The sequence below is a fragment of the Coregonus lavaretus genome (genome assembly GCF_964263955.1).
Source record: "Coregonus lavaretus genome assembly, chromosome: 7".
Taxonomy (NCBI): Eukaryota; Metazoa; Chordata; class Actinopteri; order Salmoniformes; family Salmonidae; genus Coregonus; species Coregonus lavaretus.
Window position 1 is genome coordinate 18,488,609 of NC_139994.1, and position 72,089 is coordinate 18,560,697.

Genomic DNA, 72,089 nt, shown 5'->3' on the forward strand with positions numbered 1-72,089 from the left:
AAAACTCGTTTTTCAAACACTCCACAAATTTCTTGTTAACAAACTATAGTTTTGGCAAGTCGGTTAGGACATCTACTTTGTGCATGACACAAGTAATTTTTCCAACAATTGTTTACAGACAGATAATTTTACTTATAATTCACTGTATCACAATTCCAGTGGGTCAGAAGTTTACATACACTAAGTTGACGGTGCCTTTAAACAGCTTGGAAAATTCCATGGCTTTAGAAGCTTCTGATAGGCTAATTGACATCATTTGAGTCAATTGGAGGTGTACCTGTGGATGTATTTCAAGGCCTACCTTCAAATTCAGTGTCTCTTTGCTTGACATCATGGGAAAATCAAAATTAATCAGCCAAGACCTCCACAAGTCTGGTTCATTCTTGTGAGCAATTTCCAAACGCCTGAAGGTTCCACGTTCATCTGTACAAACAATAGTACGCAAGTATAAACACCATGGGACCACACAGCCATCATACCGCTCAGGAAGGAGATGCGTTCTATCTCCTAGAGATGAACGTACTTTGGTGAGAAAAGTGCAAATCAATCCCAGAACAACAGCAAAGGACCTTGTGAAGATGCTGGAGGAAACAGGTTCGAAAGTATCTATATCCACAGTAAAACGAGTCCTATATCGACATAACCTGAAAGGCCGCTCAGCAAGGAAGAAGCTACTGCTCCAAAACCGCCATAAAAAAGCCAGGGGAGAAAGATCTTACTTTTTGGAGAAATGTCCTCTGCTCTGAACAAAAATAGAACTGTTTGGCCATAATGACCATCGTTATGTTTGGAGGAAAAAGGGGGTTGCTTGCAAGCCGAAGAACACCATCCGAACCGTGAAGCACGGGTGTGGCAGCATCATGCTGTGGGGTTGCTTTGCTGCAGGAGGGACTGGTGCACTTCACAAAATAGATGGCATCATGAGGAATGAAAATTATGTGGATAAATTGAAGCAACATCTCAAGACATCAGTCAGGAAGTTAAAGCTTGGTCGCAAATGGGTCTTCCAAATGGACAATGACCCCAAGCATACTTACAAAGTTGTGGCAAAATGGCTTAAGGACAACAAAGTCAAGGTATTGGAGTGGCCATCACAAAGCCCTGACATCAATCCTATAGAAAATGTGTGGGCAGAACTGAAAAAGCGTGTGCGAGCAAGGAAGCCTACAAACCTGACTCAGTTACACCAGCTCTGTCAGGAGGAATGGGCCAAAATTCACCCAACTTATTGTGGGAAGCTTGTGGAAGGCTACCCGAAAAGTTTGACCCAAGTTAAACAATGTAAAGGCAATGCTACCAAATACTAATTGAGTGTATGTAAACTTCTGACCCAATGGGAATGTGATGAAAGAAATAAAGCTGAAATAAATCATTCTCTCTACTATTATTCTGACATTTCAAATTCTTAAAATAAAGTGGTGATCCTAACTTACCTAAGACAGGGAATATTTACTAGGGTTAAATGTCAGGAATTGTGAAAAAGTTAGTTTAAATGTATTTGGCTAAGGTGTATGTTAACTTCCGACTTCAACTGTATGTATTAAAATGTATTAAGAACAAATTATTTGGTGAAATGTATATTACTTAATGGGCTTTCAGTGAATTGCTATCATTAGAGAAGTCTGCTTGTTTGACAGTGCAAAGTTAGAATAAGGAGAAATTAGAACTCAAATGTGTTATTGTAGATGAGTATTTGCATAGATGCCGGAGTGTATTTTTTTCACAGCTGAATGACGTAATCCACTCCCTAATGGGAGAGGTGTTGGTGTTATCTTATGGCAGTGTCTAGCTGCAGACTACACCATTTGCATTTGGCCTAATTCTTTTTAGCTAGTGTAAGCAGCAGGGGTTGGGAGACTTTGGGGGAATCTGGATGAATGAAACTATTGGCTCTTCTGGCTGCAACAAAAGCTCATGAGTTGGGCAATCAAGAGGAAAAATCAGTTTCCCTTGTCTTGGGAGTGTGATCCCTGAGAAACACATAGAAGCTTATGATTGAGCAATGTGCAATGCACACGGCTGATTGGGAACTATTCAAGGGGTTATTAGTTGCAGAATCTGAAAATGGATGCTATGACTTGGAGTGTTTTTCTTCATAATAGTCAGGTAAATGAGATGCTAGTTTTTGTAACCAGATTCCGAATCACAGTTTGGTAAATAACACCTACATTTTAGGTGTACGTTTTTCACTTTTTATATCATGCCAATGTTTTTTGTTGTTGTTGACAAAGTGCAACTGAAACTGGTCACTATGAGAAATGTGCCCCTTTAACACGACCAAACTCCAAGTTTTGTTTCCAACTTGATCATCCATCATCCATCTTGATGAAATAACAGTGATGACAACCTTGCTTTTTAGCTGTTTGGTTCCCTCCCTTCAACAGTAATGTTTTTAGATCATAGTGGGCGGAGAGAGACTGTCAGTGTTTGTTTCTGCCATCTGTCTTCATGATGTAATTTCATTTTGTGTGTGTGTGCATCCATGTGTGCTCACTGTGTGTGTGTGAAAGAGAGAAAGAAGGAGAGATAGAGACTACCCCTCAGGTGGGTCTGTCTGTCATCTGATCTTTTCTTTTTTCTTATTTTAGATCCTCTGGAGTGAACCAGAGGACACAGACATCCAACCAACAGTCCTGAAAACTGGATCTGAAAACCTGAATACCTGGTAACAGGACTATCTGACGGGACTGCCTCAGAGGCTCAGAGGGCAAAGTTGTTGACTCTGGGAGCCAACCAAGCTCCAAAATGGGATGCTTCTTTGGCTCAGGATGGAAAAGTAGTTCCTCATCACCGCATGACAAATCACAGTTGTTGCCCATCATCCATTAAATGAATGGCTTGACCTGAGTAAGTACTAAGTATGAGTACAGACAGCCTGAAAGCCAGTACAAGACAGATATAACTAAGGAACAAAATACTCATCATACACAAATCTCAGAGTCCGTTAAATGAATAGGCTTGACCTGTGCGGCCTGTCTCAGGCTCAGGCGGAGGGATCCCAGGTGTCTACCTGAGGTTGTTGTTCCGTTTTATGGAGGCGTTGCACAGCTGCAGCCACTTGCCGACTGGGGAGCAGTCCGGAGGTCACGACCAGCCTCAGCCAGGAGAGTCTGCTCTGCCTCTCCCAGAACCTCAGCCTCTCAAATCTCCCTCCTCCCAGAACCATGAACCGCAGACACAACAGACTCACTCCAAACAAGGAGGCCCTCAACAACAACAACAGCAGCACCATGGACAACACCACAAACTGCCTAATAAGCGGGAGCGCAAGCGTCTCAGACATCAGAGGCAAAGCGTTGATTCTGACACCCCACCAGCGGAGGAGGGTAAGCATGCAAAGGGAGAGGCAACACCGACCAGAGTGGCTCGGACTTCGTCTGGCAGGACCCCGGCGACTCCCTCCTCATCATCCACCTCCACCCAGTCTACAGAGGCTCCTGCCACAGAGGAGAACCAGGAGGGCACCCTAAAGCAGAAACGGGAGCGTAAGCCTGGAAAACCTGGGAAATATGTGTGCTCTTACTGCGGCCGTGCCTGTGCCAAGCCCAGTGTCCTGCAGAAACACATCCGCTCCCACACAGGAGAGAGGCCCTACCCCTGTGCTCCCTGCGGTTTTTCTTTCAAGACCAAGAGCAACCTCTACAAGCACCGGAAGTCCCATACCCACAGGGTGAAGGCCGGCCTCGCCTCTGTAGAGCCCAGTGCTTTAGAAGAACCGGTGCCAGAGTCAGAAGACGAAACTAGACAGCAATTGTCTGCTGCCTCCTCCAACTTGGAGAGACAAGGCAGCGTAGCCAACGAGAAGACCCATAAAGACACTGAGAGGCCTACAGAGCAGTCCAGTGGGATGGACAACTCCTACGCTGTCAAGAAGAGGCTGGCCATGCGTTTGAGCCGAGGGAAACGTGGCCCTCTAGGCTCGTCTGACTCGATCAGTTCCTCGTTGGGTATGGGGAGTAGAGGCAGCACAGAGTCTGGCTATTTCTCTCGTTCTGAGAGCACTGAGCAGTCACAGGACAGCCCACCCAACGTAACAAGTGCCAAAAGCTACGCAGAGATCATCCTGGGGAAATATGGCCGTCTGGGCCACCTCCAGAGGATGTCCCGGCATCAGGACCAGCAGCCTTCTGGAAGCCAGGGACAGCAGGAAAAGAGCATCCCATTCACAGTGCCCAAGAAGCAGGTCATTGACCACATCACCAACCTCATCACCATCAATGAGGCTGTGGTGGACACAAGTAAGATCGACAGCGTCAAGCCCAGGAGGTTCTCTCTGTCTAGGAGAAGTAGCACAGAGTCTAACTCTAAGGTTTCTTTATCTCTGAAAGAGCCACCTGTAGTCCACCACAGCACCAACAACCCTGGAGACCCAGGCTTTAAGAGCAGTGGTTCCATCACTATGGGTGTTCCGTGTGAGAAGTTCCATCATCACCAGTCACTACACATGGATTCAACGGCAGGCCAGACATCCACTTCCATGGCTCCTCTTCTGAGAAGCCTCTCTATGCCCTCTGCTGCTAGTTCAACTAATGCCTCCTCTGGCGTCTGCCCACAAAACTTCCGCCTTAGCCAATCTTTCGATGAACGGTCTGAAACACAGTCTCGCCGCATTGGGATGCTACGACGCCAGCCTGCTATCGAACTACCCCCAGGTGCTGAATTCACTAAAGAGGGACATAGTTTACTCAGTAGCTCCAACACGCGCTCCAATCACAATATGTCCGTCGTGCCTCCTGACCACAAGCAATGTCAACCAGAGCCGTACGAGTGTGAGTCCTGTGGCATTGTATGTAAGAACTGGGAAGGTTATAAGGCACACAAGAGAAGTCCTTGTATAGCACGACTTCCCCAAGAGAGTCTTGGTACAACAAAATGCCAGCTGGACCGTTCACAGTTGATGCACTATCCGATCAGCAGACCAGGGGCTTTGGCAATGCGCAAGAGAAGGAAAGAGGAGAGTTTTGAATCTGATGATCCATCCTCTCCTGTTTCTTTATCCATACCCACCTTGTCCACATTGGTGCATGACAGAGACGAAAAAAGTGTAGCATGCAATAGAAACTCATGGTCACGGTTAGAGCAGGATCGGGGAGGGACATCAAAAGGTTTCTCAGTGATTCAGCATACTAGTTCATTTGAGAAACAGGACACTTTGTTTACAGAGAGTCAAGGTAAAGAGGAGGCGCATATTAAATTCCAATCTCATGAGGATGCATCCCAAAAACAACTGCAGGAACACTCGTCCAAACCAACACCTCGCAAACTGGTGCGCCAACACAATGTTCAAGTCCCTGAGATATTAATCACTGAGGATTCCAACACCAATGTTATTGAGTCTGTTCAGACACAGTCAGAAACAGCATCCATAATGCCTAAACAGACCAAGAGGACAGAGGAGTTCCAGTGGCCACAGAGGAGCCTCACCCTGTCTGGGGTACCCATCGAGAAGCTGCCCCCAAAGAAGAAACGTATTCGCCTGGCCGAGGCCGCCCAGTCTTCAGGGGAGTCCATGTCCAGCTTTGACTCCATCTCCCTGCCTCACAGCCCCAGCCAGGACAGCTGTGCATCCCACGCATCTAGCCACTCTGCATCCTTTGAGGAGTCCACCAGACCCGGAGACATGGAGACCCTGGCTGGGACACCATTGAGGAGGTCCAGGGCCCCTAACATGTTGACCGTCCCAGGGCTGCATCATCACAAAAGGGAGATGCGGCGGTCGGCCTCAGAGCAAGCACCTCACGACCCAAAGCAGCAATCTGTTTTGATGGCAATGTCGGAGATGCGAAGCAAGTCTTTTGACTACAGCAGTTTGTCCCCTGAGCGCTCGGCGGCCGGCTGGAGAGACAGACGCAAATGTCTCCTTATGAGACACACTGCGGTCAGGGACCCAGAGGAGGAGGAGCAGCCTGCTAAGCCTGCAGAACTAAAGCTGAACCCCAGTTCCTCCATTTTTGCCAAACACACAGCACTAAAGGTGAACAACCCTTCTCACTGCAGCCCCAGTCCTGACCCTGTCAGTCCCAGCACTTCTTCTAAACTAAGCCCAGGTCCTCAACACCTTAGTCCGGCCGCTGGTTCCCCTCTGTCAGGCGAACCCACGTCCTGTAACCCTCTTTGCCAAGAGCCCCCCTCACAATGGAAACTGGGTCAAAGTATTCAGTTGACTGGACATTGCTCTGAAGACCTAGCCTCTCAGAACTCTGTAGAATCTCCTGATCCCCTCCAGAGGGTATCCCCATCACCTCTCTGTTCAGGGAAGCCTGTAATTATCTCCCTCCGTCCTGTCCACACCTATATCCACCCTGCCCAATCCCGCCCTATCTACCCTCCCCACCCCCTCCCCACCCAGTGCCCATTAGGGATTGCTAGGGCCCACTACCTTCCAATATCCACAGGCCTGAAGCTGGAGATCCCAGTCCCAACTCACAGTCATGATGGACATTCAGAGTTTGTAACACATCCTCCGCAGATCCTCCACCCTCACCCTAACATCACACTCAGCCCAGAACTACTCCGGCCCTCCATATCACCAGCAGTAGCAGTAGTCCGGCTACAGGCAGACACCAACACCCTAGCCAGTGCCATATACACCACTCTGTCCCAAACCACAACATCTAGGTCCCAGGAACCTGTGTGTTCTGGATTAAACAGTGGCAATAGAAATACCCCAACGTCTGAGCATAACAGCCACCTGGTCATGACTCTGCCTGCAGGCAGCAAGAGGTTGTCTGAGACTCTGCTACCAGTCAGCCAGTTGACTCTGCCTCCAGGCAACCACTTGGCTTTGCCTCTGCCTCCAGGCAGCCAGTTGTGGTCTGAGGAGGGCTGTAGATCTTCAGGCTCAGGGAGCAACAAGCGCATGTTATCCCCTTCAAACAGTGTCGATTTTAGCCCCGATTCCAAACAGCAGCAGAAACGAGTGAAGGAGGAGGAAGAAGAAGAGGAGAGTTGTGTAGGAAACGTAATCACGGAAACATCAACAAAAGAAGAAGAGGTTGAGATTCCAACATGTTTACCTAGGGTGTGTACTCCCATAAGTCCAGAAGGACCTTCATATCCAACCCTCCAGTCCACCACCTCTCACAGCTGGTGTTATCTAAACTACGTCAAGCCAAACCCCACCACCTCGACTGACCAGCCCTCAGTGTACTCCTCCTGGTCTACCAGCGAGTATGACCCCAACCCTCCAGGCCTCTCCAGCAAGACAGCCCTATCGCTGTTGGACTGCAAGCAGAGGGTCAGCCCCACTATCTACACCATGTCTCCCATGTCATCCATCCCGGCAGAGACCCCACCAGAGCCTGCCGACATGAAGACGCCATGCCCTTCTGAGGTAAGTAGACTTTACTGGAGGCCTCCTCATAGAATGGCCAATGTGAAATATGGAATACTGTATGCGTTTAGTTATTTTACCTTGTCCCATACTGTACTATGTGTTGTAGTCTTTCATACTATATTTTGTTAATGATCCTATACAGTCTTACATTTAGTTACTTCTCATTTGAAGCGTCTAGGCCTATATTGTAAATTGTAATGCTACAGTATAATTTAGATAAGTACTGAGACACATAAGTTATGATGAATTCCCCCCATCCCTGTTTCCTTGGCCTGATCTTGCTGGAGCAGGGTTGGTGAATTTGCCCTGCATGTCTCTCTCGAGTGTAGGTACATGCCACTCTGCCTGGCGACAGCCACCGTGTCGAGACAACAGAGCAAGAGCAGTCCGCAGAGGACAAGGAGCCAAAGAAAGAACGAGAGAAGGAGGAAGAGAAGGAAGAGGCAGAAAAAGAAGAGGAGGCCCAGTCGACCAGCAAATGTAGAGAACCTCCACCTCGAATCTGGATCTGTGAGGGAGGGTGAGTAGTCTATGACTGATTACATTTGACAGTTGAAATAACACTTCCCAATATTACATAATTAAAAAATGCAAAGCTTCATTGGCTTTACATTCATAAAGACATTAGAAACTACACTCAGCCTTACAAGTGTTTCTCTATACGGTGCAAGCCATGGTACATGTGTACCATGGCAGTGCGGGTATTTAGTCTCTGTGTCGTGTGTGCAGTGCTGGGAAGTGTTGTCATTCCCCTCTGCAGGACATGAGGGGCTAAGGGTTGGCTGTCTGACTACACCAACAGAGCCTGTCTGTTGAGTGGCCCTAGCCAGGAAATGACCAACAACTACCCATCTTCCTCTACTGTACCCTGTAGATGCTCAGTTACACCCAACACAGTCAATGGTTCTGGCCATTCAGCTGTAGAGGGGAGGAGTGGCCGATTTCATTCCCATTTTAGATGGTGATTGATTGAATGAATGAGAACTGACATGATTTCTCTGTGCTTCTGGGTTTATGTGTATCTATTTGTAGACAGGGAACATAAGAGGGATACTATTTTCAGAGGAGAGAGAGGAAGGTATATACCTAGATGAAGAAAGTGTTGTTTGATACTAACTCTGCTTCTCTAGTAATGGGACTTATGTAGGATGTGTCAGATAGGAGAAAGAGCTGTGAGAGATTGAGAGCGCTCTGATTCATCTATGTTCATTTACGTTAATCCACACAGCTAGATTGAATCACACTGAGGTTATAAAGCAGACATAACTGAAACTTCTGAGAACACTTGGTCTCCTCTATCATATCTGTGATTGTGCCACTGAGGTGCCATCTGTGCGTTCCTCTGCATCTCTCCGAGTACCCCTGGGAACCTGTTGTTTTTGTCATGACTCAGGTTCACAGCCTTCTTCTCATCAGCCACATCCCAGCTAGCACATAACGTCTTGAGAACCATATGTTTCTTAGAGCTTGGTGAGAGCGTGGTTGTCCTATGGCCGTGATTATCCCACAACTTTCTGGGAATGGTGCAGGATAGTTGCTTGGCTTTGGAACATTCTCAGCACATTTAAGGAATTTGACCCCAAAATAATCTATATTTTCTTGCTATTTCATTAATTTAACAGAACATTTCCTAAAAGTTCAAACATGGTTACATTTAATTTCAATTATGGTAATGTTCTAGGAACGTTCTCCAACTGTTTTGACATTGGGAATGTTCTCAAATAGTTCAGAGAACGTTAAGGCTTTAGTAATGTTCAGAGAACGTTCTAAGAATGTTTTTAAAAACATACATTCCGTCTAAGAACCAGATGCCCATAGGCACAAGGGCACGTGCCCCGTCAGCATTGTCCTTTTTAGTTTTTGTTTAAGATTAAATAAAAAAAACCTAGAGTCTATTGACGCACCTGTGCGTCACACCGTGATGTCATTTTCATTATTGAATAGCTCCCCGTGTGTTTATGCTAGAGACTTTACGTTTCTTGCAGTGGCTATTCCATAACATGGGGCTTGTTAAAGCTGTGTTTTCTACACTTGAGAGGATCCAGACAAGAAAACCATAACGAAATCGCCTGTAGAACCCAAAACCTTTTGAGCTACAAACTAAAAAGATGAAAGATGAGACTCTCACGAACACGACAGTGTCATTTGTTTTGCTCTATGACATCCACAAGCTTTACGGCAGTCGTCTGAACTCTTTGACGCAGACGTCATAATTTCGAAGAGGTCTTCTCACAAAACTGACTGTCCAGATTGAACCGTTTGAGCTAACTAATATACTTACAGGGGTCCTAAAATTCCAAATCAAATAGCTAAATTAGCAATTTTATGACCATCCTAAAACAATTCCATATGTTAGCTTAGTAGATATTGCGATCTAAGGGCTTAGACCTACAGGGGTTTTTAATGACTAAACTTCATTTTTAAGCCCATGTTTTATCATAATTATTTATGTCAGTGGTATAAAGCCACTTAGCAATTTTATGAAGCTGGCATTAGCTAGCCAGCTAGATAGGTTCCCAATCTATCAACCTCATAACTAGCTACCAAGCCATTACAGGCTATCAATCAAGTTAGAGTAGCTTGTCTAACTATCTTACACCTCAGCTCCACTATAAGCATTGCTCGCTTTGCCATTAGCGTCGTGTTAATGTGATGTTCTACCTGCTACACAGAGCGCATTGTTTTGAGAGCTGAGAGGAGCAGAGGGGAAGAGTGTCTTTATTCTATTTCCCCCTACTGTCCCATATTCATTGATTGTGCGTAAGAACAGTGCCTTCAGAAAGTATTCACACCCCTTGACTTCTCCCACATTTTGTTTGTTGTGTTAAATTGATTAAATTGAGATTTTGTTGTCACTGGCCTACACACAATACCCCATAATGTCAAAATAGAATTATGTTTTTCGAAATGTTTACAAATTAATTGATAATGAAAAGCTGAAATGTCTTGAGTCAATAAGTATTCAACCCCTTTGTTATGGCAAGCCTAAATAAATTCAGGAGTAAAAATGTGCTTAACAAGTCACATAATATGCTGCATGGGCTCTGTGTGCAATAATAGTGTTTAACATGATTTTTGAATGACTACCTCATCTCTGTACCCCACACATACAATTAACTGTAAGGTCCCTCTGTCGAGAGGGAAAATGGTTGTCTAGCAATGATCAACAACCAATTTGACAGAGCTTGAAGAATTTTGAAAAGAATAATGGACAAATGTTGCACAATCCAGGTGTGGAAAGCTCTTAGAGACTTACCCAGCAAATTCACAGCTGTAATTGCTGCCAAATGTGCTTTTACGAAGTATTGTCTCAGGGATGTGAATACTAGTGTAAATTAGATATTTCTGCATTTCTTTTTCCATACATTTGCTACAATTTCTAAAAACATGTTTTCACTTTGTCATTATGCGGTATTGTGTGTAGATGGGTGAGAGAAAAAAATCTAATTAATACATTTTGAATTCAGGCTGTAACACAACAAAATGTGGAAGGCACTGTACAATAGCTGTACAATTATACTTTAATTACACAAGTTGCTTTTGTTTACATTGTGAATGTAGCTAGCTAGAGTTTCTGCTAGCTAGTAGCTTCTTGACTACATAAATCCTAGTACAATAACCAGTGGTGTAAAGTCGAGCCATAGGCAACCAAAATCAACTTTATTTCTCATTATTTCAATTCACAAGATGGCATGAACGCGCGCGTCAGCCATCGAGAATTGAACTTCTGCGATTCTTGAGCTTGGACACTGCCATTGGATGTGACGCAATGCTAGCGCAACATGGGAAGTATAGCAGCTTTCACTGATTTTAAAGGAAGCATTTCCTCAATGGCTATTGTGTAGCAGGGCCGTTAGCTGGTGTGCCTGCTGGCAAGAAAATACTCAAATTGTTATGATACTATATATCAGTGTGGCAGTTGTACTAAACTCATAAGGCATAAAAGTTATTAAAATAATCGATGTGCATCATTAGTTAAAATGACAATTGAACTGGTCAAGAGGTATGCTTAGAAAAATAGACATTTGTGACATAGAATTAGGCATAATGATTATTAGGCATAATGACCACCTCCCCTCCTCCATCCTCATGTACTTTGTGTCCCCTCTGAAATAATGGGTGCATGACGCCCCTGCTCAGGATGTTAAGAAAACGTTCCTTAAAAACCACTAGAAGACTTTAGTAACGTTCAGAGAATGTTCTAAGCACGTTATTTAGAGATTTATACATTCCGTTCTCAGCATCATCAAAACTCTCTCTATCCTCTATCTTGTTAAGTGTGTTCAGGTGTGTTGGCCGCGCCCACTCATTTGCCACACCTGATCTTAATGAGTGCTTGTTTCCTTTGTAATGGGGTCTGTTTGAATAGACTAAAATGAACAGGTGTATGAGTAAAAAAACATGGCATGCTAGCTCCATCCTGGTGGCGCAGTGGAGTCATTCCATGGATGGAAAAAATAAGATTATGGGTTCCAATCTCACTGATGTTGTGTCACAATAACAAATGGATTTGTTTGCATGATTAATGCCTAAATTAATTAATTTCCATGTGTCCTATCTGTGCTTGGAGTTCAACAAAGTTAGCTAGCAGTGTGTGTTATTAAGTCTTATTGTAACATTCAGTGAAAGGATGTTATTCAGAAACCTCCAAATAACCTATCATTTCCGTTCTCAGAGCGTTAATAAAACCTCCAAGGAACACGTTCAAGGAACCAAAGTAAAATGTTCTCAGAACTGGCAAAATGTGGCTTTGTTCCCACAACCAATGTGAAACCAAAAACATACGTTCCCACAACTTCCAAGAAACCCAATGTGCTAGCTGGGAATGACTCATCTCTATTCCCGGCTGCGCTGTGTGTAGCTCTGAGCCCACCAACTCCATCTGTTCGGGCCGGTGTGTGTGTGTGTGAGGGATGATAAAACAAAGCAGTGAAAGACAGAGGAAGTCAAACAATGAACTTTCAGTATGGCTACATTACGGTGGAGTGTGGGCTGACTGAGGGAGGATTTAGTGTAGGCTGTCTCGCTGAAGATAAAGCTAGGGGCAGGATCTGTGAATGGGTGTCAGAGTAAACTATGAATTGTGAGTTGGTTGGTGGCCATCATTGTGCCTACATGCTGTATATCAGTTTCGTCGTGTGGGATTTTTTGTCATTGGGCACGTACACACGCATGCATCCACACGCACATACACACACACACAATTGAAATACTTCATTTGAATCCACAAATCACATTACATCATAAAGGATTCAAACATTTCAAAGGTCGTTGATGCAAGGACACTTAAGGAAACAAAAAGCACCTTCTCCTCCACACAGCTAGGCTGCCCATAATGGCTGAAACAGAGCAGTACCTAGACAGTGGTTTTGCTCTACTCTTAGGCAGCCCTGCAATCTGAAGGCCATGTACCGTAAGCCTATGTACGTGCCCCAGACTGCCAAATATCAATGCCACCCAGACTGCCCAAGAATGATATGAGGGACTGGTATTTAAGGAGCTTTTCAGAGAAGGCCTGCTCCATGTAACAATCAACACACACACACACACACACACACACACACACACACACACACACACACACACACAGAATTAAGCATGTTAGCTATCATTGTAATTCCTGTTCCTATTAATAGAAAGGTGTTTTATTTTCTGTTTATTTGGAGCAGCTGGTCTGAGCCCAGGGTTTCCCTCCCTCTCTTGTCTGTTTTTATTGGCTGGCTGTTCCAAACCCTGTGTTTTTATTGGCTGGCTATTCCAAACCCCGGCTGATGTCGCAGGCTTTCTGTGTTTGGACTAGGGTTGGGTGGTGGTGGTGTGAGAGGGTGGTGATGGGGGTTAGAGTCCCACTGCAGGGCCCCCACTTCAGCTTCACACAGAGGGGCTTTTATAACCCCAAACCAGAACACACTCCAGCCCAAAAGCATACACACAGAAGGGCGTGTGCCAAACAGATACGGTGATCAATGGAAACTTTATAGCAGCTTGCAGGTGCTATATACAGTATAAAGAATCAATGCGTATTACAGACATATGGACTGTGGTTTCATCAGGGGTGGAAATGAACTCACCACTAAAAATTTCACCCGGGATTCAGATCAAAAGATCAGAACTTTTGAAACTCTGTTCACTCACGTTTCTCTCCATTCCTAGTTGTTATTGAAAGAGTGATAGCATCAAGTCACAAGGTTTTGGTGATATCACAAAGGTTTTTTGGTGGCAGCATTACCTATACATAATAAAACTACACTACACTAATTAAAAAATGTTCTCTGTCTCTCTCATCCCTTTAGCTACAGGTCTAGTGAGGAGTATGTGTACGTGCGGGGTCGAGGCAGGGGCAGATATGTGTGTGAGGAGTGTGGTATCCGCTGTAAGAAGCCTAGTATGCTCCGTAAACACATCCGCCTGCACACCGATTCACGACCCTACGTCTGCAAGCACTGCAACTTTGCCTTCAAAACCAAAGGTGAGCTATGGATAGACACAGGATTGCTGCCTTGTTGTGGTTACAAATAGTCACAGGACTGCAACTTTTTAGTGGGTATGGATAGGTACTGGGATTGCTGCCTTATTGGGACCAGGTCTCTCTTAAAAAATAGATTTATAAGGAAAGGGTACTGCTGACCTGCTTGGAGTTAGCATCTCTGTTCATCCAGTTTGTTAGGGATGTCTCGGGATGGTAATGTGAGGGTTCTCTGTTGTTCCAGGGAACCTCACTAAACACATGAAGTCCAAGGCCCATGGGAAGAAATGCCATGATGGGCCAATGACCGGCCCTTCCCTGGAAGAGACTGAGGCTGATGAAGGTAGGACGATGTTATGTTGCTGTGTCTACCTTATAAGTATCCAATAATACTTTGTTGTGTTGTGTTGCCTTATACTCCCCCCCCCCTTCCTCTCAGGAGGCAATGAAGACTGCTCAGTCTGGCCAGAGACAGGACAGGACGAGCACCAATTCTCTGACGTCAGTGAAACTGAAGATGACTACGATGACAACGAGTATGATGATGAAGATGATGATGGTGAGGAGGAGTCCTGGTCCCATGAAGACCCTTCCACCACCTCCACAAGCCACCTGAAGCCACCCAAACCCCCAGACCAGAACAGAACCACCTCAGACCGGGACAGGACCAGACCATCTGGTTCAAGCCCGTCCAGCCAGCCTCAGAGACTGAATTCCCAGGAGCCAAGCCTCTGTTACCCTGCTGGTTCCCCCAGCAAGAAGAGAGCTCTGTTCTCCCGGAGGAGGCACCTGGACCGCGCTGGTCACCGCTCCCCACTGCACTGTCCATCACCAACCCTATCTCCATCTCCATCTCATCGCCTGTCCTCATCTCCAGCCCCAGCCCTATCTCTGTCCCTAACCCATCACATGTCTCCTGCTCACTCCCTATCCCCTAGAGGGGACCTGTCTCCTCTCCGCTGCCCTTCCCCTAGGCATAACCTCTCTCCTGTCTCCTGCCACCCCTCTCCTCCACCACTCTCATCCCTGTCCCCTAGGCATAAACTGTCCCCTGCCCCCTGTCACCCCTCCCCACCCTCCTCTCTGTCTCTGCTAGGTTGTCATGTCTCCCCCTCCCTAGAGAGACATCCGTCCCCCCTAAGAGGCCTCTCACCTGTCAGGCCCAAGTCCCCCAGTGGTGGCTCCCCTGCCCCTCAGGCTACCATCCCTGCTGAACACAGAACCTGTCTGCCCAGAGACCCATCTTCAAATCCCCACAGGGACAGACCTGCTACAGATACAAGCTCCAAGGCAAGGCTTGTGAGTATTTCACTGTCTCTCTCTGTCACCGCTAGAACACAACACAGACACACTTTGTGTCCGACCTTGTTGATATTTGATCAAGGTAGCTATGGAAGACTGTTTGGTTCGCTTTTATTTTTGTTGTATAATTGGCTATAACGTGGTGACGGATTGGTTTGATAACCACAGTGCTGCTCACTCACCTGCGACGTAATCTGTCTCTGTTTGGTTAGTCGGTTCGGTTCAGAGATTAAAATAAACCCCTTTCTGCACACAAAGCAGTTCCTGTGCAGGCTAAACAGCCAAATTCAAGTAAAATAAACATACAAAACAAATATAGATATGCAGGCTGGTACATTCAGGGTTATTTTAAAGTCACACCTTTCTAGGAAAAGGAAGGAAGGGTAACTCTACTTTTATATAATTCAAACCAAACCAACAACACAAAACCTAAAAATAATGTGAGAGATCCCAAATAGACACAAATGTGTTTGTTCTGGGCAGTCGGTGATAAAACGAGACACACACCTATCATTAGATGTCTGAGATTGTAAACACAAGGACTGTCATCAGCCTCTAAATTTGTGTCAATGTCTCAGTCAGCTCACCTGATATAAACATGGTATGTTTCTTCCAAGTCGTGTTGACGTTGTGGTTTGGTTGTGTCGTGGTTCTAACCTTTACACCCTTCCTTCCCCTCATCCCCACCCAGATGAAGAGCTACTCTGTTCAGGAGGACAACGAGCTGCGTCCCCCTCTCCTGTCCCCCAGGACTAGACCATCCAGAGGGGGCCATGGGGGTGTCCTCAGCCACCTGCCTCTCCACTCCCAGCAGCTAGCCAGGACCACCAACCTGATGATCCCCATTGGGGGGATCCACATGATACAGCCCAGGACCAGTCCACTCTACAGCCTGGTGACTAGCCCTGTGGCAGCAAAGGACACTCCTACTCCAGCAAGGATGGACCGGTCCATGGCAGCCCAGAACACCCCTACCCCAGCAGTAATAGACCGATCCAGGTCATCGCAGGACTCCTCTACCTTAACACGAATGGACCGGTCCATGACAGCCCAGAACACCCCTACCCCAGCAGAGATAGACCAGTCCAGGATCAGGAGAGCTGGACTGGACAAAGGGCCACTTAGTTGGCCTTCATCGTTGAAGGACCATCAGAACACTCTGAATGAGGATGCTAGGCCTAGCACTAGCATTCACACCAGCTACCAGGACAACAGGGTAGGACAGGGAGAGGCCGGGGCCGGGTGTAGACAATCAGGACCTCTCCCAGACAAGGCAGGTATGGCCCATGTACAGGTGTGCACCATGATACCAGAGAATCATGGGAGTTTGAGTCAAAGGGAAGAGACTAAACTACTGTTCACTGGGACAGAGGTAGCAGGCAGCTCACACACTACAGGCGCCCGGAAGAGCACAGAAGGGGAACCACACACACAGAAGGAGATACAGATACACACGTTAGAGGAGGAAGTGTTTAACAAGTGACTACCCAAGGCCAAAATACCTTCTTCTTTCCAGATTAAACTCTGATAGGAAGGAGCACCTTTAGGGATCAGTGCAACAGACTTGTCTTGGGTACATCTGATATGGCATGGTATTTCCTACATAAGGGATACAGTACCATGTCAGAGACAGATATGGTCTCAGAGCTACAAACAGTTCTGGTTTTGAGACTGAAGAAGACAAAAGGAATCCAAGAAGAGCACTCGGGAGCATACGGCTTCTGACTATAATGTGATTATGTAATTAAATGAATAATATATAGATATGTTGAATATGCAGTATATGTTTTGTAATCTTTTTTTACTCTCTTCTTTTGTTTGATGTCATTGCTGTTAATTTATTATTGATGTGCTCTTATGCAATTCTGTACTATCCTCTGTGAGAGCTGGAATGAAATGTAGATGATAAAGATTTTATTTAGTTAATCTCGCCCCCGTCTACCCCTTTGATAACTCTATAATACACTATACTACTCTTGCTGTTTTTATACTGTATGATGTACAGGTGTAGGATCTTCATTTGACATATATTGTCCCAGCAAAATAATCCTGCATCAACAGGATTTGAATGTTTAGACTATAATGTTGCTTGATCGGTGGTTAGGCTGTTAGCTGGTCAAAGGTAGGCTACATGAAAAGTGCAATACTGTTAATATAACCATGTGTTAGTGTGGGTTTTCAGTGAATTTATGTAAATCACAAAGCTCATCTGCATTTCCTGCGGTGCAGGAAAATTCTCAGCAACAAAAGCGTGGTCAAATGAAGATCCTACACCTGTAAGACCAAATATAGAAAGGTACTAGAAATCTACTCACCCTGACTAGTATTTTGAAGTGCAATTTCTGTCAAGATTGTGGCTTGAAATGTCATTCTTAATGACTGTGATTTATTGTTTATTTTAAAGCTGGAATCCTTAATGGTGAAACCGCCACGTCCATTTGCGATATTACAACAACAAAGAAGTTACTGCAAACAACGAACACTATTGTTTTTCAATCGAACATCATTGCACGCGCGATAGAACAGCAGAATATGTACTGCACATTTTTTTTTACAATGTAGGGCGACGCTCCTCACCTCTGCTTCATCAACAAAACAAAAACAATGGCCATGTGGCAGACAGTGGCGCCGTTTCCCCTACTGCGGATTCCATCTTTAAAGATTGTTCATTTTTTTATGTTGTCTGTTTGTTTTGAAGAATCAGGGTTAGAATAATATCTTATTTTATACTATCTCGTTGAGACTAAATCTTGGAATAAGAATACGCATTCGGGGTAGAAAAGCTAACTCCACTCATTGGATATTCATATAAATATATATTGTTTTGATCATCTGCTGTACATGGTGCAGTCTATATTTATTGTCATTGTCATATAGTAATAACAGGTCGTTTTTATAAAGGAGGCAGTTTCCATATTTGTCATTTTCATGTGTCTTTTACCATTAAAACTCGTTTTTACAGATTTATAAAAAATGGTGTCCCTGTGTATATTTTCTTTCGACCTTAAACATTTGGTTCTGTATAATTCAATGCAGAATCATTCAACAGTGCTACGGTATATCTTGTATTGTATATCGCCACCTTGTGGCTGCTAGTATTAGTCCCTCACTAGTCCAGTACATTTGTACATTTCAGTCATTCAGCAGACGCTCTTATCCAGAACGACTTACAGTTAGTGCATTCATCTTAACATAGCTAGGCGAGACAACCACATATCGCAGTCAGATACTAGTCACAAACTAGTCATGTACAATGCCATGGAGTGTATGGAGCAATTTAGAATTGCAATTTCTATCTGCAACCCTCCAAACGTTATCACCTACTGAGTTTTCTATAGCTCTATCCCCTCTTCTTTAGCTATAGGACGTAAGATGTAACCAATACGGTAATAGTGCCACCTTATATGACAGGCAAAGTGGAACTTTCGGCATATTGCTTGGCCCTATCTATTTCCCTCAGGGGCTAAGGTGTGGACTTGGGATAGTGGCTCAACTACTATTAGCCCCTGCCCCCTTGTGGAGATCTGAGAGGATTATGTAGATATAACATAGTAATAGCACCACCAGCCAGGTGGAATTGTTGCCATATTGCGTACACCGACCTATCCACTTCTCTCAGATCTACACTAGTGTGTAGGGTGCATAGGGGTTATATGGATTGATTTGGTATGGGGCATCTACAGTATGCTCTGGAGTAGCTGCTGCGGTTCAGACTGTTTCTTTGTCTCACTATAAGGACAATGTCTTTGTCAGCCACTAGATGTCCCTAGCATCAAGCCACTGGAGACTGTTGCTCAGGACTGCAGTTTGCTGAAAACGATGACATCATCTAGTTAAGATAATGGCCATCCATCCCTACTGTATTTCACCCTGAAATTGACATAAAGCATAATTGACATAATTATACATTTCCAATTAGCCATGGTTGCATTTCAGTCAATATATTCCCAATGTAATTTAGGATTGGTAATGTAGTAGAGTCTCATTCTAATGAGAACTTGTTGAAATTAAATAATTGAATATCTCGGCTACCAGATATAATATGGATTTTCAAGTGTTAGTTCTGGCCATGATATCCAATAGGTCAATGAGTATGTTGAGTGAGGCGTTGGCCCTGCTCCAACATCCATACTAGCATACCACCTATGAAGTAATATGTTGGGCACACATTCTATCTAAGTATGCTTTTATGGACATTGGAATGTAATCTTTGAGGAATTTCGTGAATAGCAGTAAACCCGGTTGTACCAATACAGCCATCTGGCTGGCTACAGTTAGAAGTTAGTTACACATTCCCATATACACTGAACAAAAATATAAACGCAACATGTAAAGTGTTGGTCCCATGTTTTATGAGCAGAAATAAAATATTCCAGAAGTGTTCCATGCGTACAAAAAGCATATTTATCTCAAATTTTGTGCACAAATTTGTTTACATCCCTGTTAGTGAGCATATCTCCTTTGCCAAGATAATCCATCCATCTGACAGGTGTGGTATATCAAGAATCTGATTAAACAGCATGATCATTACACAGGTGCACCTTGTACTGGGGACAATAAAAGGCCACTCTAAAATGTACACACAACACAATGCCACAGATGTCTCAAGTTTTGAGGGAGTGTGCAATTGGCATGCTGACTGCAGGAATGTCCACTAGAGCTAATGCCATAAGCCGCCTCCAATGTCGTTTTAGAGAATTTGGCAGTACGTCCAACCGGCCTCACATCCGCTGACCACATGTAACCATCCAGCTTCTTCACCTACGGGATCGTCTGAGACCAGCCACCTGGACAGCTGATGAAACTGCGGGTTTGCACAACCAGTGAATTTCTGTACAAACTGTCAGAAACCATCCCAGGAAAGCTCATCTGCATGCTCGTGGTCCTCACCAGGGTCTTGACCTGACTGTAGTTCGGCGTTGTACCAGGCAGATGGCAGACAGCGTGTATGGCGTCGTGTGGGTGAGCGATGTGAAATGAGTGCCCCATGGTGGTGGTGGGGTTATGGTATGGGAAGGCATAAGCTACTGACAACGAACACAATTGCATTTTATCGATTGCAATTTGAATGCACAGAGATACCGTTACGGGATCCTGAGGCCCAATGTCATGCCATTCATCCGCCAACATCACCTCATATTCCAGCATGATAATGCCCAGCCCCATGTCGCAAGGATCTGTACACAATTCCTGGAAGCTGAAAATGTCCCAGTTCTTCTATGGCCTGCATACTCACCAGACATGTTACCCATTGAGCATGTTTGGGATTCTCTGGATCGATGTGTACGACAGCACGTTCCAGTTCGCGCCAATATCCACTTCACACGGCCATTGAAGAGGGGTGGGACAACATTCCACAGGCCACAATCAACAGCCTGATCAACACTATGCGAAGGAGATGTGTCACACTGCATGAGGCAAATGGTGGTCACACCAAATACTGACTGGTTTTCTGATCCACGCCCCTATCTTTTTTTTAAGGTATCTGTGACCAACAGATGCACATCTGTATTCTCAGTCACGTGAAATCCATAGATTAGGGCCTAATGAATTTATTTCAATTGACTCATTTCCTCATATGAACTGTAACTCAGTAAAATCTTTGAAATTGTTGCATGTTGCATTTATGATTTTGTTCAGTGAATTTATAGTGCCTGTGGAGTAATAAGGACACCATCCCTGGATTGCTCCTGGGCAGATATGATTCATAGTTAGTGACCCTGAATCACATATCACCATATAAACACCTGGACTATCATCAAACATTTGTTTTATTTTTGGAGGTGGGTGTTGAGCGGAAACTTTGAGTCAGAAGCTGTTATTGCTTTATTTCTTTGAAAGTCTAGTAATTCACTGAGAGGTATGTGATATGATGTGCCGGCGGATATGTTGGTTATTATGGTCAAAGCTGGTATATAATGTTGATAGAGGCTTGATACAGGATTTGCTATGGTTTCAAGATTCAGCCCTCATGGTTTCACTCCCAACCCCCACTCATAAAGAGGTGTTGGGCCACATTCAAATACATGTTTACATTCTTTACCCTGTGTCATCTCTACATACTCATACCAATGGAATTGACAGGATAAAGAAGTGAGAGGGAGTGGGGCAGTCTGTGCTTAAAGGCAGGTGTGTTTTAATTGTTGCTCCATCCCCGCTAAACCCGTGTGACCTGTATAATATAGAAACTGATGTTGGCTTTTGTTCTTGTTTTATAGCAATCATTATCTCTCTCAGAAAAGTACGACATAATGCTAATATCCTGCCCTGTCATATCACAGACCTCCCACATTCTAAACACATTCCGAACTGACTATGGCATTGCTCAGTCAATGTTACAACGGAACATTTTCTGTCTGTCATTTTAGACATTATTTAACTCGAGTCTACGTGCTGTTATCTTTCAGTATGCTTCTCTATGCTATCCTGTCTGTGGTTTCCTTCATACAAATAATATTTAGGGGGTTTTATTGGGTGCAGACAGATGGGCCTCCTGTAGCTCAGTTGGTAGAGCATGGCGCTTGCAACGTCAGGGTTGTGGGTTCGATTCCCACGGGGGGCCAGTATGAAAAATGTATGCACTCACTGTAAGTCGCTCTGGATAAGACCATCTACTAAAATGTACAAATGATTAATTGTGCAGATACTGTATGGTATTGGCTGATACGACGCACTCAAATGCAGTCGTCTCATTTTATGAGTAAAATAAGTGTCAAAGATAATGACTGCCCACCTATGTCCATACATGTCTGGCGGATTATTCCACTTTGTTTAGTCACTTAGTTTTGTCACCGACTCTCTCTTTCTCTGTGTCTGTCTCACTGTCTGTGACCTGTTTTAATGAAGGGAGGTGATGATGATTGTGCCAAGGAATCCGCTCTGTGTTTGTCATCTCGCCACCCTGCATTCCTCTCTCCCTCTCCCTCTCCCTCTCCCTCTCCCTCTCCCTCTCCCTCTCCCTCTCCCTCTCCCTCTCTCTCTCTCTCTCTCTCTCTCTCTCTCCTCTCTCTCTCTCTCTCTCTCTCTCTCTCTCTCTCTCTCTCTCTCTCTCTCTCTCTCTCTCTCTCTCTCTCTCTCTCTCTCTCTCTCTCTCTCTCTCTCTCTCTCTCTCTCTCTCTCTCTCTCTCTACCATGTCCCCCCCCCCCTCGTGTTGTCTAGAAAGAACAAGGGAGAGCGGGGTTTGGGGGGATGGAGGGGTGGGGGGTCTTTCTCCAGACCGGTTCCACCTCGCCAGCCCGCGCAATGTTGGACAAATATTTGCTTTGGACAACTTTTTTTTCCTAATGGAACAAATTGTTTCTGAAATGCCATTGTTTTGTGGATTGTGACATCACTTTGGCCTTTCCTCCATGGCCCCCCTCCCCCTTACAAAGACTGCATGTTCCTACAAAGTGTTTTTTCCCCCTCTCATTGAAGAATGTTGTTTTTCGAGTTGAGGTTGTCCCCAGTGCACCTTTAGCTTGCCTTTGATGGTATAGCTATATCATGTCTGGCCAAACAGCAGCCTACTGCACTGCAGGCTTTTCCACATGGAACATCTGGGGGATTTACAGTAAAAACACTGGCATATAAAACACAGTGATTACTGTTCCTAAACTGCTGTTGACATTCTGCAGGGAATAGTTTCAACATTTGGCTGCATGGGTACTAGCGAGATAGGAGGTTTCAGTATCCAAATGCAACTTATGGGAAAGATAGGAGGTGTCAGTCTCCAAATGTAACTTATTCCTCACTGACCACAGGTGAATTGGAGTCGTCGATGCCGATGCTATTTGCTGTACTCAATAAGACTTTGTAAAATCTTTATATTTTAGATGCTTAGCTGTAGACTATAGTATTGGAGTATGGCATCACATAGCCTACCCCTCTGAACCTCACAACACAACGTTTTACTTTGTGCATGAATGAACTTACCTATATTCCACTCTGATCAACCGTATTCATAGCAGTAATCCTTTAAACTATGTATTTACATGCATTATCTGGTGGTATTCCTTTATCTGATGCACGTAGTGCTTTTCACTTCCACTGCCTGATCATGTGCTACTGGAATTTACCACTGAATCACGTAGTCTTCCTTCACCACTGATAGGAACAAGAATACCCAGGAAGATTTGCATGACTTTGCTAGTCTTTTGTCTATCTAGATTGACACTCCACTATGTAGGAGGGCAGCTCCTTCCCTCAGGCTGATCAAGATTTACAGCTGTCTTGTCAGAGTGGAAGGACTGTGTGATTGGCCATGCAAACGGGCAGAAGGGTGTATGTCTGTGTGTGTGTATGTGTGTGCTTGCATGTGGTGTGTGTGTGTGACTGTGTGTCGGTGTTAATGTGTGTGTGTGCTTGTGTGGGCCCCCTGGGGGTCATGTGGCGTGTTCTACACTATCTCTGTATCAGGGATCATGTCACACGTCTGTCAAATTGCCGACACTGAGATAGCGTGTGTGACAGTGGGGTTGTCCCGGATGCATCTGGCTCTGACCTCTCTGTTCCACGGGGGCGCTGGGTCTTGCTCTGATTGCTCCCTCTGCTGTGAACATCACCAGCCCTGAGGACCTGTAGTGGCAGCATGCAAAACAACAGTCCCCATCATCAGCCACTATCTTTACAGCCTTTCCTTTTACTGATGACACCAGGTCTTCCCTCCGCCTACAGGTTTCCCTCTCCTGCCTGCCTTACGTCCCGGAAAAATCCAAAGCATTCCCAGATTCCAAGCCTTTTCTGGTGATTTCCTGTCTCTGTCTCTGTCAATGACAATGACCGCCATACTCCATAAGGGTTACAACAACTACACAATAGCAGTTAATTCATTTTCCTTCTCTCTTCCTGTTGCCTGGAATGTGTCAAGAGTGAGAGGCAGGCAGGCAGCTGCTGAATGGTGATCATTGTGAAACAACATGGGTAGGAGGTGTGGTAAGGTAGGTGACATCACAGAGTTGGGGCATAAGTAGAGGGCCAGAGGACACTACAGCACAAAGCACCTGTTGCCTCTCTCTTTCTCTTTATTGGCATCACTCAGGACTGTAAAGCTGTAGCTACTATTACTGTTAACTCTACTCTATTGTCTTGTGGACTCTTGGATATTATTACATTCTACGTCTTCAGAGATACTCTATCAGAGAATAACTATGGCTCTATCACTGAACTCCATCCTGGCTCTCACCATCATCACACTCTGTGTGCTCCTGCAGGAGGGTAAGCTATAACTTTTTATTAAACATTTATATCACTTTGTTTTATTATATAAGTATTACATTTTCTTTTCATGAGGCTATTAAATGGAACATGAGGGGTCATAGTTTAGTTGAGATGTCAGAGTTGGCTGAGGTGGTGCGGGGAGATCCAGAATAACATGATACAACCCACAATGACAAAAGATGGAGAAACATTTACATTTTATTGTCACACACCGGATAGGTGCAGTGAAATCTGTTGTATTACAGGGTCAGCCAAAGTAGTGCGGCGCCCCTGGAGCAAATTAGGGTTAAGTGCCTTGCTCAAGGGCACATTGACATATATTTCACCTTGTCGGCTCAGGTACTCGAACCAGCAACCTTTCAGTTACTGGCTCAATGCGCTAACCTCCAGCCCACCTGCCACCCTGATGTTAAAATTCCTGCTGCACCATATATGCTTAGTCTTGTCATTACTTAGTTTCACTCTCAGAATGATAGCTCAGTTAATCGCTGCTCTTGCAGGTGTACTGAGAGTTGGGTGGCTCATGGCACATGCTACCTGTTGCCAGACTCTTTGACCTACTCCCCCAGTTCCCCCTACAGAGATATAATACAATTCGAAGATAGGCTATAATCATCCTCTGTCTGATTAGATGCAGATTATATTGGCACGGTTCAACTCCTATCACATTATATTATCACTGCATTTGACTTGAAACAACTCAGTCTTTGTTTGACTTGAATAACCTTTCATAACATATTAGTTATAAATCAAAGTCCAAATGTGTTTGACAAGACCTGATGCATAGGAGAATGGGATGGCAGTTAGCCTACATGTACTTCTCTGTATCAGTGAAAAGGGATTTTGATTAGGATGTGGTTATGTGTATTTGCTCGGTGCTGATTGCCAAATTGCACAGTCATCCGGTGATTCTGCTGAGTTATAACCAGGCTCTTAACCAATGATCTTTTCTGTCTCTATAGGTTTTGGGCTCCCTGTATCCAGCCAGCCTGAGCTCCCTGCCCAGTCCCCATCCCAGAACAGCCCACACCACACCAGGGTTAAACGATGCTCCTGCAGTAACTGGCTGGACAACGAATGCATCTACTTCTGTCACCTGGACATCATTTGGGTCAACACTCCCAATAAGATCATCCCCTACGGTCTTGGCAGCCCCTTGTCCCGACGTCGCCGCTCTACCGGGCGATGTGAATGTGCCCACCCAGCCGACAGGACCTGCTCCAGATTCTGCCACAACAGGTGAGCTCACCTTCAGAGATAAGGAACTTCTACCCTCCTTCCCTCCCTCATCCTCTCCAACTCCTTCCCCGCCTTGCCTCCCTGCTAGATACCAGATTGTTACAAGCCAGTGACTATCAGTGTCAGTCAGTCATCTGTGACCTGCCTGTATCAGGTTGTATCAGGGCTGCTTGTGGAGGAGATGCAGGGAGGAGGCGTATTGTCTTTAGATGTGTAACTAGGGGAGGAGGGAGGAGGGGGAGGGAGGATGGATGTGGGAATAGCCTGCATGTTCTGGAGGCTTAGAGCTCCCTTACAGACAGGTCCATTAGTCATGACACTATTTTTGGAATGTTTTACCGGCGGGAATGTCTGTTTTATTACTACAGTTATTGCTGTTATGACATACCAAGGTTGAGGATTAGTCTGTGTGTCCCAACGAGGTTTTATCCTGCTCTGTGAAAAGTCACTGAGAACAGGCTGTAGGGCATGAGGTACAGACATTACTGGGTTGAAATCCATAGCCAATCGTCTCTCACTGCTAGTATTGTAGAATTCTGTGGTACAGAATCCAGTCTCATGGCCCTTAAGGAGTAGTCTAAATAATGTTTTCTTGGTTTGCTCTCATTTTGACATGGTTGTTCTTTCTGTCTGCAGCTCAGAGAACCCCAGATTCGTAGTGGTAGGCCCCTCAGACCAGACCCTGGACCAGACTGTTAGCAGTCCAGACACAACCAGCAACGACCTATTGACCTCTCTCAGGTAAGAGAAAAACAAGATACCATCACAGCCTCTTAGGAGCAGTTTCTCAGACCTAGGTTAATCTTATTGCTGGACTAAAAAGCATGCCCAATGGAGATTCTCCATTGAGGATGTTTTTTCAGGCCAGAAGTATTGGCCAATAGAGAGATCCCACTAACATTCAGCAAGTTTTTTTTTGTGTCTTTGAAAAGACAACATGGAATCTGATCTTAACCTGATGTTTCTCTCTTTGTTCTTTACAGAAACATGGTCCAATCCAACATGGCTGCCATAGAGAAGGGTGCTCCCTCCAGGAAGAAGAACGCCTCCAGAGCCAACAGACTGAACATCAGGTAGATGAGGAGGAGGTAGGAAGAGGAGCTTGAATAGCTCCAGAGCATCCGAACAAAGACCGCCTGGAGGAGATTAGGGAGTCCTCCCCAGGGAAGACAGAGAGGTCCTGAGAGGAGAGGCCCTGAGAAGAGGGCAAAGATGGAACACTGCCCACTGGCTGCCCGCTGATTGTTGTATACCACACAGTGGACTGGATATGGACATTATCTGGATATGAGTCTTGGACTAATCTAGCTAAGAGTCTGGCTTAGAAGACTAGGGAGGTTTATGTGTGTCCTCTGTGAACTATGACAGTCTGGACTAGAATGGTTACTGACTGTTTGCTGGGCATGGGTTGTCATCATGTCCCAAACATAAATACACGTTATGTGTCTGAGCACCTGAAATGGGTGGATGCAAGCCAAGGCATTCTGGAGGGATCTTAGCCTATGTTCAGTTTACAGGCTTACTTCATTAGTGCCTTGGAAATATTGACCACTATTCTCATTTTGATTTTGATCCTTACTTTACCTGTCGCAAGACATGTACTATATCATAAAAACATATTTTTTAATCCTCTGTATCAGAGATTAATTGCCAGTTTATAGTGATTGCCATGCATGCATTTAAATTACTTGAAATATTTTTTGGCACATGAAGGACATTACTTTAAGGGACAGGGAATTACTACAAACACAGCCTTCCTGAAGCAGCAGATAAAAGCAGGTCTATTGTCATGACGGAAGTATTTATTGCATAGCCACTGTTGATTGTTTTGATTGTAGACAGAGTGAAGGCAGCAGGTTTCAATGGGTCTGCTCCTTGCCAAATGTGCAGTGATTGTTTTTCTGCTTTCAACAAATGTCCATTAATGTCCATGTTAATACCCGTTAGGAAATTTTGGCAATGTACTTTTGTTCTAATGCCTTCAAAGGAATGTGTTTTAATGTCCAGTACACTTTAGATGACTTGGGCTGATAGCTGTACGCCAGCCACTGTCTGGCCATAAGGCATTTACTGTAAACACTACATCAAAAAACAAGTCTTCCACTGATGTTCAAGTCCAATATTACAATGCTGTATATTTATGATATTATTATTTATTTATTTGTTTGTGTGTTGTTTAGGAATTTGTGTATCAAAATGCTGGACTGTGCTTTTGTTTTATGAACTGTTGTTATCTCTAGAAGGACAATTCACCCTCAATAGTCTATTTAGCAGTCAAGGACACTATAGGAAGTTGAAAGAAATGTTTACTCATAAAATGTGTTGTTATCTACTGTACAAAACTCTGAAATTATTTATTTAACTTATTTGTGGGATATATTTATATATTTGTGTTGTGTGAGTTTACCACTTTTAAAATGTAAGGAAATAAATACTAAAATGAATGCTCTTGCTTTGTTTGATTATTTCATAATGACAATTGGTTCTTGTTTAAAGTTTAAAGTTGTATTGGCACGTGCACAAGTACGGTGAAATGCCTTTCTTGCAATCTCTTTCTCAAAAATGCAGTAATCAATATCAGTAGTACTATAAAATAAAGTAGAACAAAAACACACGAGAAATAGAAATAACACGAGAAAGTAAATAAGTTATAGGCTCTGTCGTAGCCGGCCGTGACCCGGGAGACCCATGGGGCGGTGCACAATTGGCCCAGCGTCGTCCAGGGTAGGGGAGGGAATGGCCGGCAGGGATGTAGCTCAGTTAGTAGAGCATGGCATTTGCAAAGTCAGGGTTGTGGGTTCGATTCCCACGGGGGGCCAGTATGAAAAGAATAATGTATGCACTCACTAACTGTAAGTCGCTCTGGATAAGAGCGTCTGCTAAATGACTAAAATGTAAAAATGTAAATGTTATATACAGGGTCAGTTCCAGGGTCAGTGCCAATTCCATATTTACAATGTGCAGGGATACTGGAGTGGTAGGGGTAGATATGTATAGGGGTAAGGTGACTAGGCATCAGGATATACATTATTATAAACAGAGTATGATGATTGTATGGGAGTGCGTGTGTGTAGAGTCAGTATGAATGTGTATGCGTGTGTGTTGGAGTGTCAGTGTATGTGTGTACTTGTTTTCCTACATTATCAGGACCCCAAAGTCATAACATTTCACCCAAATGTCCTGAAAAGGTAGTAAAACAAGAACTTTGTTTTAGGGTTAGGGTTAGGTTTAGGGTTAGGGTTTTTGGGGTTAAGGTTAGGGTTAGGTTAAGAGTTAGGGGTAGGATTAGGTTTAGGGAAAATAGGATTTTTATGTCAACATTTTTACCCTCCAAAACATCCTGAAATTTCACGAAAACAAAGCTAAGTGAGTGAGTGAGTGTGTAGAGTGTGCATGGAGTCAGTGCAAAACATAATCATAATAACATATTGAAGGGTCAATGCAGATAGACCGTGTAGCCATTTTGTTAGCTATTTAGCAGTCCTATGGCTTGGGGATAGAAGCTGTTCAGGAGCCTGTTGGTGTCAGACTTGTTGCTCCGTTACTGCTTGCAGTCCTGAAGCAGAGAACAGTCTATGGTTTGGGTGGCTGGAGTCTTTAACAATTTTCCGGGCCTTCCTTTCACACCGCCTGATTGAGATATCCTGGATGGCAGGGAGCTCGGCCCCAGTGATGTCTTGTACGGATTAATATAATCCCAAAAATCTACCAAATGTCAATACCGGGAATAATTCATATTTATCCCAAGAGTCCCTGGAAATACTGCAAAAATCGAAATGCCCATTTCAAGCGTTTAAAATTAAGATATGGTCACTCAGGGTTCTCCCAAAATAAGATTGTTTTTGCGCCACATTGCCGTCTTGGCTGCGCCATTATGTACAGATTTCACAGCAAGTGAAAGTGATATTTAGTAATGATAGAGTAACTTTGATTGCCAATGAAATTGTTGTCAATTGCAAAACAGGCCGTTCATAAATTCAGAACGTTATCATGGCCCTCAATTAATTCAGTGCATTTCAACAGTAGGCCTAGGCTATCTCCACACAGAGCATGCTCCAGGACGCACAGAGCGCACCCCGAATAGGCCATAGCGTTGTCGAACTATACAAACTTTTTAACGGCAGTCAAACAAATGTCAAATGACCAAAGTTGCTAAGCTTGCTAGATAACCTCGAAAGAATGACTGAATATCTCCTATTTGGCAAAATCGAGTTGACTATACAGATAGCAGATCAGCTCATGAATAACGTGGAGATGAAGAGAGGAAATTGCTTAAATATCAAGTACAGTATTTTAAAGGGGACCAACTCTTAAAAAAAATATATCCATAGGCCTATCTAATCTCATACCGTTTGTTGATCACACATTCTCTACCGAAGCTCTCATATGGGCAGCAATATGAGACAGTGCAGAGAATCAGGGGAAATGTTATAACGGTATTTTGACATGCATAAGCGAGACGTGCTTTGATAATGCAACCTATGGATTACAGAATAAAGTTAGGAATTTTCATGAGAGACAGGAGTCAGGATCTTGGGTTTCAGTGGGATTGGGACGATAGGAAAATAGCCTAGCCTCTATATAAGGGTACTACGTGAGTCAATACATACATACTACACTTGATTTAGGCTACATTATTGCATGCTAAATGTTTCTGATTAGTGATAGATGAGCAAACAAATAAATGATCTACCACTTCCACCTGTCCAACCAGAGATCAATTAACCGAATATACAGACAGTAAAACAAAACAAAATCCCTATGATTGATTATCAGACATGTCACTGTCAGTGGGTGCTGTAGGTGGGTGTGGTGCAGGAATCAGGCGCAGGACGCAGAAACTTAGTCCAAAAGACTTTAGTGAAAACTCACTCAATACACGAGCCAAAAAGCCCGGAGACGAGAGAATACGCACACAGGCGTAAACCAAAATGCGCACTAACATGTGCGAGAACCCTCCTAAACAGAGGAGGAAAACAACGAAGTACGGATGACCAACAGTAGCGCACAAACACGACAGCGAGGACAATCACACACAACACCTGACAAACACAACGAGAACTTATAGGACACTAATGAGCGCTAAACGAAAACAGGTGTACAACATCAAGACAAAACCAAACGAACATCGAAACATACAACGGTGGCAGCTAGTACTCCGGAGACGACGACCGCCGAAGCCTGCCCGAGCAAGGAAGAGAGGCAGCCTCGGCCGAAACCGTGACAGTACCCCCCCCTTGACGCGCGGCTCCAGACGTGCGCCGACTCCGGCCTCGGGGACGACCAGGAGGACGCGGAGCAGGGCGCGTCGGGTGACTACGGTGGAATTCTGTCAGGAGAGACGGGTCCAAAATGTCTCTCCTCGGCACCCAGCACCGTTCCTCCGGGCCGTACCCCTCCCACTCCACGAGATATTGGAGACCCCCCATCCGACGTCTCGAATCCAAGATGGACCGCACGGAGTACGCCGGTGCCCCCTCGATGTCCAATGGGGGCGGAGGAGTCTTTCTGATTTCATTTTCCTGGAGTGGACCAGCTACCACCGGCCTGAGAAGAGACACATGGAACGAGGGGTTAATATTCTTATACTCAATAGGTAGTTGTAATCTGTAACACACCTCATTCAATCTTCTCAGGACTTTAAACGGCCCCACAAACCGCCGACCCAGTTTCCGGCAGGGCAGGCGGAGGGGCAGGTTTCTGGTAGAGAGCCAGACTCGATCACCAGGTGCGTACACCGGCCCCTCACTGCGGTGGAGATCGGCGCTCGCCTTCTGACGACGGAGGGCCCGCTGCAGGTGGACGTGTGCAGCGTTCCACGTCTCCTCCGAGCACCGCACCCACTCATCCACCGCAGGAGCCTCGATCTGGCTCTGCTGCCATGGTGCCAGAACCGGCTGGTAACCTAACACACATTGGAAAGGGGTTAGGTTAGTTGAGGAATGGCGTAGGGAATTCTGGGCCATTTCTGCCCAGGGAACGTAACGTGCCCACTCCTCTGGCCGGTACTGGCAGTATGATCTAAGAAACCTACCCACATCCTGGTTCACAAGTTCCACCTGCCCATTACTCTCAGGATGGTAACCCGAGGTGAGGCTCACCGAGACCCCCAAACGCTCCATAAACGCTCTCCAGACTCTGGAGGTGAACTGGGGACCTCGATCAGACACAATATCCTCGGGTACCCCGTAGTGCCGGAAAACGTGGGTGAATAGAGCTTCGGCGGTCTGTAGGGCAGTAGGAAGGCCCGGCATAGGGAGCAAACGACAGGCCTTAGAGAACCGGTCCACAACGACCAGTATAGTAGTATTCCCCTGCGAGGGGGGAAGGTCAGTGACGAAGTCCACCGAGAGGTGAGACCATGGTTGTTGTGGAACGGGCAGGGGTTGTAACTTACCCCTAGGCAGATGTCTAGGCGCCTTACACTGGGCGCACACCGAGCAGGAGGAGACATAAACCCTCACATCCCTCGCTAACGTGGGCCACCAGTACTTAGCACTAAGGCAGTGCACTGTCCGGCCAATACCAGGATGTCCTGAAGAGGGTGACGTGTGAGCCCAATAGATCAATCGATCCCGAACCTCGAGCGGGACGTACGTCCGACCCTCCGGGCATTGAGGAGGACTAGGGTCGGTGCGCAACGTCCGCTCGATCTCAGCATCGACCTCCCACACTACCAGTGCCACCAGACAAGACTCCGGCAGTATGGGAGTGGGCTCCACGGACCTCTCCTCCGTGTCATACCGCCGAGACAGTGCGTCTGCCTTACCGTTCTGTGACCCAGGGATGTACGTGATCTTAAATACGAACCGGGCCAAAAACATGTTCCACCGCGCCTGGCGAGGGTTCAGTCTCCTAGCTGCCCGGATGTACTCCAGATTACGGTGGTCAGTCAAAATGAGAAAAGGGTGTTGAGCCCCCTCAAGCCAATGCCTCCACACCTTTAGGGCCTGTACCACGGCTAACAGCTCCCTGTCCCCTACGTCATAATTTCGCTCCGCCGGACTGAGCTTTTTGGAATAAAAAGCACAGGGGCGGAGTTTAGGTGGCGTGCCGGACCGTTGCGAAAGCACGACTCCTATACCGGCCTCTGACGCATCCACCTCTACCTGAAATGGTAAAGAGGGATCCGGATGCGCCAGCACCGGAGCCGAAGTAAACAGGTCCTTCAGCCTCCCAAAAGCCCTGTCCGCCTCGGCTGACCACTGCAAACGCACCGGACCCCCCTTCAAAAGAGACGTTATGGGAGCTGCCACCTGTCCAAAACCCTGGATAAACCTGCGGTAATAATTCGCAAACCCCAAGAACTGCTGCACCTCTTTAACAGTGGTTGGAGTTTGCCAATTACGCACGGCTGACACCCGGTCAACCTCCATCTTCACCCCTGACGCAGACAACTGATAACCCAAAAAGGAGATAGACTCCTGGAAAAACAGACATTTCTCTGCCTTGACATACAGGTCGTGCTCCAACAGCCTCCTCAACACTCGGCGCACCAGGGCCACAAGCTCGACTCGAGTAGACGAGTACACGAGAATGTCATCTATGTACACGACCACCCCCTGCCCCTGCATGTCCCTGAATATCTCATCCACGAATGATTGGAACACTGAAGGAGCGTTCATCAACCCGTATGGCATGACAAGATACTCGTAATGCCCCGAGGTGGTACTAAACGCTGTCTTCCATTCATCGCCCTCTCTAATGCGCACCAAGTTGTAAGCGCTCCTGAGATCCAATTTTGTGAAAAAACGCGCCCCGTGCAATGACTCCATCATGGTCGCAATCAGAGGAAGTGGATAACTGTACTTCACCGTGATCTGATTGAGACTACGGTAATCAATGCACGGGCGTAACCCTCCATCCTTCTTCTTCACAAAAAAGAAACTCGAGGACGCAGGGGAAGTGGATGGCCGTATGTATCCTTGTCTCAGAGATTCGTCTATGTAAGTCTCCATAGCTCTTTTCTCCTCTTGAGACAGAGGATACACATGGCTCCGTGGGAGCGCAGCTCCTGCCTGGAGGTCTATCGCACAATCTCCTTGCCTATGAGGAGGTAACTGCGTCGCCCTCGACTTACTGAACACAATAGCCAAATCCTCATACTCGGGGGGAATGTGCAATGCGGGCACCTGGTTTGGACTCTCCACCGAGGTAGCCCCCACGGAAACACCTAAACATCGACCCACACACTGGGCAGACCACTCCATCAGAGCCCTCTCCTGCCACGAAATAGACAGATTATGGATACTCAACCAGGGCATTCCCAGCACCACCGGATACGCAGGCGAGTCGATCAGAAATAGCTGGATAATCTCCTCATGACCCCCCTGCGTACACATCCTAAGTGGTGCCGTGACTTCCCTGATCAAGCCCGATCCTAACGGACGGCTATCTAGGGCATGAACGGGGAATGGGACGTCAACAGGAAGAAGGGGAATCCCTAATTCTACACAAAATTTTCTATCAACAAAATTCCCAGCCGCGCCTGAATCTACCAGCGCCTTATGCTGGGAATGAGGTGCAACCTGTGGAAATCGCACAGGTATACAGACGTGCGCAACAGAGAGCTCTGGGTAAGTGGGGCACCTACTCACCTGGAAGGACTCCCCAGTGCGGAGCCTGTCGTCTTCTCCCCTAGGAGACCCTCCCCAGCACCTAGCCGCGGTGTGTCCTCCACGGCCACAGTTGGTGCAGAGGACGGCCCCCCTCGTGCTCCGACCCCTCCTCTCTCTAGCTCCATAGGGCTCGGCTCGGAGGTGCTGGAGGATGGAATGGACGGACCCCCCTCGGAACGTCCGCGGGTAGCCAGCAGGGTGTCCAGCCTGATGGACATGTCCACTAACTGATCGAAAGAGAGGCTGGTATCCCTGCAGGCCAGCTCCCGACGGACGTCCTCTCGTAGACTACAGCGGTAGTGATCGATGAGGGCCCGCTCATTCCACCCTGCATCCACCGCTAGAGTTCGGAATTCTAAAGCGAACTCCTGGGCGCTCCTCCTCCCCTGCCGGAGGTAGAACAGACGCTCCCCCGCTCAGAGTAGGTGATGGTGGTGGCGTCTATTCTCCTCCACTCGGCGTTGGCCCATTCCAACGCCTTGCCGGTAAGACAGGAGATGAGGGCGGACACGCTCTCGTGTCCCGAGGGCGCCGGGTGTACGGTGGCCAGGTATAGCTCCACCTGTAGAAGGAAGCCCTGACACCCGGCAGCGGTCCCATCATAGGCCCTCGGGAGCGAGAGCCGAATTCCCCTGGGTTCCGGAGCTTGAATGGGCTGACTGGCCGATGGTGATGGCACGGGAGGTGAAGTTGTGGGTGTCCCTCTGGTCTCCCAGCGTTGAAGGGTGTTAATCACGTCCTGCAGGGCGGTCCCGATACGAAGGATCTGATCGTTCTGCTCACGGACCCTATCCTCCAGAGACTCAGGTGCTGCTGCGGCTCCTGCTGATTCCATCCTTATGGTGTGTGATTCTGTCAGTGGGTGCTGTAGGTGGGTGTGGTGCAGGAATCAGGCGCAGGACGCAGAAACTTAGTCCAAAAGACTTTAGTGAAAACTCACTCAATACACGAGCCAAAAAGCCCGGAGACGAGAGAATACGCACACAGGCGTAAACCAAAATGCGCACTAACATGTGCGAGAACCCTCCTAAACAGAGGAGGAAAACAACGAAGTACGGATGACCAACAGTAGCGCACAAACACGACAGCGAGGACAATCACACACAACACCTGACAAACACAACGAGAACTTATAGGACACTAATGAGCGCTAAACGAAAACAGGTGTACAACATCAAGACAAAACCAAACGAACATCGAAACATACAACGGTGGCAGCTAGTACTCCGGAGACGACGACCGCCGAAGCCTGCCCGAGCAAGGAAGAGAGGCAGCCTCGGCCGAAACCGTGACAGTCACAGGCTTTTGGTCATGAATAGGCCAGACTACTACGAAGAAGAGCAACATCCACTCGTATAACATGCGATGGCACTGTCCCAATCAAAATGGTGTTGAAATGATCATCTAGGTGACCACACACGACTATTGCTTGAAATTAGTATAACGGTTGTATATGACTTTGAGAGTTTCAGTATAAGCAAGAATTTGATACATGCCTTCAATTGCATTAGCTTACTTTATTCCAATATTTTCATCATTCAGTTGATCATAACTAAGGTGAGTTTTCCTCTCTCTGCGCTTTTTCTAGGCCCAATGGCTATATCCTCATCTCCTCACTCTGCTGCCACCCACCTCCGCCGCACTGTTCTCAACACCAGTTTAAATCATTATAGCCTACTATTTTTATGGCGAATCTATGGCGACTTTGTGTGAAGTAAATACACTAGGCTAAAGCCTTCCATCCTACAACCTGTTTGGATAATGTGCTATTAGATTTCTTGCCAATCTGCTGCTGCAGATGTTGTGTATTCTGTGGAATTGCATTAGTGCTACATTGGGGGAAAATGCTGTAATTTCCCAGGAAATGGGAAGAGTGGTCGTGGGATCCCGGTTACCTGCGTTAATCCATAATGTAATGGGCTGTCCGCACCACCCTCTGTAGCGCCATGCGATCGAGGGCAGTGTAGTTGCCAAATAAAGCAGTGATGCAGCCATTCAAGATGCTCTCTTTGGTGTAGCTGTATACAGTGAGGGAAAAAAGTATTTGATCCCCTGCTGACTTTGTACGTTTGCCCACTGGCAAATACATGATCAGTCTATAATTTTAATGGTAGGTTTATTTGAACAGTGAGAGGCAGAATAACAACCAAAAAATCCAGATAAACGCATGTCAAAAATGTTATAAATTGATTTGCATTTTAATGAGGGAAATAAGTATTTGACCCCCTCTCAACCAGAAAGATTTCTGGCTCCCAGGTGTCTTTTATACAGGTAACGAGCTGAGATTAGGAGCACACTCTCAAGGCAGCTGGGACCATAGTCACCAAGAAAACAATTGGTAACACACTACGCCGTGAAGGACTGAAATCCTGCAGCGCCCGCAAGGTCCCCCAGCTCAAGAAAGCACATATACAGGCCCGTCTGAAGTTTGCCAATGAACATCTGAATGATTCAGAGGAGAACTGGGTGAAAGTGTTGTGGTCAGATGAGACCAAAATCGAGCTCTTTGGCATCAACTCAACTCGCTGTGTTTGGAGGAGGAGGAATGCTGCCTATGACCCCACGAACACCATCCCCACCATCAAACATGGAGGTGGAAACATTATGCTTTGGGGGTGTTTTTCTGCTAAGGGGACAGGACAACTTCACCGCATCAAAGGGACGATGGACGGGGCCATGTACCGTCAAATCTTGGGTGAGAACCTCCTTCCCTCAGCCAGGGCATTGAAAATGGGTCGTGGATGGGTATTCCAGCATGACAATGACCCAAAACACACAGCCAAGGCAACAGAGGAGTGGCTCAAGAAGAAGCACATTAAGGTCCTGGAGTGGCCTAGCCAGTCTCCAGACCTTAATCCCATAGAAAATCTGTGGAGGGAGCTGAAGGTTCGAGTTGCCAAACGTCAGCCTCGAAACCTTAATGACTTGGAGAAGATCTGCAAAGAGGAGTGGGCCAAAATCCCTCCTGAGATGTGTGCAAACCTGGTGGCCAACTACAAGAAACGTCTGACCTCTTTGATTGCCAACAAGGGTTTTGCCACCAAGTACTAAGTCATGTTTTGCAGAGGGTTAAAATACCTATTTCCCTCATTAAAATGCAAATCAATTTATAACATTTTTGACATGTGTTTTTCTGGATTTTGTTGTTGTTATTCTGTCTCTCACTGTTCAAATAAACCTCCCATTAAAATTATAGACTGATCATGTCTTTGTCAGTGGGCAAACGTACTTTTTTCCCTCACTGTAACTTTTTGAGGATTTGAGGGCCCATGCCAAATGTTTTCAACCTCCTGAGGGAGACGAGGTCCTGTTGTCTTCATCACGACTGTGTGCATGTGTGGGGACCATTTTAAGTTTTGACGCCAAAGAACATGAAACTTGAAGCTCTCGACCCGCTCCACTCGCCCCCCACCCATTTCCTGCTGTCCACGATCAGCTCCTTGGTCTTACTGACGTTGAGGGAGAGGTTGTTGTCCTGGCACCACACTGCCATGTCACTGACCTCCTCACCTGTAGGCTGTCTCATTATGGCCGGTGATCAGGCCTACCACCGTTGTGTCATTAGCAAACTTGATGATGGTGTTGGAATCGTGCGTGGCCACACAGTCTTGGATAAACAGGGAGTACAGGAGGAGACTAGGCACACACCCTTGTGGTGCCCCCGTTTTGAGGGTCAGCGTGGCGGAGTTGATGTTGCCTACCCTCACCACCTGGGGTAGGCTTGTAAGAAAATCAAGGATCCAGTTGCAGATGGAGGTGTTCAGTCCCAGGGTCCCAAGCTTGATGACAAGCTTGGAGGGGACTATGTTGTTGAATGCTGAGCTGTAGTCAATGAACAGCATTTTCACATTCCTCTTATCTAGGTGGGTGACGGCAGTGTGCAGTGCAATTGAGATTGCGTTGTCTATGGATCTGTTGGGGCGGTAGGCAAATTGGAGTGTGCCTACGGTGGCTGGGATGATGGAGTTGATGTGTGCCATAATCAGCCTTTCAAAGCACTTCATGATTACAGATGTGAGTGCTACAGGGTGGTAGGCATTGTGGCATGTAGCCTTAGATTCCGTGGGAACAGGAATGATGGTGGTCAGCTTGAGACATGTGGGAATTACAGACTGGGACAAGCAGAGGTTGAAAATGACCGTGAATATGCCTGCCATTTGTTCTGCGCATGCTCTGAGAACGCGCCCTGGAATACCGTATGGCCCCCTGGCATTGCAAGTGTTGACCTGATTAAAAACCTAACTCATGTCGGCCTCGGAGAGCAAGATCCCCCAGTAACCTGGGTCGGAGGGGGCCCTCATGCACGGCTGGATGATCCGTAATGGACTGTAGTCCATGCCACATGCGGCTTACTTCGGAGCCTGTGTAATAGGATACCACCTTGTTCCTATATTGTCATTTTGCTTGTTTGATGGCTCTGCGGAGGTTGTAGCAGGACTTCTTGTACTTGTTTAGTCATCAGCCGTAGCCTCTGGGTTGGCTGCGATAGCAATGTGTGTGGTAGCCCTGTCCATTAGCTTAGCGCCAACCTCTGTGTTAATCCAGGGCTTTTGATTGGGGAAGCAGCAAACCTTCACTGTGGGGACAATGTTGGCGAAGCATTTCCTAATGAAGGGAAAGGGGATACCTAGTCAGTTGCACAACTGAATGCATTCAACTGAAATGTGTCTTCCACATTTAACCCAACCCCTCTGAATCAGCCCTGTGACGGAGGTGGTTAGCTCATCGATGCTATCGGCGGAGTCACGGAACGTATTCCTGTCAGCGCTAGCAAAGCAGTCCTGTAGCACAGCCTCCGATTCGGAGGACTATTTCTCAACGGAGAGCATCACGGGTAGTTCCTGTTTGTAGACAGGAAGCAGGAGTCATGATCTGATTTGCCAAAGGGGTGATGAGGGAGGGCCTTGCATGCTTGCTTGTGGGTAGAGTAACAGTGGTCTTTATCGCCACTAGTGTTGAAAGAGACGTATTGATGGAAGTTGGGCATCACAACGCAAAATCAAAATCACCAGCAACAAGGAAAAAAGCCTCGGGGTGCATGGTTTCCTACTTGTTTATAGCTTCGTACAGTTCGTTACGTGCCAGCTTGTTGTTTTTCTTGTCATGCCATGCAATATATGCAGCAGTCACAATAACAGCTGAAAACTCTTGGGAGTTAGAAGGGTCTGTATTTGACCATCAGGTATTCCAAGATGGGTGAACAATTGGTCGAGACTTCCAAGGTGCTAGAGTCAGCACACCATTTGCTGTTGAAGACGAGGCATACCCCTCCCCCTCTCGATTTCCTCGAATCCAATGTTCTGTCCTCTCGGTAAATGATTGTCTGAAAACCATGTTTCAGAAAAGCAGAGAATAATATTGCAGAATCCCGTTGATAGCAAATCCACGATCGGAGGTCATCCCTCTTTTTATTATCAAGTGACTGTACCAATTGAATGGAGGGAAGAGGTGGCCAGTTTTCCCTTTGCCTTAATCTCGCCAGGACTTCCCCTCTCCTGCCTCTTTTTCGCCAATATTTCCTCTTGGGTAGCCCGAAAGATTTGACGGAATTCAGGGCAGATGAGTGGAAGTCGAAGTTGAAGCCGATCTGATGTTCAAAAGTTATTGTCGATCATAAGAAATGATAGCGGATACATTTTGTGCAAAAAAAGATAAACGCCAAAAGAATCACAAAATTGGGAGCTCGCAAGACAGGAGCCATATAGTATGGCGACATCATTCAGTACAGTAACGAATAACTGAATGAAAGCTAAATTCAAAGAATCCTTAACACAAATCTCAGATTACATTTAAGTAGACGCTCTTATCCAGAGCGATTTACAGGAGCAATTAGGGTTAAGTGCCTTGCTCAAGGGCACATCAACAGATTTTTCACCTAGTCGGCTCAGGGATTAGAACCAGTGACCTTTCGGTTACTGGCACAATGCTCTTAACCACTAAGCTACCTTCCGCCCAGATGTCTCAATTTATTCAAATATATTTTCTAAATAATTCCAACCCTTACAAAAAAAGATTGCAATTTTGAAACTGCAGTAAAAGTGCAGTAACTGCAGTCAACTGTGGTATTTTACGCAGTAATGGCAGAATAAATGCAGTGTACCAGTGGTGTAAAGTACTTAAGTAAAAATACTTTAAAGTAATACTTAAGTAGTTTTTTGGAGTATCTGTACTTTAGTATTTATATTTTTGACATCTTTTAGTTGTACTTTTTACTCCATACATTTTCCCTGACACCCAAAAGTAATCGTTACATTTTGACAGAAAAATGCTCCAATTCACACAGAGAACATCCCTGGTCATCCCTACTGCCTATGATCTGGCACTCACTAAACACAAATGCTTCATTTGTAAATTATGTCTGAGTGTTGGAGTGTGCCCCTGGCTATCCGTCAATAAAAAATAAAATAAAAATTGTGCCGTCTGGTTTATACTTTTACTTTTGATACTTAAGTACATTTTAGCAATTCCATTTACTTTTGATACTTAAGTATATTTAAAATCAAACACTTGTATACTTTTTCTCAAGTAGTATTTTACTGGGTGACTTTCACTTTTACTTGAGTCATTTTCTACTAAGGTATCTTTACTTTTACTCAAGTATGACAATTTAGTACTTTTTCCACCACTGCAGTGTACTGCAGTTGAACTGCAGTTATACTGCACTCTAACTGCAGTTACACTGCAAAATTACTGCAGTAAAAAAAAACGGTGTTATTTTGGAGTTATACTGCAGTGTACTGCACTCTGACTGCAATCTTTTGTAGTAAGGGAACATTCCAACTGACAGCTCGAGTCTTGAAAGCAGTTGAATGATTGAAGGCAGTTGGAATCGGAGATTGTACCTTTAACTGTTTACCCTTTTAATCACATAGGTGTACTACGTGCTCAGAGCAGGCACACAGTGTACCCTCTCAAGATCACAGAGGGAGAGTGAGGCAGTGTGTGCACTGTATACTATACATGTTATACTGTATGATGTGTATGTTACATAGTGTCATTCTAGTGGTAATCTCATTGTGGTGTGTTGTGTACCATAGACAGCTGTTCACTCTAGATTACAGATTCTAGATAGGCTGTTCTAGGAGCCATGCAGTTGAGTTCAGAGATAGGTGACGGCCAGCGAGTCCCTTCGCTGAAGTACTTCCCTATGGAAGTACTTAATAATTATAGCCAAGCTCGTCCATTACACTCTGATTGAGATCGATTTACTCAGTGCATGCATGCATTGTGCAATATCGTTGGGCAACTCAACTCTTCAATTTGTTGTTTATTAAAATACAACTGATGGTTGTATTTTGCACGTACAGTATAGAAAACATCCTGATAACCTAAAACCATTCAGACCCTCACTGCCTTACGGAACTATGGATAGAAACTATAGAGCTTTTAGTCAGAGCTTCCATTGCTGTCCACCTGCGGTTGTTTGTGTGAGGGAAAGAGGGTTACGTTGGGACAAACAATACTCTCTGACTCTGCACCTGGGTCTGCATTCATAGTTCACCCAATCACCTCCTTCCTCTCCTTTCCTCTCTTCCTCTCGTATTTACACACAGACATCATTATAGATAATACAGGCACCCCAGCGAGGCTTTACTAACTGTGGTTAAATAGCAGACTTAGTATAAGAAACCAAAACAGGATGCTTTTCCTACATTCCGGAAAAATTCCAGACAGCGCAGGAGAGAACGGAAGAGAACTGGAGGGAAAAAACGGGAAAAACCGGGGCATGTCTGCTGCCAGGCGAACTGATACACAGCTGATATGGATGGAGACTGAACGTGGCCAAGTTAATCACTTGGTTGTCATAACATTGCTGTATTGTTTTCTTTTATTTTATGTGTGCATATGTGTCTGATTGTGTGTGTGTGTGTGTGTGTGTGTGTGTGTGTGTGTGTGTGTGTGTGTGTGTGTATGTACAGTTGAAGTCGGAAGTTTACATACACTTAGGTTGGAGTCATTAAAACTCGTTTTTCAACCACTCCACACATTTCTTGTTAACAAACTATAGTTTTCGCAAGTCAGTTAGGACATCTACTTTGTGCATGACACAAGTAATTTTTCCAACAATTGTTTACAGACAGATTATTTCACTTACAATTCACTGTATCACAATTCCAGTGGGTCAGAAGTTTACATACACTAAGTTGATTGTGCCTTTAAACAGCTTGGAAAATTCCATAAAATGATGTCATGGCTTTAGAAGCTTCTGATAGGCTAATTGACATCATTTGAGTCAATTGGAGGTGTACCTGTGGATGTATTTCAAGGCCTACTTTCAAACTCAGTGCCTCTTTGCTTGACATCATGGGAAAATCAAAAGAAATCAGCCAAGACCTCAGAAAAAAAAGTCTGGTTCATCCTTGGGAGCAATTTCCAAATGCCTGAAGGTTCCACGTTCATCTGTACAAACAATAGTACGCAAGTATAAACACCATGGGACCACGCAGCCGTCATACCGCTCAGGAAGGAGACACGTTCTGTCTCCTAGAGATGAACGTACTTTGGTGCGAAAAGTGCAAATCAATCCCAGAACAACAGCAAAGGACCTTGTGAAGATGCTGGAGGAAACAGGTACAAAAGTATCTATATCCAGAGTAAAACAAGTCCTATATTGACATAACCTGAAAGGCCACTCAGCAGGGAAGAAGCCACTGCTCCAAAACCGCCATAAAAATAGCCGGACTACGGTTTGCAACTGCACATGGGGACAAAGATCGTACTGTTTGGAGAAATGTCCTCTGGTCTGATGAAACAAAAATAGAACTGTTTGGCCGTAATGACCATCGTTATGTTTGGAGGAAAAAGGGGAACACTTGCAAGCCGAAGAACACCATCCCAACCGTGAAGCACGGGGGGGGCAGCATCATGCTGTGAGGGTGCTTTGCTGCAGGAGGGACTGGTGCACTTCACAAAATAGATGGCATCATGAGGAAGGACAATTATGTGGATATATTGAAGCAACATCTCAAGACATCAGTCAGGAAGTTAAAGCTTGGTCGCAAATGGGTCTTCCAAATGAACAATGACCCCAAGCATAATTCCAAAGTTGTGGCAAAATGTCAAGGTATTGGAGTGGCCATCACAAAGCCCTGACCTCAATCCTATAGAAAATTTGTGGGCAGAACTTAAAAAGCGTGTGCGAGCAAGGAGGCCTACAAACCTAACTCAGTTACACCAGCTCTGTCAGGAGGAATGGGCCAAAATTCACCCAACTTATTGTGGGAAGCTTGTGGAAGGCTACCCGAAACGTTTGACCCAAGTTAAACAATTTAAAGGCAATGCTACCAAATACTAATTGAGTGTATGTAAACTTCTGTCCCACTGGGAATGTGATGAAAGAAATAAAAGCTGAAGAAAACATTCTCTTTACTATTATTCTGACATTTCACATTCTTAAAATAAAGTGGTGATCCTAACTGACCTAAGAAAGGGAATTTTTACTAGGATTAAATGTTAGGAATTGTGAAAAACTGAGTTTAAATGTAAACTTCCGACTTCAACTGTATATGTGTAACAGTGTTGCTTCCGTCCCTCTCCTCGCCCCTACCTGGTCTCGAACCTGGGACCCTCTGCACACATCGACAACAGTCACCCTCGAAGCACCGTTACCCGTCGCTCCACAAAAGCCGCGGCCCTTGCAGAGCAAGGGAAACAACTACTTCAAGGTCTCAGAGCGAGTGACGTCACCGATTGAAATGCTACTAGCGCGCACCGCTAACTAGCTAGCCATTTCACACCGGTTACATATGTACAGTATACAGTATGTGAGTGTATGAGTGGGCATTTGTGTGTGAGTGTGAGGGTGATTGTGAGTGTGCGTGTTGGTTTGTCTCAGTGTTTGTTTGTTTGCTGTTATTCAGCTCCAGCCATAAGTTCCAGCAGTACCCAGACTACAGACTGTGGTTCTAGAACAGACTGGTATCTGAACATTCCTTTACTTCCTGGGTTTGTTTCAGCCAGGGGACTGTAGTGTAGGTGACTGGTAGGGACCAGAGGGGACTGTTGTTGGGGACATTCTGACAGGGCTATCACGGCTGTTTGAGCCAGACACCGTCTCTCCTGATACTAATCAGCTATGTGTCTGGGCTGAGAGGAGCTGAGATGAGCAATAAGGAAACACAACAAGGAGACAGGGGTTAGGGATCAGGTTAAAGGTCAAGTTGTTTTACATGAAGTTGTGTCATGTAAGCGGAATGGAAGAGCTCTGTGTAGTAAACAACGGCAGTACAGTAGAAAGAACAATCATGGTGACAGTTTTGTGACGAGTACTGTGTTGCATTCCTCTAAGCGTACTGACAAAGTCACAAAGTCAAACGATGAGCCATCATTAGCCGACGATCTGAACTTTCCAAGCTTTCTATTCTTCTCCAAGTCTTTGTTACATTCTTAACCATTGTATGTCTTCTGTAACTTGCTAGTATGAAATTAGTCATTATAACTCAAGTTTACATTAACACAGACCACTAAGAAGAAACATTCCTTTATCCGTACGATACATAAATCCGATGTGTTCACTGTCGGTCGATGACATGTCTCTACTGGATGGCATGTCTGCTTCATAGTTTAGATAGTTATCTGTGTTTCTGTGCTGTCCCGGCACACGTACACCTGATGGAGCCGATATCCACACGATGAGAGAGAGAGAGAGACGGACAGATGGTGGGATGCAGTGCTACAGTGTTAACAACCAGCCACTCTGTAAACAACCAACTATCCTCCACTCTATAACCACAGATGGATACCCACAGACTACAGATGGATATCTTAATTTCCCATTCACATGTGTGAGTGATGGCCATCTCCTGTCCTCTCCAGCATACCAGAGGAGATTGCAGAAGACTGCAGAGGCAGGGAGCTGGAGGGATGGTGGACGGCCTGTACCCGTACCTGCATACCACACCATGGGGACAATGTAGACCAGCACATCCCCTGTGTCCAGGTGGACAGGGGATTCATACATACATCCCTGGGATGAGGACCACACATGTACAGTGAGGGAAAAAAGTATTTGATCCCCTGCTGATTTTGTAAGTTTGCCCACTGACAAATACATGATCAGTCTATAATTTTAATGGTAGGTTTATTTGAACAGTGAGAGGCAGAATAACAACCAAAAAATCCAGATAAACGCATGTCAAAAATGTTATAAATTGATTTGCATTTTAATGAGGGAAATAAGTATTTGACCCCCTCTCAACCAGAAAGATTTCTGGCTCCCAGGTGTCTTTTATACAGGTAACGAGCTGAGATTAGGAGCACACTCTTAATGGGAGTGCTCCTAATCTCAGTTTGTTACCTGTATAAAAGACACCTGTCCACAGAAGCAATCAATCAATCAGATTCCAAACTCTCCACCATGGCCAAGACCAAAGAGCTTTCCAAGGATGTCAGGGACAAGATTGTAGACCTACACAAGGCTGGAATGGGCTACAAGACCATGGCCAAGCAGCTTGGTGAGAAGGTGACAACAGTTGGTGCGATTATTCGCAAATGGAAGAAACACAAAAGAACTGTCAATCTCCCTCGGCCTGGGGCTCCATGCAAGATCTCACCTCGTGGAGTTGCAATGATCATGAGAACGGTGAGGAATCAGCCCAGAACTACACGGGAGGATCTTGTCAATGATCTCAAGGCAGCTGGGACCATAGTCACCAAGAAAACAATTGGTAACACACTACGCCGTGAAGGACTGAAATCCTGCAGCGCCCGCAAGGTCCCCCTGCTCAAGAAAGCACATATACAGGCCCGTCTGAAGTTTGCCAATGAACATCTGAATGATTCAGAGGAGAACTGGGTGAAAGTGTTGTGGTCAGATGAGACCAAAATCGAGCTCTTTGGCATCAACTCAACTCGCCGTGTTTGGAGGAGGAGGAATGCTGCCTATGACCCCAAGAACACCATCCCCACCATCAAACATGAGGTGGAAACATTATGCTTTGTGGGTGTTTTTCTGCTAAGGGGACAGGACAACTTCACCACATCAAAGGGACGATGGACGGGGCCATGTACCGTCAAATCTTGGGTGAGAACCTCCTTCCCTCAGCCAGGGCATTGAAAATGGGTCGTGGATGGGTATTCCAGCATGACAATGACCCAAAACACACAGCCAAGGCAACAAAGGAGTGGCTCAAGAAGAAGCACATTAAGGTCCTGGAGTGGCCTAGCCAGTTTCCAGACCTTAATCCCATAGAAAATCTGTGGAGGGATCTGAAGGTTCGAGTTGCCAAACGTCAGCCTCGAAACCTTAATGACTTGGAGAAGATCTGCAAAGAGGAGTGGGACAAAATCCCTCCTGAGATGTGTGCAAACCTGGTGGCCAACTACAAGAAACGTCTGACCTCTGTGATTGCCAACAAGGGTTTTGCCACCAAGTACTAAGTCATGTTTTGCAGAGGGTTCAAATACCTATTTCCCTCATTAAAATGCAAATCAATTTATAACATTTTTGACATGCGTTTTTCTGGACTTTGTTGTTGTTATTCTGTCTCTCACTGTTCAAATAAACCTACCATTAAAATTATAGACTGATCATGTCTTTGTCAGTGGGCAAACTTACAAAATCAGCAGGGGATCAAATACTTTTTTCCCTCACTGTAGGTTGTATGGTTATGCTGTACTGTATCTGCATGTTGTGTGCGTTGCATGTGCTCTTTAGGCTACTACTGTTAAGGCTGCTACTACTGCTAGACAGGCTACTGTGTGTAATGTACTGTATGTGGCTTACAATGTAGCAATCATCATACTTGTGTTTACTGCCATCCAAGGTCAGTTAGGCCCATTGATGTATGTTTTGGAAGGCTGAAGGCTGGAGAGTTGTCAAAATAGATCTCCAAACAGGAGCGGCACTTCCGCAGAGCCGTGTGTATCCCCTGTCTCAAGAGGAGACAGCGGCTATGGAGACTTACATAGCCGAGTCCTTGGAACAGGGATACATACGGTCCTCCACTTCCCCGGTTTCCTCGAGTTTCTTCTTTGTGAAGATGAAGGACGGGGGTTTGCGCCTGTGTACTGATTACCGTAGTCTCAATCAGATCACGGTTAAGTACAGTTATCCTCTTCCTCTGATTGCGACTATGACTGAATCATTACGCGGAGCGCGGTTCTTCATAAAGTTGGATCTCAGGAGCGCGTACAATCTGGTGCGCATTAGGGAGGGAGATGAATGGAAAACAGCATTTAGCACCACCTCGGGTCATTATGAGTATCTCGTCATGCCATACGGGTTAATGAATGCTCCTTCAGTCTTCCAATCCTTTGTGGACGAGATTTTCCGGGACATGCATGGGCAGGGTGTGGTAGTGTACATCGACGACATTCTAGTGTACTCTTCTACACGAGCCGAGCATGTAGCCCTGGTGCGCCGAGTGTTGAGGAGGCTGTTGAAGCATGACTTGTATGTCAAAGCAGAGAAATGCTTGTTTTTCCAGGAGTCCATCTCCTTTTTGGGTTATCGATTGTCCGCGTCTGGTGTGAAGATAGAGGTTGACCGTGTGTCTGCCGTGCGTAATTGGCAAACTCCAACCACCGTAAAAGAGGTGCAGCAGTTCTTGGGTTTTGCTAATTACTACCGGAGGTTTATCCGGGGCTTTGGACAGGTGGCAGCTCCCATTACGTCCCTGCTGAAGGGGGGCCCGGTGCGTTTGCAGTGGTCAGCTGAAGTGGACAGGGCATTTGTTAAACTGAAGAACCTGTTCACTTCGGCTCCGGTGCTGGCGCATCCGGACCCCGCTTTACCATTCCAAGTTGAGGTGGACGCGTCAGAGGCCGGTATTGGGGCAGTTCTGTCGCAACGGTCCGGCACGCCACCTAAACTCCGCCCCTCTGCGTTCTACTCTAAGAAGCTCAGCCCGGCGGAGCGTAATTATGACGTAGGGGACAGGGAGCTGTTAGCCGTGGTTCAGGCCCTAAAGGTGTGGAGGCATTGGCTTGAGGGGGCTCAACATCCTTTCCTCATTCTGACTGACCACCGTAACCTGGAGTACATCCGGGCAGCTAGGAGATTAAACCCTCGTCAGGCTAGGTGGAACATGTTCCTGACCCGGTTTGTTTTTAAGATCACGTACATCCCAGGGTCCCAGAACGGTAAGGCAGACGCCCTGTCCCGGCGGTATGACACAGAGGAGAGGTCCATTGAGCCTACTCCCATACTGCCCGAGTCTTGTCTGGTGGCTCCGGTGGTGTGTGAGGTCGATGCGGAGATCGAGCGGGCGTTACGTACCGACCCTACTCCCCCCGAGTGTCCAGTGGGGCGGACGTACGTTCCGCTCGAGGTTCGTGATCGCCTTATTTTTTGGGCTCATACTTCACCCTCCTCTGGACATCCAGGTATTGGCCGGACAGTGCACTGCCTTAGCGTGAAATACTGGTGGCCAACGTTAGCTAGGGATGTGAGGGTTTACGTCTCCTCCTGCTCGGTGTGCGCCCAGTGTAAGGCGCCTAGACACCTGCCCAGGGGGAAGTTACATCCCCTGCCCGTTCCACAACGACCATGTTCCCACCTCTCGGTGGATTTTGTTACAGACCTTCCCCCCTCCCAGGGGAATACCACCATTTTGGTCGTTGTGGATCGGTTTTCCAAGGCCTGTCGTCTCCTCCCAATGCCGGGTCTCCCTACTGCCCTACAGACCGCTGAGGCCCTATTTACCCACGTCTTCCGGCACTATGGGGTTCCCGAGGATATAGTGTCTGACCGAGGTCCCCAGTTCACCTCTAGAGTCTGGGGGCCGTTCATGGAATGCTTGGGGGTCTCGGTGAGCCTTACCTCGGGTTACCACCCAGAGAGCAATGGGCAGGTAGTACGAGTCAACCAGGATGTGGGTAGGTTTCTGAGGTCCTATTGCCAGGGCCGGCCGGAGGAGTGGTCAAGGTATATCCCCTGGGCAGAGATGGCACAGAACTCTCTCCGCCACTCCTCCACCAAACTAACCCCTTTCCAGTGTGTGTTAGGGTATCAGCCGGTTCTGGCACCATGGCACCAGAGCTAGATCGAGGCTCCTGCGGTGGATGAGTGGATTCGGCGCTCGGAGGAGACGTGGAACGCTGCACATGTCCATCTGCAGCGGGCCATCCGTCGACAGAAGGCGAGCGCCGATCGCCACCGCAGTGAGGGACCGGTGTACGCACCGGGAGATCGAGTCTGGCTCTCGACTCGAAACCTGCCCCTCCGCCTGCCCTGCCGGAAGCTGGGTCGGCGGTTTGTGGGGCCTTTTAAAGTCCTGAGGAGATTGAACGAGGTGTGTTACAGGTTACAACTGCCTATTGATTATAAGAATATTAACCCCTCGTTCCATGTGTCTCTTCTCAGGCCGGTGGTAGCTAGTCCACTCCAGGAAGGTGAGATAGGGGAGCTCCCTCAATGTCCAGTGGGGGCGGAGGGGTCTCCCCTATCTCGTGGAGTGGGAGGGGTACGGCCCGGAGGAACGGTGCTGGGTGCCTAGGAGGGATATCCTAGATCCATCCCTCCTGACTGAGTTCCACCGTGGTCATCCCACGCGCCCGGCTCCGCGTCCTTCTGGTCGTCCCCAGGGCCGGGGTCGGCGCACGGCTGGAGCCGCGCGTCAAGGGGGGGGTACTGTCACGAATTCTGCCGAGACTGCTCCTCCTCCTTGCTCGGGCAGGCTTCGGCGTTCGTCGTCCCCGGAGTACTAGCTGCCACCGTTGAATGTTTCGATGTGCGTTTGGTTTGGTCTGTCTGTTACACCTGTGTCCGTTTGAGTCTGATTATGTGCCCTATAAGTTTCCTGTGTGGTTTTCGTTAGTTTGTGTGTTATTGTCCGCCTGTCCGTTGGTGTAACCTGTGCAGTACTCTGGACTTTGTTTATTGTTACGCACTGTGTTGCGTTGTCGCTCGCCTCCTTTGTTGAGGCCCTTTATTTTGGTACTGTTTTACAGTTAGTAAAGTCTTGTTTGACTCAGCCTATGCGTCCTGCGTCTGACTCCTCAACCGCATCCACATCAACACTAATCATTAACTGCTTCATCATTATAACCAGTAAAGTGCCAGTGTTAGTTCACGAAAGGAAAGGGTGGTCATTTTCTTTATGAGGGGGAGGGGGGGAGAAGAGAAGAGCTGATATTGAGTAGACAGACAGACAGTCACTGTAGACTATGCTTAAATATGGTCATGGCTACATGTAAGCACATCACTACCTTTGCACAGGTCTAGACCTGGTTGCTGTTACAGTTAAATAACAATTTTACCCAGTCACTACCATGAAGGTAAGGCCTCAGGCCATCTCCTTCCAGACTGTTGGGGGTATTTACTCAGTTACTTATTAAGAATTTTATCACCTTCTCAAGGCTGCAGGAGGGCGACCTAGCTCCTTTATGTGCCCCACAGAGAGAAAGAGAGAGAGAGAGAGAGAGAGAGAGAGATAGAGAGAGAGAGAGAGAGAGAGAGAGAGAGAGAGAGAGAGAGAGAGAGAGAGAGAGAGAGAGAGAGAGGCATTCTCAGAATGTGTCCAGCATTATTAGTCATCTAAATGTTCGACAGTCACACAATCTGCCAAATGTTGTTTGATTTGCTGGGTAGGGGGCATTCTGAAGAACTTTGTGAAGTGGACACATTCAGGTCTGTCTCCTACCTGTCATGGTGTTGCTTTCATCAGTGTGATTTATTTTCACCTGATCAGTATTCCCAGACTTCATAAACAAACATTTGTCGGTAACTGTGTTAAAGTTTAAATTATTGTCTGGGGTAATCTTTCTCAAGTTGGCTATAAAAATCATGACAAATGTGTAAAAAGTTTCTTGGAAGTTCAAGTTGGTTTCAGAAGCACTCACACATCCTCATTCTGTTATATTACATTTAAACAACTCACTAAATGTGAATAAGACGTTTCTGGGAATCCCACTAGTTCAGGTAAAATACAGTAAGATCTACAGAAAATGATAAAGGTGAAGGTTTTGTTATATAAAAGGAGGAGGTTTTGTTCTTGTAACTTGGCAAAATTAAAGTGGCCAGTGATTTTCAAGTCTGTATGTAGGCAGCAGCCTCTCTGTGCTAGTGATGGCTGTTTAACAGTCTGATGGCCTTGAGATAGAAGCTGTTTTTCAGTCTCTCGGTCCCAGCTTTGGTTCACCTGTACTGACCTCGCCTTCTGACCTCGCGGGGTGAACAGGCAGTGGCTCGGGTGGTAGTTGTCCTTGATTATCTTTTTGCCGTCCTGTGACATCGGGTGCTGTAGGTGTCCTGGAGGGCAGGTAGTTTGCCCCTGGTGATGCGTTGGGAAGACCGCACCACCCTCTGGAGAGCCCTGCGGTTGTGGGCGGTGCAGTTGCCGTACCAGGCGGTGATACAGCCCGACAGGATGCTCTCAATTGTGCATCTGTAAAAGTTTGTGAGGGTTTTAGGTGACAGGCCACATTTCTTCAGCCTCCTGAGGAGAGCCCTCACCTCCTCCCTGTAGGCCGTCTCATTGTTGTTGGTAATCAAGCCTACTACTGTTGTGTCGTCTGCAAACTTGATGATTGAATTGGAGGCGTACATGGCTACGCAGTCATGGGTGAACAGGGAGTACAGGAGGGGGCTGAGCTCACACCCTTGTGGGGCCCCAGTGTTGAGGATCAGCGAAGTGGAGGTGTTGTTTCCTACCTTCACCATATGGACTACCTTCAACCGTATAGGCTGATATTGAGTAGACAGACAGCACAGTCACTGTAGACTATGCTTACATATGGTCATGGATATATGTAAGCATATCACTACCTTTGCACAGGTCTAGACCTTGATGACGTATGTATGTAGAGTCTAGTCTTATTGTCATAATGTATAGTTGTCTTGTCTGATCGCCCTTGTTTGTTCAGTCAGAGATAATCCCTTAGTTGTCTAAAGTGAGGTAATTATTATAGACTGATTTCTATGGAGGGCTCATTGTCCTTTGTAGGATCATGGCCAGGGGTGTAAAGTACTTAAGTAAAAATAATACAAAGTCCTACTTACAGTGGGGAGAACAAGTATTTGATACACTGCCGATTTTGCAGGTTTTCCTACTTACAAAGCATGTAGAGGTCTGTAATTTCGATCATAGGTACACTTCAACTGTGAGAGACGGACACATTGTATGATTTTTAAGTAATTAATTTGCATTTTATTGCATGACATAAGTGGCCACTAGAGATCCTGGTTCGAATCCAGGCTCTGTCGTAGCCAGCCGCGACCGGGAGAACCATGGGGCGGCGCACAATTGGCACAGCGTCGTCCAGGGTAGGGGGGGAATGGCCGGCAGGGATGTAGCTCAGTTGGTAGAGCATGGCAAGGGTTGTGGGTTCGATACCCACGGGGGGCCAGTATGAAAAAAAAAAAAATTATGTATGCACTCACTAACTGTAAGTCGCTCTGGATAAGAGCGTCTGCTAAATGACAAAATGTAAATAAGTATTTGATCACCTACCAACCAGTAAGAATTTCGGCTCTCACAGACCTGTTAGTTTTTCTTTAAGAAGCCCTTCTGTTCTCCACTCATTACCTGTATTAACTGCACCTGTTTGAACTCGTTACCTGTATAAAAGACACCTGTCCACACACTCAATCAAACAGACTCCAACCTCTCCACAATGGCCAAGACCAGAGAGCTGTGTAAGGACATCAGGGATTAAATTGTAGACCTGCACAAGGCTGAGATGGGCTACAGGACAATAGGCAAGGATCTTGGTGAGAAGGCAACAACTGTTGGCGCAATTATTAGAAAATGGAAGAAGTTCAAGATGACGGTCAAACACCCTCGGTCTGGGGCTCCATGCAAGATCTCAACTCGTGGGGCATCAATGATCATGAGGAAGGTGAGGGATCAGCCCAGAACTACACGGCAGGACCTGGTCAATGACCTGAAGAGAGCTGGGACCACAGTCTCAAAGAAAACCATTAGTAACACACTACGTCGTCATGGATTAAAATCCTGCAGCGCACGCAAGGTCCCCCTGCTCAAGCCAGCGCATGTCCAGGCCCGTCTGAAGTTTGCCAATGACCATCTGGATGATTCAGAGGAGGAATGGGAGAAGGTCATGTGGTCTGATGAGACAAATATATAGCTTTTTGGTCTGAACTCCACTCGCTATGTTTGAAGGGAAGAAGAAGGATGAGTACAACCCCAAGAACACCATCCCAACCGTGAAGCATGGAGATGGAAACATCATTCTTTGGGGATGCTTTTCTGCAAAGGGGACAGGACGACTGCACCGTATTGAGGGGAGGATGGATGGGGCCATGTATCGCGAAATCTTGGCCAACAACCTCCTTCCCTCAGTGGGTCGTGGCTGGGTCTTCCAGCATGACAACGACCCGAAACACACAGCCAGGGCAACTAAGGAGTGGCTCCGTAAGAAGCATCTCAAGGTCCTGGAGTGGCCTAGCCAGTCTTCAGACCTGAACCCAATAGAACATCTTTGGAGGGAGCTGAAAGTCCGTATTGCCCAGCGACAGCCCCGAAACCTGAAGGATCTGGAGAAGGTCTGTATGGAGGAGTGGGCCAAAATCCCTGCTGCAGTGTGTGCAAACCTGGTCAAGACCTACAGGAAACGTATGATCTCTGTAATTGCAAACAAAGGTTTCTGTACCAAATATTAAGTTCTGCTTTTCTGATGTATCAAATACTTATGTCATGCAATAAAATGCAAATTAATTACTTAAAAATCATACAATGTGATTTTCTGGATTTTTGTTTTAGATTCCGTCTCTCACAGTTGATCATAGTGTACCTATGATAAAAATTACAGACCTCTACATGCTTTGTAAGTAGGAAAACCTGCAAAATCGGCAGTGTATCAAATACTTGTTCTTGTTAGGCTGGGTGGGGGACTCAGGTGCAGAGACGGACACACAGACAAAGAGGGTGAATTAGGATGTTGTTTATTCAGTGTGTTTTGGCAGAGAGAAACAGTTCAGGGTGGAGTAGCTTCAGACCGGGGTAGGAGCTGAGTGGGGTGGAGAGCCAGTAGTACTGAGAGCTGGATGACGAGGATATCAGACAACAGATGAGCAGGTTGCGGCGTGGGAATGGCAGGCAGGCAGGCAGCAGGAACAGACGGGATCTGGTCAAAGGAGAGACAGGTTACAAACGTGGCAGAAACAACTATAATGCTGAGAGAGTAACAACTAAACTGAGATTGCTGTACGGAGCCAAGTTACCACAGGTGGTGTAGGAACGAACTGGCGCTGGAGAGGTGTCCAGCCCGGGTAGATAACTGCTGGTTGATTGGTGACAATGAGCTGCAGCTGGATGTAACTGAGCATGAGAGAGAATGGCCACGCCCCCTGACCTAGATCCTCTGACTGGGCTGCACAGCAGGGGGAGACAGACACAGACAACACACACAGGGAAAAAAGGAAAAGGAAAACAAGCAGGGACAGGACCAACAGTGCCGGACCGTAACAGTACCCCCCCCTCAACGGGCGCCACCCGGCGACCCACCCGGCTTGTCAGGGTGGTCTCTATGGAAGTCAGCCACCAGCTGCGGATCCAGTATAAACCGTCGGGGAATCCAGGACCTCTCCTCGGGACCGTATCCCTCCCAGTCCACCAGGTACTGAAGCCCTCTACCACGCCTCCGGACGTCCAGCAGTCTCCGCACCGTGTAGGCTGGATGGTCGTCAATAATACGCGGTGGCGGAGGGGGATCCACAGGCGGACACAAAGGGCTGGAGGAGACCAGCTTCAGCTGGGACACGTGAAATGTAGGATGGACTCTCATGGCCTGGGGAAGCTTCAACCGAACAGCCCGAAGGGTTGATGATGGAGTCGATCTCGAAAGGACCCAAATACCGGGGCGACAGCTTACGGGAGTCAGTGCGCAGGGGGATGTTGCTGGAGGAGAGCCAGACTCGCTGACCAGGCTGGAACTGGGGAGCGACTACCCTGTGCCTGTCCGCCACTCTCTTGTTACGCTCTGCTGTCCGTAGAAGGGCCTCACGGGTGTCCACCCACACCTTGCGGCAGCGACGAAGGTTATCCTGAACTGACGGGACGGCTAACTCCTTTTCCTGAGACGGGAACAATGGCGGTTGGTACCCCAAAGCCGCCTCAAATGGTGAAAGGCCGGTGGCAGATGAGGTGAGGGAATTGTGGGCATATTCGACCCACGGGAGGTGTTTGGCCCAGGTGGACGGGTTCTGGGATGTCACACAGCGTAGAGCAGCCTCCAGGTCCTGATTGGTCCTCTCAGTCTGGCCATTGGACTGGGGATGGAAACCTGATGAGAGACTGACAGAGGCACCCAGAGCAGAACAAAACTCCTTCCATACCCGAGAAATGAACTGTGGGCCTCTATCGGACACTATGTCCACAGGTATTCCATGGGGACGGAATACATGTAGGACAAAGAGGTCGGCTGTCTCACTGGCAGACGGTAATTTTGGTAATGCAACAAAATGGGCAGATTTAGAGAATCTGTCCACGATGGTGAGTATGGTGTCATTACCCTCAGACATAGGAAGTCCAGTGACGAAGTCCAAGGCCACGTGAGACCAAGGACGACTTGGGACTGGGAGAGGCCGCAGCAGGCCCGAAGGAGCCCGGTGGGAAGCCTTATTTTGGGCACAGATGGAACAGGCCGCCACGTACTCCCGGACGTCAGTCTCGACGGATGGCCACCAAAAGTGCCTCTTCAGTAGCGACAGTGTACGGTTCATACCAGGGTGGCAGGAGAAGCGCGAGGTGTGGATCCAGTTGAGCACTTGCGGCCGCATGGCTGCGGGAACATAGAGAAGGTCGGGGGGGCCATCGGCCGGTCCAGGTTCCGACTCTTGTGCCGATCGGACGAGGGACTCGATTTCCCAGTGAACAGCCGCCACCAAACAGGAAGCGGGCAGAACAGGTTCAGGATTGCTGGAGTCTTCATTGTCTGTAAACTGGCGAGAGAGAGCATCAGGCTTGACATTACGTGTGCCAGGACGATATGTTAAAATAAACTTGAACCTGCTGAAGAACAGAGCCCATCTGGCCTGACGGGAGTTTAGCCTCTTGGATGACTGGATGTAAGCCAGGTTCTTGTGGTCTGTCCAGACTATGAAGGGTTGCTCTGCTCCGTCTAGCCAGTGCCTCCACTCCTCCAACGCCAACTTGACAGCAAGCAACTCCCGGTTACCCACGTCGTAGTTCTTCTCAGCAGGGGTCAATCTCCTGGAGAAAAAAGCCACAGGATGGAGCTTCTGGTCCGTGGGGGAACGTTGTGACAGGACAGCCCCCACCCCCGAATCAGAGGCGTCCACTTCCACAATAAACTGCAAACTAGTGTCTGGATGAATAAGAACAGGTGAGGTGGAGAACAGTTCCTTCAATGTACTCACGGCTGACTCGGCCTCAGGCGTCCACAGGAATGGCACCTTTGGGGAGGTGAGCTTGGTCAGGGGGGCAACCACTCGGCTGAAACCCCTGATGAAGCGGCGGTAAAAGTTGGCGAAGCCCAGGAAGCGTTGTAGCTGCTTCCGAGACGTGGGTGTGGGCCACTCCGCAACCGCTCTGATCTTGTCAGGGTCTGGTGACACTTGACCCCGCTCGATAATAAAGCCCAAAAAGGGGACGGACTGCCGGTGGAACTCACATTTTTCTGCTTTCACATACAGTTTATTTTCCATGAGGCGTTGGAGAACCAGACGGACGTGGGAGACGTGTTCATCCTGTGACTTAGAGAATATTAGAATGTCATCCAAATAGACAAACACAAAACGGTGTAGAAAATCCCTCAACACATCGTTAACCATGGCCTGAAACACTGCTGGGGCGTTAGTGAGACCGAATGGCATGACTAGGTATTCAAAGTGTCCGAGAGGGGTATTGAACCCAGTTTTCCATTCGTCTCCCTGCCTGATCCTAACGAGGTGGTAAGCGTTACGCAGGTCGAGTTTGGTAAACACGGTGGCACCATGAAGGGGTTCAAATGCTGAGTTGATGAGAGGCAGGGGGTACGTATTTCTGACTGTGATGTTATTTAGTCCTCTGTAGTCAATGCAGGGGCGTAATGTTTTGTCCTTCTTCTCTACAAAAAAGAACCCAGCACCAACAGCGGAAGATGAGGGACGAATGATGCCAGAGGCTAGGGAGTCGCCTATGTAGGTTTCCATAGCTTCTCTCTCAGGACGGGACAGATTGAAAAGCCGACTGGACGGCAAAGGGGCTCCAGGCAGTAACTCAATAGCGCAATCGTATGGCCTATGAGGTGGTAGTGAAAGTGCCTTGGACTTACTGAATACCTCGGCCAGGTCCAGGTACTCTTCAGGGACTGAAGAGAGGTCTGGGGGTTTGACAGGGGAAGCAGGGGAACCTACCGAGGGCGGAATAGCCGACCCAAGGCAAGCAGAATGGCAGTGAGTGCTCCAACTGTGTATCTTGTGGTTTTGCCAGTCAATATGGGGGTTGTGAAGGCTAAGCCAAGGGAAACCGAGGATAAGAGGGGAGGCCGAGGAGGAGACTACTTTAAACTGGATGGTTTCTTTGTGATTGCCGGACAGCATGAGAGAAACGGGGACAGTTTGGTGGGTGATGTTGGCAAACTGATGGCCGTCTATAGCGGTTACTGTTATAGGCTTAGGCAGGGGCTTAACAGGGATCTCAGCCTGAGTGACCAGGTTAACGTCAAGGAAACTATCCTCAGCACCAGAGTCAATGAGAGCAGCTAATGGGAGAGACAGATTCCTGAACTGGACTGTAGCTGGGATAACTAGACGGGGTGCTGTGGGCATTGAGTCAGGTGTAGCACTCGCAAGTACGCCCACTTTTACCTGCGAGCTTTGTCTTTTGGGCGAACCGGACAGTTAACCAGGAAATTAGTGCGGTCCCCACAGTACATGCACTCACCAGCCCGCATGCGCCGTTCCTTTTCGGCAGGGGACAGACGAGCACGGCCCAGCTGCATGGGCTCGTCTAGTTCCGTGGAGGGATCCGCTGAGGTGTGTGGGCGGTGTCCGAGTGGTGGTGTTGCTCGGGTTGCAGAAAGCGAGGGGGCCCCGCCTGCGATGTGGACCCGACCGCCCCTCTCCTGTCTCCTCTCCCGTAGCCTGTTGTCTATTCGTGTAGCAAGGGAAACGAGAACATGAAGGTTAGCAGGCTCATCACGAACAGCTAGTTCATTCTTAATCGTGTCACTTAAACCGTTAACAAACGCTCCCTGAAGAGCTTCGTCATTCCACTTGGAATCGGCTGCCAAGGTCCAAAAATCAATGGCGTATTCAGCCACGCTACCCGTGCCTTGTCGTAGCTTCAACAGTCTCTTTGTGGCGGTCCCGGCATGGTCCGGGTGATCAAACACAACTTTCAATTGAGAGGAAAAATCGTCAAACGACAGGCTGGCAATCTGCTGAGTAGAACAAGCCGCTTCTGCCCAAATCAAAGCTTTGCCCCTCAGTAACCCCAGAGCGTAATGTACCTTTGAGGATTCCGTGGAGAAAGACAGGGGCTTCTGTTGGAACACCAAGCGGCACTGAAGCAGGAAACCACGGCATTTGTTCAGGTCCCCGGTGAAAGGTTCGGGTGAGGTTGTAGGTGGTTCCCGAAGGGCAGGAGCGGAAGCCGAGCCTGGAGCCACTGTAGGAGGAACAGGCGGAGGAGAAGCAGAGGGAGGAAGAGTAGTGAGTGTTACCAGGTTAGCTACCTGAGAGGTGAGATGAGATACTTGATCCAACAACCGCTGGTTGTTATCCAATAGAGACCGGATGAGTTGGTCGTGTTGTCCCAATAACATTCCCTGTGAATGGAGGGCGCGTTGTACGCCATCACCCGTTGTTTCCTGTGGCATCTCTGCTGAGTCCATGTTTGGCCAGTTCGTTCTGTTAGGCTGGGTGGGGGACTCAGGTGCAGAGACGGACACACGGACAAAGAGGGTGAATTAGGATGTTGTTTATTCAGCGTGTTTTGGCAGAGAGAAACAGTTCAGGGTGGAGTAGCTTCAGACCGGGGTAGGAGCTGAGTGGGGTGGAGAGCCAGTAGTACTGAGAGCTGGATGACGAGGATATCAGACAACAGATGAGCAGGTTGCGGCGTGGGAATGGCAGGCAGGCAGGCAGCAGGAACAGACGGGATCTGGTCGAAGGAGAGACAGGTTACAAACGTGGCAGAAACAACTATAATGCTGAGAGAGTAACAACTAAACTGAGATTGCTGTACGGAGCCAAGTTACCACAGGTGGTGTAGGAACGAACTGGCGCTGGAGAGGTGTCCAGCCCGGGTAGATAACTGCTGGTTGATTGGTGACAATGAGCTGCAGCTGGATGTAACTGAGCATGAGAGAGAATGGCCACGCCCCCTGACCTAGATCCTCTGACTGGGCTGCACAGCAGGGGGAGACAGACACAGACAACACACACAGGGAAAAAAGGAAAAGGAAAACAAGCGGGGACAGGACCAACAGTGCCGGACCGTAACAGTTCTCCCCACTGTATGTTGTTTCTTTGGGTACAGTGAGGGAAAAAAGTATTTGATCCCCTGCTGATTGTGTACGTTTGCACACTGACAAAGAAATGATCAGTCTATAATTTTAATGGTAGGTATATTTGAACAGTGAGAGACAGAATAACAACAAAAAAATCCAGAAAAACGCATGTAAAAAATGTTATAAATTGATTTGCATTTTAATGAGGGAAATAAGTATTTGACCCCTCTGCAAAACATTACTTGGTGGCAAAACCCTTGTTGGCAATCTTAGAGGTCAGATGTTTCTTGTAGTTGGCCACCAGGTTTGCACACATCTCAGGAGGGATTTTGGCCCACTCCTCTTTGCAGATCTTCTCCAAGTCATTAAGGTTTCGAGGCTGACGTTTGGCAACTCGAACCTTCAGCTCCCTCCACAGATTTTCTATGGGATTAAGGTCTGGAGACTGGCTAGGCCACTCCAGGACCTTAATGTCCTTCTTCTTGAGCCACTCCTTTGTTGCCTTGGCCGTGTGTTTTGGGTCATTGTCATGCTGGAATACCCATCCACGACCCATTTTCAATGCCCTGGCTGACGGAAGGCGGTTCTCACCCAAGATTTGACGGTACATGGCCCCATCCATCGTCCCTTTGATGCGGTGAAGTTGTCCTGTCCCCTTAGCAGAAAAACACCCCCAAAGCATAATGTTTCCACCTCCATGTTTGATGGTGGGGATGGTGTTCTTGGGGTCATAGGCAGCATTCCTCCTCCTCCAAACACGGCGAGATGAGTTGATTTCAAAGAGCTCGATTCTGGTCTCATCTGACCACAACACTTTCACCCAGTTCTCCTCTGAATCATTCAGATGTTCATTGGCAAACTTCAGACGGGCATGTTTATGTGCTTTCTTGAGCAGGGGGACCTTGCGGGCGCTGTAGGATTTCAGTCCTTCACGGCGTAGTGTGTTACCAATTGTTTTCTTGGTGACTATGTTCCCAGCTGCCTTGAGATCATTGGCAAGATCCTCCCGTGTAGTTCTGGGCTGATTCCTCACCGTTCTCATGATCATTGCAACTCCACGAGGTGAGATCTTACATGGAGCCCCAGGCCGAGGGAGATTGACAGATCTTTTGTGTTTCTTCCATTTGCGAATAATCGCACCAACTGTTGTCACCTTCTCACCAAGCTGCTTGGCAATGGTCTTGTAGCACATTCCAGCCTTGTGTAGGTCTACAATCTTGTCCCTGACATCCTTGGAGAGCTCTTTGGTCTTGGCCATGGTGGAGAGTTTGGAATCTGATTGATTGATTGCTTCTGTGGACATGTGTCTTTTATACAGGTAACAAACTGAGATTAGGAGCACTCCCTTTAAGAGTGTTCTCCTAATCTCAGCTCGTTACCTGTATAAAAGACACATGGGAGCCAGAAATCTTTCTGATTGAGAGGGGGTCAAATACTTATTTCCCTCATTAAAATGCAAATCAATTTATAACATTTTTGACATGTGTTCTTCTGGATTTTTTTGTTGTTATTCTGTCTCTCACTGTTCAAATAAACCTACCATTAAAATTATAGACTAATCATTTCTTTGTCAGTGGGCAAACGTACAAAATCAGCAGGGGATCAAATACTTTTTCCCTCACTGTATCTGCACTCTAATTTACTATTTATATTTTTGACTACTTTTTCATCACTACATTCCTAAAGAAAATAATGTACTTTTACTTCATACATTTTCCCTGGCACCCAAAAGTACTCGTTACATTTTGAATGCTTAGCAGGACAGGAAAATGGTCCAATTCACACACTTATCAAAAGAACATCCCTGGTCATCCCTACTGCCTCTGATCTGGCAGACTCACTAAACACAACTTTTGTTTGTAAATTATGTCTGAGTGTTGGAGTTTGCCCCTGGCTATCCGTAAATAAATACAAAAACAAGACAATTTTGCCATCTGATTTGCTTAATATAAGCAATTTGAAATGATTTATACTTGTACTTCTATACTTAAGTACATTTTTGCAATTACATTTACTTTTGATACTTAAGTATATTTCAAACCAAATACTTTGACTTTTACTCAAGAAGTATTTTACTGGGTGACTTTTGTTACTTGAGTCATTTTCTATGAAGGTATCTTTACTTTTACTCAAGTATGACAATTTAGTACTTTTTCCACCACTGATCATGGCCATATGTACGAATCAACACCATCTCACAAACCCAAGAATACCACAGCCTTGTCTAAAGTGAATGGTTTCCAATAGGACAGAAGGCCTTCTACCATGCAAGGGATCTCATTACCTCTGAGCACAGTTAATGAGGGGAAATGATGAGAAGAAGAGGTCAACGTTTAGCCGTCATCATTGTTACGTTCAGCTACACTAGCTGTCATGATCATTGTTGGCCTTTTACACATAAGCCCACTGGCATGTTCATGACTTGATGACAAATAAGTATTTTTCTTCACATTCTTTTCACATTCCTAGTGACATATAGCGACAATTGCCTAGAATAGTATTGTCATTTGAAATCCAATAATGGTAATTCTAGAGTAATGATGACTACAAATGGGATTATAACTACAGTATAAGAATCCATTTAGAGTAACAATCCATAACATTCTCATAATTCTGCGCTGATATCTTGAAAAAAAGTTTTATTGTCACATACACCGGATAGGTGCACTGAAATGTGTTGTTTTACAGGGTCAGCCATAGTAGTACGGCACTCCTGGAGTAAATTAGAGTTAAGTGCCTCGCTCAAGGGCAAAGTACAATTCTTTGCTGAAGCAAATCTATTCTATTTATCTTCCTAGGCTCAGCACACACTCACTACTGTGGTGTATGATAGTTAGAGGGATCCGGGCTGGTCCATTGAAGCTAGTGATATAGGGGTGTTCCACCTGGACGCCTTATTAAACAGATATAACCTCAACATGATTTGCATCCTAATGGCATCCTTCATCACCCTTCCATTAAGTCATACAGGGAATCATCCCAATTATGCTGTTAATCTTCTAACGTCATCAATGTTGAGACATTACATTTTCATGACCTTCCTCTACAGTCACATGTGGCAGTGAAAGGTCCACAACATTAGTGGCAAATCTTCATCTAATCTGGATAGGAGGATTCCTCATGGGTATCTTCCTTCTTCCTGGTTGGTGAACACACACATCTGGACGGAGACACTCACACACACACACACACACACATGGATGAGCAGACACACACATGTGCACAAGAGCACACATGCACAGGCATGCATGCGGGTGGGCGGGCGGGCATGCGCACACACACACATACACACTCACAAACACACACACACACCTGCCCACACACATGCACACAAGCACATACGCATGCATGCATGCACACATACTCACACTCACACATAGGCAAACACACATTTAGATAAAACTTTATTGCTACTCTGTCGTTGATCTGATGTTACCCTGTTGCCGTTGATATCTTGACCTGCAGAAAATGCCTCAAAGTATGATTAAAGGACATCTGTCACCAAAACATTGAAAGGTCATCATTGTGCATCACAGTAACGCCTACATGGGAGAATGTTCATCCTCTTATTCACATTCCCTTTAGGCACATAATACTGGATAAGTAAGCTAGGCCACTGGCCACCTGACACCAAAACATTTTGGAACCCTTTTTTCTAGTGCACACAGTAATACCTAGTTCATCCACACATTTTTCACGTTCCATTGAGGCACATAAGTGAACCAGGCTACTAGCCAAAGCCCTATCAAACCTATGTCAGTGTTATGTGCCATAAATGTTATGTGAATTAAAGGATGAGCGTCTGCTAAATGACTACAATGTAAAAATATAAATATTATTCTTAACCACATACTACAGCACTAGATAAGTTACAGTAACTAAGCCACTGGCCAGAGCCTATCAGAGACCTACATCTACACCAGGCCTGAGCCCTCTGGCTGACATTCAGCATCAACACTACTGGGTGGATCCCACCCAAATACCACAGCTTCAGACGCATTGTTTTCATTTTCCACTCTAAGTTTATCTGACATTTTCCAGACGTTTGAGCCTCCTAGTTTTAGTCTTTAGAACCTTCAGTTGAAAACCAAGACCCTAGCCTTCAATAACCTCCATTATCAAGGTGCCATGATGCATCAGGGGCCTCAGGATACAGGTTGTCAACCTATGTTCCAAAGAGGAAGGAAAATGAGGACGACATGATATGGGGTGACATGTTGAGTAGTGAGGAGGCGGTTGGTTGTGGTACTGGTGGACTTACGCATGAGAGTTGGATAAGGGTTGGGTGGGCATTTAGGGTGATGTAATGGAAGTGGCTTGGTGAAGCCTGCTCTCTCTGCACAACCTTGCCTGAGTTTGTGTTAACCCCTCAAGCTTTAGCTTCAGGATTTACCTCAGCAGGCTAACACAGTATAGCATGCAGGTGACCCTGGTTGGTCACACTCTCCTGCAGCAGGAGTACGGGCCATTGCTAGATGTAGCAAATGTTGACTAGGTCTTATCTTCTATAGTGATGTCAGACATAAGGAAGGGGCAGTGCTTCCTTTAGCAAATCTCTAGCGAGACCCTCCCCTGGTTGGCATGCAGAAAGAAGACACACACGGCCCTGGCACGCAGGAAAAACATGCGCTCATCTCGCTGCCCAATCTCCCACTGCCAGGGTCGTGAGTCAGCAATGACTAGGACTGGATACCGATACCGTTCAGTTTTTTAAATTAGTGTAGAGAGCAGTAAACTGGGATAGCTTTCTGGCTACCTGTCTGTTCTTGGCAATATCAGAAACTTTCCATAATTGGTTGGCCTTGTTTGATCAGTAAGAGTACGAGAAACAAATATAACTTACAGTAACGTCGGAGGTATCTAACATACAGTGCATTCGGAAAGTGTTCAGACCCCTTGACTTTTTCCACATTTTGTTACGTTACAGCCTTATTCTAAAATTGATTAATCTACACATAATACCCCATAATGACAAAGCAAAAACAGGTTTTTATAAATTTTTGCACATTTATTACAAATAAAAAAAGGAAATATCACATTTACATAAGTATTCAGACCCTTTACTCAGTACTTTGTTGAAGCACCTTTGGCAGCGAATAGAGCTTCAAGTCTTCTTGGGTATGATGCTACAAGCTTGGCACACCTGTGGTCGGGGAGTTTCTCCCATTCTTCTCTGCAGATCCACTCAAGCTCTGTCAGGTTTGATGGGGAGCGTCGCTGCACAGCTATTTTCAGGTCTCTCCAGAGATGTTCGATTGCGTTCAAGTCTGGGCTCTGGTTGGGCCACTCAAGGACATTCAGAGACTTGTCCCGAAGCCACCCTTGCATTTTCTTGGCTGTGTGCTTAGGGTTGTTGTCCTGTTGGAAGGTGAACCATCGCCACAGTCTGAGGTCCTGAGCGCTCTTGAGCAGGTTTTCATCAAGGATCTCTCTGTACTTTGCTCTGTTCATCGTTGCCTAGATCTTCACTAGACTTCCAGTCCCTGCTGCTGAAAAACATCCCCACAGCATGATGCTGCCACCACCATGCTTCACCGTAGGGATGGTGCCAGGTTTCCTCCAGACGTGAAGCTTGGCATTCAGGCCAAAGAGTTCCATCTTGGTTTCATCAGACCAGAGAATCTTGTTTCTCATGGTCTGGGAGTCTTTAGGTGCCTTTTGGCAAACTCCAAGTGGTCTGTCATGTGCCTTTTACTGAGGAGTGGCTTCATTCTGGACACTCAACCATAAAGGACTGATTAGTCTCCCGAGTGGCGCAGTGGTCTAAGGCACTGCATCGCAGTGCTAGCTGTGCCACTAGAGATCCTGGTTTGAATCCAGGCTCTGTCGTAGCCGGCCACGACTGGGAGACCCATGGGGCGGCGCACAATTGGTCCAGGGTAGGGGAGGGAATGGCCGGCAGGGATGTAGCTCGGTTGGTAGAGCATGGCGTTTGCAACGCCAGGGTTGTGGGTTCGATTCCCACGGGGGGGGCAGTATTAAAAAATAATGTATGCACTCACTAACTGTAAGTCGCTAAAATGTAATTAGTGGAGTGGAGTGCTGCAGAGATGGTTGCCCTTCTGGAAGGTTCTCCCATTTCCACAGAGGAACTCTGGAGCTCTGTCAGAGTGACCATCGGGTTCTTGGTCACCTCCCTGAACAAGGCCCTTCTCCCCCGATTGCTCAGTTTGGTTGGGCAGCCAGCTCTAGGAAGAGTCTTGGTTGTTCCAAACTTCTTCCATTTAAGAATAATGGGGGCATTGTGTTCTTGGGGACCTTCAATGCTGCAGACATTTTTTGGTATCCTTCCCTCGACACAATCCTGTCTCGGAGCTCTACGGACAATTCCTTCGACCTCATGGCTTGGTTTTTGCTCTGACATGCACTGTCAACTGTGGGACCTTTTATAGACAGGTGTGTGCCTTTCCAAATCATGTCCAACCAATTGAATTTACCACAGGTGGACTCCAATCAAGTTGTAGAAACATCTCAAGGATGATCAATGGAAACAGGATACACCTGATCTCAATTTCGAGTCTCATAGCAAAGGGTCTGAATACTTATGTAAAGAAGGTATTTCTGTTTTTATTTTTAATAGATTTGCAAAAGATTCTAAAAACCTGTTTTCGCTTTGTCATTATGGGGTATTGTGTGTTGATTGCTGAGGATTATTATTTTTTTTAAATTCATTTCAGAATAAGGCTGTAACGTAACAATATGTGGAAAAAGTCAAGGGGTCTGAATACTTTCCGAAGGCACTGTATGAACTTGAGCGTCTCCATGAGACCATAAATGTTTCACTCTGCACCCACCTTTTATTCTCAGTGTACAAACACAATTGTTACTTAGTATGTCTGTGACATCTGACCTAATCACTTTTTTGGCCTTGTTAATACGAAACTAACACTGTGAAATAATTTAGCTTTGTGTTTCAGACAAACGTGCAGATTTCGCACATGAGAGACTGTGTCATAAATAACTGCACAAATACCTACTAGATCTCATAAATAACTCACACATGTTTCGTTCACCAGTCTGTCTGTCTCTCTGTCAGTCATTCAGTCAGTCAGTTGGGCTGTGTTTGCGTATGAATCGTCAGTCAGACCCACTCTCTCCAGTGACGTGTTGTCTACTACATTCCGACCTGTACTGTCTGGGACGTGGAACCATGTACAGACCATGTGTCGTAATTACTGGGACAGGAAGGTCTAATCTATCATAAGACACTACAACCACCTCTGTCTGACTCTACTCTGATTGACATGGCTTTTAGGTCAATATGGGTGACAATTGTCACGATCGTCATACATAGAGGAGGAGGACCAAGGCGCAGCGTTGAATGTGAACATATTATTTATTTGAATGATCACCCGATCAAAACAACAAAACAACGACGTGACAGTCGACGGTCAATACACAACCAAACACGAACAAAAACCCACAACACCCACAGGAAAACATACAGATTAAATATGGCTCCCAATCAGAGATAACGAGCCGACAGCTGACACTCGTTACCTCCGATTGGGAGTCATTGACCAAACATAGAAATGAACCCAACAGAAATACAAACATAGAAATACACCCAAAATAATGAACGCACCCTGGCTCAATATACAGAGTCCCGGAGCCAGAGCGTGACAGTACCCCCCCCCTAAAGGCGCGGACTGCGACCGCGCCTCAATACGGGCTAAACAAGGGAGGGCTGGGTGGGCATACCTCCTCGGCGGTGGCTCTGGCTCCGTCCTTGATCCCCACCTCCTCTCCAACCCCCCAAAGTACCCCAGGTCCTGTCTAGCCCCGTTGGCCGGAGCCGGACTGACGACACGCGCCCCTGGCCTGATGCGTGGAGGAGGAACGGGCCGGACCGGGCTGACGACGCGCACCACTGACCTGGTGCGGGGAGCTTGGATGGGCCGAACTGGGCTGGCGACGCGCACCACAGACTTGGTGCGGAGAGCAGGAACGGGCCGGACAGGGCTGACGAAACGCACCACAGACTTGGTGCGGAGAACAGGCACGGGCCGTGCCGGACTGACGCCGCACCCCACTGGCTTGGTGTGGGGAGCAGGAGCGGACCGAGCCGGGCTGTCGAAGCGCACCCCTGACTTTGTGCGGGGAGCAGGAACGGGACGAGCCGGGCTGGCGACGCGCACCACAGACCTGGTGCGGAGAGCAGGAACGGGCAGAGCCGGGCTGACGAGACGCACCACAGACTTGATGCGGGGAGCAGGAATGGGCCGGACTGGGCTGGCGACGCGCACCACAGACCTGGTGCGGAGAGCAGGAACGGGCAGAGCCGGGCTGACGAGACGTACCACAGACTTGATGTGGGGAGCAGGAATGGGCCGGACTGGACTGACGACGCACACCACTGGCTTGGTGCGGGAAGCTTGGATGGGCCGGACTGTACTGGGGACACACACCACTGGCCCTACACCGGGGTCTGGAACGGGCCGGACCGGACTGGCAACACACGCCAGTACCTCTCGCCGTGCCTCTACTTCTTCCATCCCCTCTTCGACCAGTGGCCCCCTTAACCCGGCGGCCTTCTCCGGCAACCCACTGGGCCGCTCTATCGCGGCCTCCTGCTGGTCCGCCGTCGTGAGCCCCCCCCCTAAAAATTTTCGGGGCGTCTCTCCTACCCGTGGCCCAGGTCTCCATGTCCCTCGCCAGCTTCTCGCCCTTCTGCCATAAATTCAAGCCCCTCTCTTCCTCACTCGGCTTGACCCAGTCCAGGAGGCGAAGGAGATCTGTGAGGGATCTCCCCGGCGATGGCTCCTGGACACGCTGCTTGGTCCCATCTTGGTGGGTTTTTCTGTCACGATCGTCATACATAGAGGAGGAGGACCAAGGCGCAGCGTTGAATGTGAACATATTATTTATTTGAATGATCACCCGATCAAAACAACAAAACAACGACGTGACAGTCGACGGTCAATACACAACCAAACACGAACAAAAACCCACAACACCCACAGGAAAACATACAGATTAAATATGGCTCCCAATCAGAGATAACGAGCCGACAGCTGACACTCGTTACCTCCGATTGGGAGTCATTGACCAAACATAGAAATGAACCCAACAGAAATACAAACATAGAAATACACCCAAAATAATGAACACACCCTGGCTCAATATACAGAGTCCCGGAGCCAGAGCGTGACAACAATATGGCCACTGTGCGTGTTGACTGGAACTGACGCATATAGATGGATGACAAAGAGACCAGTGTTTGGCCACTCAGACAGAGAACTGGTTAGCCATGGCCCATTGTGACGGAAAAATACACTATGTTCATTGAAAGAACATGTTAAGCAATTTAGTCCATAGGTACAACAGTTTATACTGTATGAGAACCTGAATTCAAAGATACATTTTAACCGACAGATTAAGCATCAAGAGCCTGGCCTAGGCCTCTTAGATTTTTAGCAAATGGCATTATGTCAGTTGTATCTGTGAATAAATATTTGAGTGCTGTTTCCATGATTAAATCCCTGTGTTGTGCTCTGCAGTGTCATGCCACACGTACTCCTCTCATGATATTCCACCCTCCTCCATCTCTCTATCAGTGTCCTCCATCCATTACAGGATTCTGTCTGTAATCCTGACTACCGTCCTCACAGCACGTCCCCAGTCCTCTCTGACATTACAAACATGTCCTCCGTTTGTCTCCCAGTGCCATCTGATTCACCAGTGAAAACATTCCAACGTTTCTTTTTGATAGAAAGGATAAGCGCTACTCTCCCTCAAGCAGTTTATTTTCTTGCACTTTTAAGTCATCAGAATGATAGATAAGGCTGTGTCTCAAGTTTCCAATGTCATGTGGCAATAATTCAGTCAGGAATCACTCTCTTTGTCTACTACTACGACTAAAGTTCTTTGGGTGCGGTCTATGTGTCTATTGTTAACCACACAGGGAGGGACTGCTGGGGAGGGGAAGACGTACATCTCCAGCTGGGTTTTTTCAGCAGGCGATTAGTCAGACACTGTGTAATACCTTGTTTGTGTGGGAGATAAAATTCCTGTTGAGCGGACGCTCAAGATTATAACTCATGTTCTTATGTAGACCAGGTGCCATCCACCCACTGACATTCCCTACCACTACACCAGTTAATACTAATTTATGTTATGCCATTATGGATAATGTTGCTCTTTAAAGCTCCAATACAACACTCATAACAGTTACAGCTATGCTGATATTATTGTTTGTCATCATTACTGATGTGGTCGATACCAAGTATGCCAGCCATATAGATATTTTGTATTCTAAATGTATGATGTTTTAATTGGATTTAGGATTTTTTCATAATTATTTAAACATTTGCCTATGTAGAGCTTTGAGATAACACTGTAATGAAAAGCACTATACAAATTATATCATTAAACAAATGTGGTCATAAATTAACCTATTCTTTCCTCTGATTGTAGTGAAAGTAAACCGTGAGACGACCGACCGACGAATCACTGAAGATAATGTTTTAAATGGAAAACAAGATGTGGACAGACAGTGGCTCTATTGTGTTCTGATATCACTCGGATCTCTTCTGATAAAGGACATTGTCATGTGGTTGTTCTGAAGGACATCAACAGGGCCATAACCGTGAATCATGATCCAATAATAGTCTTTACTTAACATTGAAATGGAAGTAGTGACTTATGTAGCTTCATTGCCATCATAAATACTCTGTTTCCACAATGCTGATCTTATTGTTCCTCCGTCTATCATAAGCCAGGAGTGAGGTTTATTGTCAGGACACTTGTTTCTCCTTCTCTCTAAATTTAACCTGTCCTTTTTTTTTCTTTTTTCTTTGTGGCATGGTGAGTGTGTGATGGTTCCAGTAAAGTCTATGTAGTGCACATTGAGCATTGTGAGATACAGTATAATAGAATAGACGACTTATGAGTGATGGCCAACTGGTCCAGGGGACTGTCCTGTGCAGTACATATCGCTTACGCTTATGCATGCCAGCTACATTGTTATACTGTATAAGACAGCTGAAAAAAGCATTATTGGTTGGCATCTGTAAGAGTGTTTGACAATGTCTTTGTGCCTCGGTGTCCACATGGTGCACATGATGTGTAGGGATACATATGTAAAGGAATGCATGAGCACAATGCAGTTGGTCTGTAAGTGGGTCTTGGTCTTGCAGTCAGTCTTGCAATGTGGCGTTTAATTGTCCAGAAGTGACAGTTTGGAATTCATTGTTTACATTGCATGGCGTTGTGTGATAAGACTGGTATGCTGGTCTAGTACAATAAAGCACTGAGACCCTCAGTTATGAGTACAGTACAGTGCTTTACAATAATACACATTGATAGGAAGAAACTCTAGACAGCATTCTTATTAGCACACTTGACCCCAAAGCCTGAGGTCAATAGGCTATCAGTTTATCTATATGGTACTAAGTAGGCCATTAAGCTAGAGATATCTGTTTTTTTGCATTGGATGTGTCTCAATCCACCGCATCCGCCTATGTAACACTTCTGCATCGCGGTGAAAGGTGACAGAGCTAGAGCGTGTTTGTCAGACCATGAGACATCCCGAAAATCGGTCTTCTCACAACATCATCTGTAGCGTCCGAACGGTGGAAAGAGACTAATGTAGGAGCCTAGTGATGTTAGCATTGGCCCACAGTGTTATGTTGAGTCCACCAGTAGCGATGAGTATTGAGCACATGACACCACTCCAAGGGAGACGAACAGGACATGGCATCTGGCACCGCTTCAGACAAGTGTATATTTGGGTAAACTTTATTTATTCCAGGCAGCATCGGTTTACATGGGGGGGGCGTTTTTTTTTTAGAAATAAGTAACCAAGATCCCTCCTCCTTCCCTAAACCATGGCATTGAGCTGATGGGACCACACTCCATGGGATAGGAGGACACGACATGACATCTGGCACTGCTTCAGAACAAGTCCATATTTGGGTAGCGTTTTTCTTCACAAGAGAGCTCTGTGGGGGCCGAGTAAGGTGGGGTGATATTGGGGGTGTCATAAATAAGTAACCAACTTCCTCCTCCATCATCCACCTTTGCAACACACATTCTCCATCAACTCAACCATGGCATTCTACATTCTTCACCAAATCATCTCAATTAGTCACAGGAAATAAAAGTCCAGGAGAGACATGCCAACAGCTGTAGTACAATCTCCTGACCTATTTATATTCTAAGACATTTGGCAGAACCGAGCCAAACATTACATGTATTGTGTCCATTCTATGCACTATGAAATGGCCTGAATATCAGACATATTTATACTAAGTCTGTTTTAAGGCTCGGTGGGTACTACATTTCCTCCGTTTGTTCAACTGTTTCTAAATATGAGATGTGGGTACTTTCTGTATTAAATCACAATGATGATTCATAAAATACTCATTTTTAGAGGAAACGTGTGTGGGTACAGCACTACACCCTGTAAAAAGATTCAAGGCCCATAAGGAAAAATACCACAAAAGAGTGCAAGAATAGTTCAATGAGGCGGTGCAACAGAGAGTCAACAGAGAGACAAAAGTCTGACCTGTGACTGACTGTTTGGTCTTATTAATAGCCTCAACATTAGAATGAGACAGGCAACATGTT

The 72,089-nt window shown here is 46.6% G+C and overlaps 2 protein-coding genes across 2 annotated transcripts; both read left to right on the plus strand.

The window, feature by feature from the left end:
* Positions 1-3,031: 3,031 nt before the first annotated feature.
* Positions 3,032-16,587, plus strand: LOC311131907 (transcription factor HIVEP3-like; the record flags this gene model as incomplete). Its single annotated transcript, XM_084165020.1, has 6 exons — positions 3,032-7,333; positions 7,666-7,856; positions 13,630-13,805; positions 14,047-14,145; positions 14,242-15,101; positions 15,796-16,587. The coding sequence occupies 6 exons, from the start codon at positions 3,032-3,034 to the stop codon at positions 16,585-16,587; spliced, it is 6,420 nt and encodes a 2,139-aa protein (XP_084021146.1).
* Positions 16,588-24,105: 7,518 nt separating this feature from the next.
* Positions 24,106-27,910, plus strand: LOC311132320 (uncharacterized protein). The gene is made up of 4 exons (XM_084165571.1): positions 24,106-24,300; positions 25,266-25,542; positions 26,179-26,283; positions 26,526-27,910. The coding sequence occupies exons 1-4, from the start codon at positions 24,234-24,236 to the stop codon at positions 26,617-26,619; spliced, it is 543 nt and encodes a 180-aa protein (XP_084021697.1). The 5' UTR covers positions 24,106-24,233; the 3' UTR covers positions 26,620-27,910.
* The last annotated feature ends 44,179 nt before the right edge of the window (positions 27,911-72,089 follow it).

Excerpts from the sequence above, each read along its gene's own strand:
- LOC311132320 (XM_084165571.1), top strand. The coding sequence starts at position 24,234 with ATGGCTCTATCACTGAACTCCATCCTGGCTCTCACCATCATCACACTC. Across the intron at positions 25,543-26,178 it reads TCCAGATTCTGCCACAACAG|CTCAGAGAACCCCAGATTCG; the intron begins GTGAGCTCACCT and ends TTCTGTCTGCAG. Across the intron at positions 26,284-26,525 it reads GACCTATTGACCTCTCTCAG|AAACATGGTCCAATCCAACA; the intron begins GTAAGAGAAAAA and ends TGTTCTTTACAG.